The sequence below is a fragment of the Zingiber officinale genome, chromosome 6A, assembly GCF_018446385.1.
Source record: "Zingiber officinale cultivar Zhangliang chromosome 6A, Zo_v1.1, whole genome shotgun sequence".
Lineage (NCBI taxonomy): Eukaryota > Viridiplantae > Streptophyta > Magnoliopsida > Zingiberales > Zingiberaceae > Zingiber > Zingiber officinale.
In genome coordinates this window covers 104,972,717-105,044,805 of record NC_055997.1, presented here as the reverse complement: position 1 = coordinate 105,044,805, position 72,089 = coordinate 104,972,717, and the positions used below count along the sequence as shown (strand labels likewise).

Sequence of the window (72,089 nt, the reverse complement as noted above, 5' to 3'; positions counted from 1 at the left end):
CCCTAGATTCCTTCACACAGTAACCATAGTGCTCTGCTCACTTTGGTGCCCTAATTGTGATCTGGAAGGTAAGGTTTGGTTTCAGAAATTAGGTTGTTTAAATTCGGAATGCTTGGTTTTGTGATCTTCTCATCTTGGTCTGATCCAGGAAGGGAGGTTTTGGGATTGTGAAGATGCTCTTTGGTTCCAGTAGTGCAGATTCTTGATTGTGGATCGAAGGATAAGGACTGTGAGGTGAAATTTAGTGCTGTAGATCAACAAGTGCGGTTGTGAGATTCTGTTCTGTTCTCTTCTGTGGTGTTCTTGATTTCAGCTCACTTTGTTCAAGCAACACTCCTTTCCGCCAGTTCCTCTTTGGCTGCTGATTAAGAACAGAAATCTGTGATTTGAGGTAAAGTGTATAATTTGTTCCGATCTTATGAGCCTACTTAGGAGAAATCAAGTTTATTTAGGTTTAGACCTAAAGCAAGTTGATTATGTGATGTTGATTAGGGTTTTGTCCTAATTTAGGGTTAGATATTTCATTTAGCTATTTATGGGAAATTGTAGCTAAATAAAATATATTTACATTGGTACCACAGGTCTTTGACGCGAGACGGGTATCTCGATTATTGGATTGGAAAGCTATTTTGGAGGCGGATACTTTTGACTTATTGTCTTTGATATGCTTAGTAATTAAATTAACAAGATGCATTAATTGTGTTTCATACTTGTTCCGGTTAATCACTGCCCAATACATGCTATCTGTTGATTGATTGTTTGTTTACATCTTGTATGGATATGTACCTGATTCCACATGCTCATGGGTAGTGATATAACCATATTTTACCATGTCAGGACCTAGGTTTGATACCTTATATGATCAGATACCTTGATATGATTCATTCGCTTTGGTGCACATTATGATATGTCCAGAGATTGGTTTAGTATATTACCATGTTTAGTGACATGCACCATTCGCATGATTGCATGCTGAGTGATTGATTGCTCCTTTATTGTCGAGCACTTTGCCAGTTTCATCAATGTTCGGTGCTCCGTTGTGACGCTCATGGGTAGCGGTACACAGCGTGGTAGCACGTCAGTTTGGCTCTTCCGGTGCTCCGTTGGTCCGCTCATGGGTAGTGTGACGCAGCGTGTAGCACGTTAGAGATCCCTCCCGTACCGGGAGTTGAGAGCATTGCGCTCCCCCATTTATGATTTGGGGTAGGAGTACGTATGTACTCCGACAGCATCCCGTCCACTCGATCACTCATCAGGAGTAGTGTTACTGAGTGCACGGTTGTCACAGCCCTACCCACTCGGTCCCACTGTTGTTGTGAGTCGACTGACTGGCGTCAGGGGTGACCATGACATTGGCATTATATGCATGATGCATTTATTGTTTGTGTTTGTGTTTGTTGCACTTATATGCTGCACATTGCTTGGATACCTTGATTGACATGCATACAGGTCTTCTATACCTTTCGGACTGTTTGTCCTTTTACCGGGTCCTGGTTAGTACAGATTCTCTCCTGTCTTCTTTGGTTTGTAGTTACCTTTATCTTTATCAGGAGACTGTACGCATGATTAGTGCTAGGTGTTATTTCTTTACTTTGCATATCAACTGTACCTGCTGAGTGTTGGACTCACCCCGCCTCCATTGTTGTTATTTTCAGGTTGATGCTGTCAGGAGGGAGTTCCAGTCGCTAGTCCCCACTGCACGTAGTGCTAGATCCCTGCAGATCTCCAGCTATTTGCTATCGTTTGTATTGTTTTGATTCTCACTTGACTATATTTGGATTTGGATGTTGAATACTTAGATATTATATAATTTGTCTCGTTGATGGATTTGTTTTTGATTTTATATTACTACATGTCTGCCTGGACGGCAGAAGAGGTAAGAAAATCGGTTTTGAGCTTTACGAGTGTAGTGGAGTAGGGTAGATTTCGAGTCAGAGTTTTATTGTTTTGTTTACTATTTTATTAACTGCGTGGTTGTGGCAGCCAGAGGCTGAATACTTATATAAACTGCGTGGTGATTGGTTTTATTTACTGTTATTATTCCAGCCGCCTGTGGCTGAGGTATTTATGTATGTAGAAAGTTTCAGATTGTCCGTCGTACAGGGGAGATGCTGCCGAAATTTCTTCGGACAGGGACTCCTCTGGGGCGTGACATGTGCTATACTCGGTGAAATTCCGGGCAGCTCATGCGTCGACCAGACGAAGACATCACAGTTTCTCTGGAGGCATTTGACCACCTCATCTTTCTGGCTTGCCTCCAGATTGGCCGCAATGAATGTGGTGGCCTCCGATCGGGTCGGATGGATCTGTACTTTCTCTTTTTCTTCATACACCAAAGAGGGAGGTTTTTCAGTTATGGCGTTTACCTCAATCCGGGGCGCCTTCCGAGCAGAATTGGCTTCTGCTCGTACCATCTCGACGTAGCATCGCCGAGCTGCCAGTTGATCTCCTCGTACTTCTCCCACTTTGTCCTCGACCGGGAACTTGATCTTCTGGTGGAAAGTTGAGACGGCCGCTCAGAATTCACTGAGAGCCGGTCGTCCCAATATTACGTTGTATGCCGACGGAGAGTCCACCACGACGAGGTTTGTAGTCCGCGTCCTTCTGAACGGCTCGTCTCCCAGCGAAATGGCCAGCCGGATCTATCCGACCGGCAGAACTTCGTTGCCCGTAAACCCATAGAGGGGGGTTGTCATGGGCAGCAGCTCAGCTCGATCAATTTACAATTGGTCGAAGGCCTTTTTGAATATAATATTGACCGAGCTTCCTGTGTCAATGAAAATGTGGTGAATAGTGTAGTTGGCTATTACCGCTTTGATGAGGAGAGCGTCGTCATGTGGCACTTCGACTCCCTCCAAGTCCTTGGGCCCGAAACTGATTTCGGGTCCGCTCGCCCTTTCTTGGCTGCAGCCGACCGCATGGATCTGGAGCTGCCTGACGCTAGCCTTCCTTGCTCGGTTAGAGTCTCCTCCGGTCGGCCCACCAGCTATAATGTTGATTTCGCCTCGGGAAGTGTTGTTTCTATTTTCTTCTTCCCGAGCGGACGGTCTAGGCCGCTCCCTAGACATCCGGGGATTGTCTTCACGCCTCGGAGTATGATGCCGCTCGGGAGTCTGTCTTTGCCGCTTGTCGGGTATCGTCCGATCGGCTTCACGAGGTCTATGTCGCCTGTTGGATGATGGCGATCGACGGCCGCCACTCCGGGGAACGGGGTGGGTGATTAGAGGAAGACTCCGGCAATCTCTGGTGTTATGCGTGTCCGTCCGGTGGAATGAGCAGAACATTGGGGTCCATTTCTTCTTTGGCTTGGGCCGCTCGGCAGCTACCTCTTGCACATGTAACCTCGGATGGGGGGAGCGGATTACTTCGGCCCTCGGTCCTCTGGGCGGGTGATGAGCAGTGTGAGGCTTCCGCTCGGCAGGGGGAGCCCGCTCGGTTGGAATTTCCTTTCTTCGGGTCGCTTGGGCTTCCTCCACATTGACGTATTCATTGGCCCGGTGTAGCATATGATCGTAGTCTCGGAGCGGCTTCCGAACGAGCAAGCGGAAGAAGTCCCCGTCCACGAGGCCTTGCGTAAATGCGTTCATCATTGTCTCGGAGGTGGCTGTTGGAATGTCCATGGCCACCCGGTTGAATCGCTGGATATAAGCTCTGAGCGGCTCTCTGGGCTCTTGCTTGATAGCAAATAAGCTCACGCTAGTCTTCTGGTAGCACCGACTGCTTGTAAAATGGTGGAGGAAGGTCGTGCGAAAGTCTTTGAAACTTGAGATAGATCTGTCCGGCAGTCTCCGAAACCACCGTTGAGCCGATCCCGAGAGGGTGGTTAGAAAAACCCGACACTTCACCCCATCTGTGTATTGATGAAGGGTAGCTGTGTTGTCGAACTTACCCAAATGATCGTCCGGGTCGGTGGTTCCATTGTATTCACCGATCATCGGGGACACATAGTGCTTGGGGAGAGGGTCCCGCAGGATGACCTCTGAGAATTGATGGTTGACCCGTTCGGGAGAGGCGTCCGCTCGGGGGGCCTTGCCCTTTCTGTTGTCCCGTATTGGTATTTCATCTGACGAAGATCTTCGATCACGATTCACTACTGCGGCTTCAGGAGGCGTGCGGAATAAGGCCCGATGAAATAGAACCGTGGCATGAGGTGCTTCCGCTTGACCCCCTGATGCTGATGTTGCTTGCTGTTCAACCCGCTCGGCTTGCGACTTTTGTCTCTGTTCCACAAGCTTAGCGGCTCTTGTCTCGATCAAAGCGTCGAGCTCCTTTGTGGAGAGCATCACCGAGTGCGGTCGTCCAGCCTTGTCCATTGCTTCCGATCGGATGCAGAAGCGTTCCCACAGACGACGCCAAATTGATCCTGTCCGAATGCTGAATCGATGGACGTTGGGTACATGGCGCTCTCCCAACCGATGACGTGGCTATCTGACTGACCGTATGGAGCTCCGGTGAACCTGCAAAGAAGTCGAGCCGGGAAAGGGTTCCCGGCGACGACCCTCCGACGCTCAAGTTAGGTAAGGGAAAAACAAGAAAGTGGCTCCAAGGATTGAAGATTTCATACCTCCGGTGAAGTCTAAGGGCTCTTATATAGAGCTATGGGAGCTTGGTGCACACAAACCGAGGTGTACACGTGTCCTATACTATACCGCAGCATGGGCTTGTCAGAAGAGCATGTCTGACGCCATACTGCTACAGTCTGAGCGTCTCCTTGATGGGACAGCAGAACCCTTTGTCGTACGATACTGAGTATGGCCTGGTCCTCGAACATGCCTGTTGTCAGCAACAGGGGTTACTAAGATGGCGTCCCCACTGTCCCACACATTTTGACTTCCTCTTCTCGGATCAACCATCAAGCCGCTCAGCCAGAACATTCGCCTTTGATCTGGCGTAGGTGGTCGTCCGTCCGGGAAGGTTAAGGGTCGTCGCATGCTTGGCTCTCGTAGCCTGACACCGTGGCCGAGCGGGCAGACTGCTCGGCCTTTACTCTTGCCTTGCACCGCGGCCGAGCGGACTATCCGCTCGGCCATATGATCTTCTTCATTGGAAATCTGGACTCACGGCCAGATGGTTGTTTTCCCGGATGAAGGTCATTGCCTAGTGATCAGCATGTCCCGCCCGCTCGTCGAGCCCATGGGGTTGACCCCCCTTTGACTGTTGACCTCCACGTGTCGTTGACCTTTCCCTCATGAGGGCCCCCCGGCCTTACCACCGGATCAACTAGAATAATCCTTTCATGATTTATATTATTACGAGACTGATGATACTAAGCCGTTTGAGATGTTTGAGATGAGTAAGCGGTTTGAGATGAGTAATGCCATCTTTTGTTCTAATAACTCTTTATTGGATGAACTTGCCTTTAGTAGATGATGAAGTTAAAAAAGAACATTTTATTTTGTTCATAACTAACTTCTTCATTGGACATTAAAGGCCTTATAGATTAGCCCAGTTGATACTTACATGAATATTTATTTTAATAAAGTTTGGGTCAATTTTTAGTGGGTGTAAAATACCTTATTGAGTGTTTGATCTTTTTCATATAAAGGACTAATGTATTAAGGCAAAATGCCCCTTGAGTTATATTGATGATACTAAACTATCTAAGATGAGTAATATCACATTTTGCTTCAATAACTTTTTATCGAATGAACTTATCTTTAGTTGATGATGAAATAAAAAGAAAAACTTTTCATCTCGTCCATGACTAGCTTCTTCATTGGATATTAAAGGCCCCACAAATTAGCACAGTTAGTACTTATATGAGTATTTATTTTTATAAAATTTGAGATCAATTTTAAGTGGGTATAAAATATCTTATTAGGTGTATGATCTTTCTTATACAAATGACCCGCTAGAATAAAATATCCTCTTATAATTTGTCTGTCTATATTTTACCGTAAAACCAATGATACTTAGCTATTTGGGATTATCAATATCACATTTTTCTCTAATAAATTCATATCGAATGGCCTTGTCTTTAGTCAATGATGATGAAGTATAAAAAGAACTTTTCATCTCGCTCACAATGGGACATTAAAGTAACAAGTGGTTACCTTGATAGATTAGTAACTCAATTTACTTTTTTAGAGAAGAAGAATTATAAAATTACACTGAAAATTTCATAATTCATTTTTTTTAATATAGGTATCTGACTAATCTTGAAGGCGATCAATTTTATCCCATCAAAATTTTTAACTGGCCACCAGAGATCAATCGGAGAAGTGCTCATGTTGTAGGATACCAATAGCTAACCTCACAAATCACTCCTTTGATGAAAGCCATGCTCCACCCAAATACTCAATCATGATTCGTAACACAACCGCTCCACTAGTGGGCACACACCGATGCATGCATAATAATAATTCACGTTGCATTCACAATACAGTCGTACCCAGGCCTATGGGTACATTAGTGTACCTAGGCCCATGGGTAATGTGCTACGTTCCATTATTTTCCCATAAAATATAGCATAAGTACGCTCCGATCGACAATTGAATCTATCGAATGTTTGTACCATTACTCGGGGCAAAAAATGGCTTTTTACCAAACCATGTAGGTAAGTTTTAGAAATTACCAAATCACGTAAGATAATTTCAAAATTACCAAATCACGTACTCATTTCCTGTTTTACCCTGTAGGATCAAAAGCACCACAGGGGGGTGAATATCGCTCGTGACTTTTTCACTTTTCGAAAAACACAATCGAGTAAATATAGCGAAATTAAGAATAAGTAAAGAAAATAATGACATAAGTTAGTTTTACTTGATTCGGAGTATGTGACAACTTCTACTCCAAGGTTCGCACTCATTAAGTACTTTCGATGGACAATTCACTAGTAATTCAAAAAAGGGTTACAAGAATTGAGTATAAGAACCACAATGATTTTAAAACAGTAAACAAAATTATACCAAGAACTTTTAAAGATATGAAGTTGCGAGCTTACGGTCGTCGGAGCAATGTTTGGGCACCGTAGAAGCGTTTTCTGAATAGCACATAAGAGAGAAACTTCTTTAAATTGATGTCTCTGAAATGCTGGTCGAAACTTCCTTTTATAACTCCATCTAGGTGCCTAGATCCCGTCTCGAGGGCTTGGATTGTACTGAAGTAGTGAGTTCTCGTCGAAATTTCATCCTGAAAGTTTATCCATGTTCGGGAGCCCAGACCCCCTCTGGGCGTCTGGACTGCCGACGTGGGTCGGCTAGTCATCGCGCTCTAACTTAACGTGATGATGAGTTTTCTCCTGTCTAGGTGCCTAGAACAACTCCGAGAGCTCAGACTGCCTGGGTGCCTGGCCAGACCCCTGCCTAAGGCGCTCCTTCATTGAAGCTTGCCCGGGCGCCTAGAGCAACTCCGAGCGCCCGAAGTCCAGGCTCTCGGAGCCTTCTCAGGCGCCTGGACCACCTCTTTCTAGCTTTATCTTTCCTGCAAAAGGGAGTTAGTTTAGGCAACAATATATATAAAGAATAAGTTTTGACAGCCTCCGAACTGTCTGGTCCTGACTTTGAACTTCACTAAAACTCTAGGTCAGATCGACGCTTACTCCTCTCTTCGGGAACGTGTCTTCACCTACTCCTCTCAAATGAATTTACCTTTTGTCAATCCGATCCTCCAGACTATTTGAACTTTTACTCATGTTTGAGACATCAGGACTTCCGCTGGACGCCCGATCCCCTACCCGTCCAGTCTTCCGCCTAGTGTCCGCGACCCCCGGGACTTTCACCAAGCATCTTCGACCCTAGGATTTCACCCAATGTCGTCGACCCGTCAAGACTTTGCTCAGTCCTCTAGATCAGGACTTTGTTGCTTAATCATAGCTAGAACTTTCCACCTTTTGCCTAGCCTCAACTAGGACTTTAACTTTACCTAAGATCACATAGGACTTTCCTGTATACTTAGTTCAACTTGTTAGAACAATAACACAACTTAACTTTAAGCCTTTGCCAATATCAAAATACAAGTTTGATTAGCTGGTACTTCTAGCACCGATAATTTCCCCCTTTTTAATTTATGACAATATAGTTCAAGATTAAGTAAAAATATTTAAGATAGTAAGGTATGTAGAACAAATAAATAGTAAATTTTCAAGGAAAAAAAATAAAATGTTACTCACACCCCCCTCCTTAAATGTTACTCTTTCTCAAAATAAAGTTTTTTTTACTTTACTTTTAACATCTTTCTCTTCCTTTGACATATATTAAAAAACTACTAAGTAGATAAAAAAGTTGTTAACTTGTAAAAAAAATAGTACTTAAATTTGAAAAAGCTAACTTTTATTATTATTTTTCCTTTAAGCTCTTCTGAAAGTACCACTTAACTTTCTTTTCGAAAAAAATAATTTTAGAAAGAGTTTCTTTGATAAATACTTAGCTAACTACTTAGCTTTGAAAAAAATTTCTTACTTAGCTTTAAAAAAAAATTCCTTATAAAAATACTTAGCTAAATACATAGTTTTAAAAATAATTTTCTTAAAAAAAATACCTAGCTAAATACTTAATTTTGAAAAAAAAATCTTTAAAATTTTGAAGAAGCAATTAATTTTAAAAGAGCTTAACTTATAAACCTTCTTTTAAAATTTAACCCCTTTTTTTTAAAAAAAAATACTTAACTTTTGAAAATCCTTAATTTTTAGAATATTTAATTTTTAACCACCTATTTCTCTCCCACTTAATTTTTTTAAAAGTAATTTATTTATGTTCTAGGGGACCGTAAGCTTAAGTAATTTAATTAATGATTTAATTAATACTTTGATTAATGACTATGACCCTAGAGTCCAAATATGGAAAAATAAGTTTAATGATATATCATCTACTTTCATAATTTTTTATCTCACAATTCTATGTTATCGAACATATTAAACTTATGAGTTTGTATGAGATGAAGTTAAATTAATCTTAACTTTTAAGTTAATCTTAACTTAATAAAAGAATTAGGTTGAGAAATTAATTAAAAAATTTAATTAAGTTTTTAAAAATAATTAGATTTAAAATTTGAAAAGAATAATTGAATGAGAAATATTTAAATTTCAATGATTAAATTTAAATTTTAAAAAAATATTTAAGTTTAAATAGTTAAATTTGAATTTTGAAAAATTTAATTGAGCTTTGAAAATTAAGATTTTAAAATTAATTAAGATTTTGAGAATTAGTTAAAATTTAAAAATTAATTAAGATTTGAAAATTAATTAGGATTTTGAAATTAATTATGATATTATAATTTTAATTAAGATTTTAAAATTAATTAAGTTTAATTTGATTAGGTTTAATTATGTTTAGTTTGATTATGTTTAATTAAGTTTAGTTTGATTTAGGTTAATTTTTATTATTAACCTAAATCATTTAATCCTTTTATAGATTTTTAATCAAGAAATCTTATGGGTTTTGTGAGATGGTTTATCTTTAATTTAGAGTGAAATCTAAGGATTGATTTACATTTAAGTTAGACTTAGATTTAACAGTTAGTTGATTAAATATCTATTTCAATAATCGGCTTCGAGGCTGCGGCAAGGTACGATGCCTTCATGGGTATTGGAGCAACGACCACTTATAGACCTTTCTTTTAAGGAAATTAAATATTTAATTTTCTTTCTAAAAATCTCAAGTTTAACTAGTCAAGTGTCGATCAAGCCTAAGTCCTTATCTACCCTAATCTAAGCTTAAATACAGAAAGCGGTAAATCAAACATCACGTAATTCTATTTAATAACAAAAATAATCTTTTTATTAGCTACCCTTAGATCATAGTCTCGATAAGGTCTATCAAGCTAGTGGATTTGATCCTTGGGAATCCAATATTAATTAGTTCAACTTGATTAATCAAGTTAGACTTAGGGATCCATGCTTGGACTAGATTTTGTTAGTTCAATTAACCAAAGATAGATAAGATTTAAATCATTGTTTCGTCTTATATCTGAGTCTGGATCGATTATATACGACTCTTTATTTTTCAAGAATTAGATCAAGGTTTTTGGAACCCAAAGTAAACCATTCCAATGTGTCCTTGAGTTTCTTGACTTGACTTTTCAAGGTGAAATTCTCTTCCTCAAGTTATTAGACTTGAGTCGAGGTTCTATCTTGAACTTGTTCAGCTAAAGAACTCAGGTTAATCTCCTCCTTAGGGGATGTTATCTCCTTTTGGAGTGACTTGACCCGGATATTTGACTCAGTTAATTTACACATCAAATAATTAATTAAATTATATAATCATTCTTTTGTAGGAGAACTATCGTGTTGTTTGGCCCTTCAAAAATGGATACGGATTTGTGGCTTCATGGACTTGGCTTCTGATTCAACTCCAGTTCTGGACTCGGACTCAGACTCGATTTTGGCGACTTGAACTTGTACTAGTAAAGCAAGGAAGCTTGCTTGTTCATGTTCTTCATTGGAGTCTTCCGAGGATTTGGACCATATTGCTTTCAAAGCCTTCCTGCTTCTTTGATTTTGGTTTGGACATTCTGGTTTGTAGTGCCCCTTTTAGTTACACCCATAGCAGGTTACTTCTGATTTGGGCTTCGTTGTTTGATTCGGAGTCGGTTGCTTGCACTTGGATTGGATCATCTTTTTCTTCTTAAGTATTCTCTAAACTAGGTTGACTAGTTCAACGATGATCTCGTTTTCATCTTCATCTTCAGAATCCAATTCATCTTCGGATTTGAGTATCAGTTGGTACTTGGGCTTCACCTTCTTAGTCTTGAATTTTCCTGTAAGTAACGCGATATCTTTCTCAGTCGGAGTAGCATTAGATTGTTCATGTAACTCGAATTTTGAGAATAATTCATCTAGCCTAATTAATGAAAAATCCTTAGAAACTTTGTAAGCATCTACCATGGATGCCCACAAAGTGTTACTTGGGAAAGTGTTTAATGTGTACCTTATAACGTCACGATTCTTCACCTTTTGTCCGATCGCGTGGAGTCCGTTGAGTGGATCTTGGATCCGAGGCTGTAATTGGTTCGCTGATTCACCATCCTGTATTTTAATATTATATAACTTATTTAAAATAAGATCACGTTTACTTACTTTTGCATCGGAGGTGTCCTCGTGCAGTTTGATCAATTTCTCCCATTGATCCTTTGCACTTGAGAATGAACCGACTTGATTCAGCTCTTCTTTAGTTAGGCCGCGTTGGAGAGTTTGCGTGGCCTTTGTATCTACCTTGATCTTCCTCTTTGTTGGTGCATCCCACTTCTCGCAGGGGATGAGTACTCCATCTTTGATGGGAAATGTGAATCCGATTTGGATTATGATCCACATTTTCACTTGCATCTTCAAGTGGTACTCCATCTGTCCTTTCCAGTATCTGAAGTCTTCGCTGGAGAAAAGGGGTGGGCGTGCGGTATTGTAATTTTCTTGATGGGCCATTTAGTGAAGATCTTTCAAAGACAAAAAATAATAAAACTTGTTACAAGACTTAGTCTTGGATTAGTAGTGCGGTAGGAAAATAAGGTAAAAAATCAGCTCGAGTGGTGTTGCACCTATTTTGAGAAAAAATTTAAAGAAACAACAAATTTGTCAGGAGAGGTTATTTGATGAATTCTGACTTATGACAAAAATTTGAAAATGAAAAAAAGCGTAAGAATTTATTTTTACCAAAAAAAAAGACAAAAAAAGCAACGAAAAAAAATGCTCGAACGATAGTTGTACCGATTTAGAGCGACCCTGCTTTGATAGCCATTGTATGATCTAAAGCACTAAAGTAGAGGGGAGGGGGTGAATAGCGCTGATAGCTTTTTCACTTTTTGGAAAACACAATCGAGTAAACATAGTTGAATTAAGAATAAGTAAATAAAACAATGACACAAGTTGGTTTTATTTAGTTCGGAGCCTGTGATGACTCCTAATCCAAGGTCTGCACTCGTTGAGTGCTTTCAATGAGCAATCGCTAGTAGTTCGAAAAAGGTTACAAGAATTGAGTATAAGAACCATAATGATTTAAAAATAGTAAACAAAATTATACCGACAACTTTTAAAGATCTGAAGTTGCAAGCCTACGATCATTAGAGCAGTGTTTGAGTGTCGTATAAGCATTTTCTGAATAGAAGGTTGGAGAGAAACTTTTTTGAATTGATGTCTCTAAGCTGCTAGTCGAAGCCTCCTTTTATAGCCCTATCTGGGCACCTGGATCCCCTCCCAGGCGCCTGGACTATGTTGACGTGGTGAACTCTCGTCAAAACTTTATTCTGGAAGTTTATCCATGTTCGGGTGCCTGGACCCCCTCTAGGCGCTTGGACCACTAACGTGGGTCAGCTAATCGTCACGCTTCAACTCAAGGTGATGATGACTTTTCTCCTATTTGGGCGCTTAGAGCAACTCTGGGCGCTTAGAGCAACTCTGGGCGCCTGGACTGCCCGGGTCCTTAGCCAAGCACCCGCCTAGGGTGCTCTCTCATCGAAGCTTGCTTGGGAGCTTGGAGCAACTCTAGGCGCCTCTAGGCGCCCGGAGCCCTCCTAGGTGCCTGGACCGCCTCTTTCCAGCTTTATATTTCCTGCAAAAAGGAGTTAGTCCAGACAACAATATATATAAAGAATAAGTTTTGTCAACCTCCAAACTATCCGATCCTGACTTTGAGTTTTGCCGGAACTCTTGGTTGGACCGAAACTTACTGTTCCCTCTTCGGGGAACATGTCTTTACCTATTCCTCTCAAGAGAATTTACCTTTTACCAACCAATTTTCTAGATCATTTAGACTTTTGCTCAGTGTTTGAGATATAAGGACTTTCCACTGGATGTCTGATCCTTGACCTGTCTAGTCTTCCGCCTTGTGTTCGTGACCCCAGGACTTTCACCTAGCATCCTCGGCCCTAGGATTTCACCCAACATCCTCGACCCACCAAGACTTTACCTAGTTTCCCGGATCAGAACTTCGTTGCCTAAACGCAGCTTGGACTTTCCACCTTTTGCGTAGCCTCAACTAGGACTTTCATTTTACCTATTGTTGGTTGCTACTCGGAAAGCCTATAGGTTCCACTGTACAAAAATTTTGTACAAATGTCTGAACCTTTTCCTAGCTACCATGTGTTCTTTTTAAATTAAAATTTGGATCTCCTGCGGAACTTAACACGTTTGATCCAAAACTTAATCTATTTGTTCTTTTAGGTTTTGACTTGGATCTCCTGCGGAACTTAACACGTTCGACCCAAGTCTCCTTAAGTTATTAATTCCATTAAATATTAATTTCCATAAAAGGTTCCCAGTACTGACGTGGCGAGGCACATGGCCTTCTTGGATATGGGAGCAACCACCACCGACTAGACAAAACCTTTAATAGAAAGCTAATATTTAATTTCCTAAAATAACTTTAGGTTAACCAAAGAGAACAATCAAATCACAAGGAAAAGAAAGAAACAAAAGAACACAACTTCGAAAAAACATATTCGAAATACTAGAACGTAAGCCTCTTGTATTTGGTATTATTTCCATAAATAACTAGCATGATGCGGAAATAGAAATTACTAGTTATACCTTGTAGAAAAACCTCTTGATCTTCTACCGTATTCCTCTTCTAACCTCGGACGTTGTGTGGGCAACGATCTTCCAAGATGAGAAACCACCAACCACCTTCTTCTCCTCCAAGCAAGGTTCGACCACAAAGGAAAAGCTTCACCAAGGAGAAAACCAAAATACTAACCAAGCTCCAAGAGATGCTAGCTTTCTCTCCTTCTTCTTCTTCTTCTCCGAGTAGTATCCGCCACCACAAGAGCTCCAATAGAAGGGTAGGGTTCGGCCACCACAAGAGGAAGAGAGGGAGAGGTTGGCCGGCCACACCAAGGAACAAAAGAGGGAGAGGAATAATAGATGTTGTGTCTTGTGAAGGCACCCTCACCCTTCTTTTATATTCCTTGGCCTAGGTAAATTAGGAAATTTAATTACAATAAATTTTCCTTAATTTCCTTGACATGATTTAATTGAGAGAAATAAAATAAAATTTCCCAATTAATTTGAGTGGCCACATTATTGGAATACAAAGAGGACAAGTTTTAATCAACAATTAAAACTTCCTAATTTGTTTCCGGAAATTTTAAAAATAAAATTTCTCTTTAAAATCTCTTCATGGTTAATAAAAGGAAATATCTATAATTTTAATTTTATTAACATGTGAATAATTTTAAATGAAAATAAAACATCTCTTCCAATCTATAAATAAGGAAAGAGATCTAATCTCTTTCTTTAATCTTTGTAGATCTTTTACAAGAGAGATATTTTAATTTTAATTCTCTTTAAAATATATCTTCCACATAATAATAAAAATTAAAATTAAATTTCTTTTTAATTTTATTTGCCCCTACTAGCTTGGGTTCAAGCTAGGGCCGGCCACCCCAATTTATACCTAGGCCGGCCCTAGCTTGATTCCCAAGCTAGCTTGGCCGGCCCCCTATTAGTGGGTATAGAAGGTGGGTATAGGTGGGTATAGTACTCTATAAATAAGAGGCTACGATAGGGACCGAGAGGAGGAATTGGTTTTGGTCTCCCGACAAAATTAAGCATCCCGTGTTCGCCCTGAACACACAACTTAATTTTATCAACGATAATTCATTCCACTAGAGAACTATCATTGAACTACCGCACCAATCCCAAATTACATTTTTGGGCTCCTTCTTATTATGAGTGTGTTAGTCTCCCTGTGTTTAAGATATCGAATGTCCACTAATTAAGTGAGTTACTGACAACTCATTTAATTAATATCTTAGTCCAAGAGTAGTACCACTCAACTTTATCGTCATGTCGGACTAAGTCCACCTGCAGGGTTTAACATGACAATCCTTATGAGCTCCTCTTGGGGACATTATCAACCTAGTATCTCTAGGACACAGTTTCCTTCTATAATCAACAACACACACTATAAGTGATAGCATTTCCCAACTTATCGGGTTTATTGATTCATCGAACTAAATCTCACCCATTGATAAATTAAAGAAATAAATATCAAATATATGTGCTTGTTATTATATTAGGATTAAGAGCACACACTTCCATAATAACTGAGGTCTTTGTTCCTTTATAAAGTCAGTATAAAAAGAACGACCTCAAATGGTCCTACTCAATACACTCCGAGTGTACTAGTGTAATTATATAGTCAAGATAAACTAATACCTAATTACACTACGACCTTCTAATGGTTTGTTCCTTTCCATTCTGGTCGTGAGCTACTGTTTATAATTTATAAGGTACTGATAACATCATCTTCTGTATGTGACACCACATACTATGTTATCTACAATATAAATTAAATGAACAACTACAAACAAATGTAAACCATTTGACCAAATGTGATTCTTTATTCATAATGAATGTTTACAAAGCTTAGGCTTTCAGTATACACTCCAACAATCTCCCACTTATACTAATGACTAAGCTGTCATATCTTCTACCATACATCTGATTCCCATTCCCTCCACATGCCGATCGAAAGCTTTCGCCGGAAGGGCCTTAGTGAAAGGATCCGCCAGGTTATCCGCTGATGCAATCTTGGCGATGACAACTTCTCCTCGCTTCACAATATCTCGTATCAGGTGGTACTTGCGCTCTATATGTTTACTCGCCTTATGAGCTCGTGGTTCCTTCGAGTTTGCAACTGCACCGCTATTATCACAATAAATTGTGATGATCTTGGGCAAACCAGGAATCACATCTAAGTCCATTAGAAAGTTCCTGAGCCATACTGCTTCTGCCTCAGAGGCTGCTACATACTCAGCTTCCATGGTTGAGTCTGATACGCATTTCTGCTTAACACTCCTCCATGAAATGGCTCCACCTCCTAAAGTAAACACATAGCCTGATGTAGACTTACTGTTATCCCTATCTGATTGGAAATCTGAATCCGTGTAACCCACAGGGAGCAAATCATCTGCTTGGTATACTAGCATATAATCCCTAGTCCTTCTCAGGTACTTTAATATATGCTTTACCGCAGTCCAATGTCCTTGTCCAGGGTTACTCTGATATCTGCTGACCATGCCTACGGCAAAACAAATATCGGGTCTCATAGCACACATTAGGCTTCCTACAGCCGAAGCATAAGGAACTGCTTTCATGTCCTCTATCTCTTTTGATGTCTTTGGAGACATCTCTTTAGATAAAGCTACTCCATGTCTAAAAGGTAAGAAACCTTTCTTGGAATCCTGCATGCTAAAACGAGCAAGGATTGTATCTATATATGAAGCTTGGGATAGACACAACATTCTTTTCTTACGATCCCTTATAACTTTGATCCCAAGAATGTGTGCACATTCTCCTAAGTCCTTCATATCAAATTGTTTGGACAACCATACCCTTACGTCGATAATACTTTGACATTGTTGCCAATTAACAAAATATCATCTACGATAGTACAAGAAATACCACCACGTTTCCGTTACACTTTTATATACACAAGACTCATCCGGACTTTGAATAAATCCATATTGGATTACTTCATTAAACCGGATGTTCCAAGACTGAAGCTTGCTTCATCCATAAATGGACCGATTGAGCTTGCACACTAGATGCTTTTGCCTTTTTCAATGAACCCTTCCGGTTGCTTCATATGGATGTTCTCTTCAAGACTTCCATTAAGGAAACATCTTGACATCCATTTGCCAAATCTCATAATCCATATGAGCGAATAGATAAGAGTATCCGGATAGACTTAAGCATGGCTACCGTGAAAAGGTCTCCTCATAATCGATTCCCTCTTTCGAGTGTACCCTTTCGCAACAAGCCTAGCTTTGAAGGTTTCTACCTTCCCGCATCCCTCTTTTCCTTTGTAGATCCACTTGCATCCAACGGCTTTTACACCATCGTGTGGTTCTACAAGCTCCTGACTTTATTAGAGTACATAGACTCTATTTCGAATTCATTGCCTTTTGCTAAGATGCATCTATATCTTGGAGTGCTTCGTCGTATGTTCATGGATCAGTCATGTTTACCGGGACCAAGTCGAAGACTCTCCCAAAAACATGAATCTTCAGTGCCTTACAACCCTCCCACTACGACGAGGCAGTCCGTGGTTGTGTATCATGTGTACACGTGTTGCGTCTCTTGTGGTACTTCATCTTGTCTTGTTACTGAAGTAGACATGTCCTCTCTAAGTTCTTCTAAAACAACTTTACTCTGGGCTTGTGATCCATTATATAGTCTTCTTCTAAAAAGCGGGCATTGGTGCTAACAATGACCTTCCGGTCTTAGGACTATAAAATAAACCACCTTTCGTTCCTTTGGGATATCCTACAAACACGCGAACTTCAGTACGAGATTCTAACTTATCAGCATCTGGTTTCAGCATATGTGCTGGACTACCCCATATCCGAATATGTCTTAGACCGGGTTTCGCCCATTCCACAATTCTATGGGAGTAGAAGAAACTGATTTAGAAGGTACTAAGTTCGAACGTATACTGCTGTTTCAGAGCATATCCCAAAACGAATTTGGTAATTCTGAATACCTCATCATTGATCTAACCATCTCCATAAGAGTCATATTCCTTCGCTCGCCACACCATTCTGGGGTGTTCCAGGTGCGACAATTGGGATTGAATCCCGACCCGATAAGTAATTCCTAAACTCTCCTAAGAGGTATTCGCCACCACGATCGATCGTAGTGTCTTGATACTTTTACCTAATCGTTTCTCCACATCGCCTTGTATTCTTTGAACTTATCAAAGCACTCGGACTTGCATTAGGTAAATATATCCGTATCTTGAATAATCGTCCATGAAAGAGACAAAATATTCAAAACCTCCTCTTGCACGGACGGACATAGGACCACACAAATCGAGTGAACCAACTCTAACACTTCTTTGGCTCTATACCCCTTGGCCTTGAACGACCTCTTGGTCATTTTACCTTCTAAGCAAGATTCACAAGTTGGAAAATTTTCCAACTCTAATGAATTCAAAAGTTCATCGCTATAAGCCTCCGAATCCTACTTAAATTAATATGACCAAGTCTTAGATGCCAAAGATATGCTTGGTTCATTTCAAGGTTCTTTTCTCTTATTAGAATTAGAAGATGAGTTATAAATTTCCATGTTTTGCTTTGTGGAAGAAATTGATTTAAAGTATACAAATTGCCAACTAATGCACGAGCAGATAATCACTTTATTTCTTTTAATAACTACATCGTTACTGAAAGAAACCGAATATCCATCTAAAAACAGTTTAGAAACTGAAATTAAATTCTTTCTAAAACTGGGTACATAAAGACAATTTCTTAAAACCAAATTTCTATTTCTACTAAAAGACAAGTAGACGTCTCCCACTGCAACAGCTGCCACCTTAGTAGCATTGCCCATGTAGATGATAATCTCCCTTCAGATAGTCGTCGGTTTCTGGAACCCTGCAAGGAATTGCAGACATGATCAGTGGCTCCCGTATCTACACACCAGGTCCGGTAGATAACACCGCTAAACATGTTTCAACAACTAGAGCATGAGATATACCTTTGTTTTGGTTCCTACGAGGACAGTCCGTCTTCCAATGTCCCGCCTGCTTGCAGATGAAGCATTTGCCCTTGGCTTCTTCACTCCAGATTTAAATCCGTACTCTGAGATTTATTCACTTTCTTTCTTGAACCAACTTGTTTCTTCTTCTTCTTTCCTTTCGGTTTAGAAGTAGAACCATTTTCAGCATAGTGAATCTGAGCATTGTGACGAAATAATCCTTCTGCCGTTTGAAGTTCTGTCAGTAGTTCCCCTAATGAATAAACCCTCTTATTCATATTATAGTTCAGGCGGAACTGCTCAAAACTTCTAGGTAGCGTTTGGAGGATCATATCGATCTGGGTTTTCCCATCAATTTCTCCTCCAAGGATCTGTATCTCGTTCAGATAAGCCATCATCTTTAGGATATGATCCCTTACAGGAGTACCCTCTTGCATGGTGACTGTCATTATCTTTCTCATGGCTTCTTGCCTAGAAGCCCTATCCTGATGACCAAAGAGTTCCTTGAGATTGTTCATAATATCATAGGCTGTTGGTAAATCTTGATGCTGATGTTGCAATACATTTGACATTGAAGCCAAAATGTAACACCGCGCCATCTCATCTGCTTTTACCCATTTCCTATGATATTCAATCTCCTCTTGGGTAGATTCACCAGTAGGTGCATCAGGGCACTGCTCAGTCAGTACATATTTATAGCTTTCAGCAGTAAGAACAATGTCCAGGTTTCTTTTCCAATCTATGTAGTTTGGTCCAGTAAGTCTATTCTGTTGAAGTATGATGGACAGTGGGTTGAAAGACATCCTAAGAATCACAAATAACTTTTGGTCAGAACTCTAAATTTAGAATAATATTGATTCCTCAAACAATACTATTTTAAATTAACCAACACCTCATAACACCGTGAATTTTGTATGCCACGTTAGTGTGGACGTATACAAATTCAACATTTGTAAAAGGAGGGTTTTAACCCATTAATTTTATTATCTTGTCAACCTAACTTTTTGACAAATAAAAATAATAGTTGGTATCATTTGGTCACACATATAATAGCAGTGACTCCGTTGGGGAGGATACTATTAGATGTGTCTAAGTGTATACCATTACTTGACACTAAGTCCATTAATAAGATTATGCCCCTTCCGTTGGGGAAGATCACACGCTCTTAATTAATTTCCTATAGTCATCCAAAAATGGAAGTTTGTTCTAGTGATCCACAAACAAGCTCATCCGTTATGGAGGAAGGCACTCAGAGCCAACGCGCAAGCTTGTTTGCATCACTTACAAACCAGTAATGGAGACCATGGGATTTATTTAAAAATCCCTCTCCCACTTAGTTATTTATAAATGAGGAATTTTAACTATGCTAGCCTACTAAACTTGTAAACTAACATGCACACACAGCACAATATAAAAGCAATAAATAGAAAATTTAATTTTCAACTATTATGGCTTTTATCTCTAATTGTCCTCCGTGTGTTGTCATCCCAAGCTGCTGCCATATTTGGCCACCGCCACCGGGTCTAGCTGTCGCATCTTGCTCCTAGTTCCGCTGCGCCTCTGGTCCTTAGAAGGTTCCACGCTTTGCAAGATTCGATCCGCGACATTAATAGAATTTTACATTTTTGATCCTATATTCCATAAAAGGAATGTACATGTATCTAGATCAAAAAATAAAATCCTAATAAAAACTAAATACAGCTCCTGCTGTATTTTAATACAATCATGCACACACATTAAATGCCCTTGACATGTCCAAGGGTCCAATCACACACATAATAACTAAAAGCCATAATAGTTGGATCCTGCATCCACAAAGTTAGCACATCCTACTATTATCCTGCCTAAATTATATATGACATGTGCATAATTAAACTAAATACCAAATACACAGAGGCAAAACCCTAGCTCTGATACCAATTGTTGGTTGCTACTCGGAAAGCCTATAGGTTCCACTGTACAAAATTTTGTACAAAGGTCTGAACCTTTTCCTAGCTACCATGTGTTCTTTTAAATTAAATTTTGGATCTCCTGCGGAACTTAACACGTTTGATCCAAAACTTAATCTATTTGTTCTTTTAGGTTTTGACTTGGATCTCCTGCGGAACTTAACACGTTCGACCCAAGTCTCCTTAAGTTATTAATTCCATTAAATATTAATTTCCATAAAAGGTTCCCAGTACTGACGTGGCGAGGCACATGGCCTTCTTGGATATGGGAGCAACCACCACCGACTAGACAAAACCTTTAATAGAAAGCTAATATTTAATTTCCTAAAATAACTTTAGGTTAACCAAAGAGAACAATCAAATCACAAGGAAAAGAAAGAAACAAAAGAACACAACTTCGAAAAAACATATTCGAAATACTAGAACGTAAGCCTCTTGTATTTGGTATTATTTCCATAAATAACTAGCATGATGCGGAAATAGAAATTACTAGTTATACCTTGTAGAAAAACCTCTTGATCTTCTACCGTATTCCTCTTCTAACCTCGGACGTTGTGTGGGCAACGATCTTCCAAGATGAGAAACCACCAACCACCTTCTTCTCCTCCAAGCAAGGTTCGGCCACAAAGGAAAAACTTCACCAAGGAGAAAAACCAAAATACTAACCAAGCTCCAAGAGATGCTAGCTTTCTCTCCTTCTTCTTCTTCTTCTCCGAGTAGTATCCGGCCACCACAAGAGCTCCAATAGAAGGGTAGGGTTCGGCCACCACAAGAGGAAGAGATGGAGAGGTTGGCCGGCCACACCAAGGAACAAAAGAGGGAGAGGAATAATAGATGTTGTGTCTTGTGAAGGCACCCTCACCCCTTCTTTTATATTCCTTGGCCTAGGTAAATTAGGAAATTTAATTACAATAAATTTTCCTTAATTTCCTTGACATGATTTAATTGAGAGAAATAAAATAAAATTTCCCCAATTAATTTCAAGTGGCCGGCCACATCATTGGAAAACAAAAGAGGACAAGTTTTAATCAACAATTAAAACTTCCTAATTTGTTTCCGGAAATTTTAAAAAATAAAATTTCTCTTTAAAATCTCTTCATGGTTAATAAAAGGAAATATCTATAATTTTAATTTTATTAACATGTGAATAATTTTAAAGAGAAAATAAAACATCTCTTCCAATCTACAAATAAGGAAAGAGATCTAATCTCTTTCTTTAATCTTTTGTAGATCTTTTACAAGAGAGATATTTTAATTTTAATTCTCTTTAAAATATATCTTCCACATAATAATAAAAATTAAAATTAAATTTCTTTTTTAATTTTATTTGGCCGGCCCTACTAGCTTGGGTTCAAGCTAGGGCCGGCCGCCCAATATACCTAGGCCGGCTTGATTCCCAAGCTAGCTTGGCCGGCCCCCTTTGGGTGGGTATAGAAGGTGGGTATAGGTGGGTATAGTACTCTATAAATAAGAGGCTACGATAGGGACCGAGAGGAGGAATTGGTTTTGATCTCCCGACAAAATTAAGCATCCCGTGTTCGCCCTGAACACACAACTTAATTTTATCAACGATAATTCATTCCACTAGAGAACTATCATTGAACTACCGCACCAATCCCAAATTACATTTTGGGCTCCTTCTTATTATGAGTGTGTTAGTCTCCTGTGTTTAAGATATCGAATGTCCACTAATTAAGTGAGTTACTGACAACTCATTTAATTAATGTCTAAGTCCAAGAGTAGTACCACTCAACTTTATCGTCATGTCGGACTAAGTCCACCTGCAGGGTTTAACATGACAATCCTTATGAGCTCCTCTTGGGGACATTATCAACCTAGTATCTCTAGGACACAGTTTCTTTCTATAATCAACAACACACACTATAAGTGATAGCATTTCCCAACTTATCGGGTTTATTGATTCATCGAACTAAATCTCACCCATTGATAAATTAAAGAAATAAATATCAAATATATGTGCTTGTTATTATATTAGGATTAAGAGCACACACTTCCATAATAACTGAGGTCTTTGTTCCTTTATAAAGTCAGTATAAAAAGAACGACCTCGAATGGTCCTACTCAATACACTCTGAGTGTACTAGTGTAATTATATAGTCAAGATAAACTAATACCTAATTACACTACGACCTTCTAATGGTTTGTTCCTTTCCATTCTGGTCGTGAGCTACTGTTTATAATTTATAAGGTACTGATAACATCATCTTCTGTATGTGACACCACATACTATGTTATCTACAATATAAATTAAATGAACAACTACAAACAAATGTAGATAATTAGACCAAATGTGATTCTTTATTCATAATGAATGTTTACAAAGCTTAGGCTTTCAGTATACACTCCAACAATTTTCCTGCATACTAGTTCAACTTGTTAGAACAACAACACAACTTAACTTTGAACCTTTACCAATATGAAAACACAAATTTGATTAGTTGGTACTTCTAACACTAACATACCCTCATCAGTTGACTGATTTTTTAGATCAGTTGAATCGATTTTGCAGTATACCGAAATGTCAAAATTCTAAGCAAATCATTCGATTGATTTGCTTTTGTTTTTTTAAATCAAAGTCGATTTTAGATAAAATTGGTTGATGAACCAAACGATTTTAGATTGACATGAAACTAGTTCCTATGTATTTGACTATCTCTCCTAATTATATCCATGCTCTTAAACGTCAATTTGAAGTTTGGTACATTAACTGATTATGCTCAAAATCGACTGATGGACCAAATGACCTCCGATTGACATGAAACTAGTCCCTATGTGTTTGTCTATCTCTCCTGATTATATTTATGCTATAAAATATCAATTTGACTCAACATATTGAGAGTAATAATTTTTTTAATATGAATATATTTAAAATTATTAATTCATATTAAAAAAAATCTGGCTAATAGACCAAATGATCTCAAATCGATATGAAACTAAATCGTATATATTCGGCTAGTTCTCCTAATTATATTCATGTCCTTAAATATTAATTTGACCAAATATATTAAGATCAATGAGTTTTTTAATATGAATTAAAAATTTTAAGCATTTTTGTGTTAAAAAAATCATTGTTCTCAATATATTGGGTAACCAAATGACCTTAGATTGACATGAAACTAGTTCTTATGTGTTCGTTTACCTCTTCTAATTATATCCATGCCCTCAAACATCAATTTGATCTAATATATTGAGAGCAATGATTTTTTGAACATGAATTAAAATTTTCAAATATTTTCATATTAAAAAAATTGTTGCTTTCAATATATTGAGTTAAATTGACGTTTGAGGACATGGATATAATCATTAGCAGTAGAAGAACATACAGAAACTAGTTTCATGTCAGTTTGAGATCATTTGGTCCATTAGTGGATTTTATACAAAATCCGTTGATGGACCAAATGATCTCGGATTAACATGAAACTAATTCCTATGTGTTCGTCTACCTCTCATGATGATATTCATGCCCTTAAATATTAATTTAACTCAATATATTGAGAGCAATAATTTTTTGAATATGAAAAAGTTTGAAAATTTTAATTCGTGTTCAAAAAATCTGGCTGATGAACCAAACAACCTCGGATTAACATGAAACTAGTTCCTATGTGTTTGTCTACCGCTCATAATTATATCCATGCTCTAAAACGTCAATTCAACTCAATATATTGGGAGTAATGATTTTTTGAATATGAATATATTTGAAAAAGTTAATTCATGTTCAAAAAATTATTGCTCTCAATATATTGGGTTAAATTGATGTCTAAGGGAATGGATAGAATTAGGAGAAGTAGATGAACACATAAAATTTAGTTTCATCAATCCAAGGTTGTTTGGTCCATCATCTAGATTTTTTGAATATGAATTAAATTTTTTAAAAAATTTTATATTAAAAAAATCGTTGCTCTTAATATATTAAGTCAATTTACGTTTGGGGTCATCACTATAATTAGGAGAGGTAGATGAATACATAGGAATTAATTTCATGTCAATCTGAGGTCATTTGGTCCATCAGTCGATTTTGGACAAAATCGGCTAATGAACCAAATGGCTTCGGATTGACATGAAACTAGTTCATATATGTTTATCTACCTCTCTTGATTATATCCATACTCTAAAATGTCAATTTGACTCAATATATTGAGAGCAATAATTTTTTGAATATGAATATATTTAAAAAAAATTAATTCATGTTTAAAAAATTATTGATCTCAATATATTTGATCAAATTGATGTTTAAGGCCATACATATAATCAAGAGAACTAAAACACATATGATCTAGTTTCATGTCAATCCGAGGTCATTTAGTCCATTAGCAAGATTTTTTTAACATGAATTAAAATTTTTAAACATTTTTGTATTAAAAAAAATCATTGCTCTCAATATATTAAGTCGAAATGACATTTTAAGGTATGGATATAATCAAGAGAGATAGACGAACACATAAGAAGTAGTTTCATGTCAATCCGAGATTGTTTGATCCATCAATCAGTTTTGGGTAAAATCGACTGATAGATCAAACGACCTCATATTGATATGAAACTAGTTCCTATATGTTCGTCTACCTCTCCTGATTATATCCATGCTCTCAAACGTCAATTCTACTCAATACATTGAGAGCAACGATTTTTTGAATACAAATATATTTGAAAAAGTGAATTCGTGTTGAAAAAAATCATTGCTATCAATATATTAGGTGAAATTGACGTTTGAGGGTATGAATATAATTAGGATTGGTAGAAAAATATATAAGAACTAGTTTCATATCAATTTAAGGTTATTTAGTTTATTAGCCAATTTTGGATAAAATCAACTGATTTATCATATGTCAAATTTACTTTTGAGGGCATGTATATAATCATGAGAGATAGTCGAATACATATAAACTAGTTTCATGTCAATCTGAGGTCGTTTGGTCCATCAACCAATTTTACATAAAATCAACTTTGATTAAAAAAAAAAAAAAAAAGTAAGTCGTTCGATTGATTTGTTCCGAATTTTGATGTTTTGACATAGAGCGAAATTGATTCGATTGATTAAAAAAAATCAATGGACTAATAAGGATAAAGTAGAACATGAATACATGATTTAGTAATTTTAAAATTACCCTACGTTTATTTTGTATTTTCTTTTCGTTAGTTGTCACATTCCATAGGCTTTTTTACCTTCTAAGAGATGACACTCAGATTATATTAGAAACTTTTTAATTCATTTAGATTTGTGTCAATAAAAAATGATGTTTATGTAAAGTTATGCCAAAATGAAAAGAAATGTTTGTATGGATTTTTTTTAAGTTTAAAATGGTTAGTAAGATATGCATGTAAAATTTTATGAATTTTTGAGTTTTATAGATTTAGTTATTGATCCGGATATAGTTGAGTGGCAGAGAGGAAATTAGGAGGAAAAGACAGGGGCACTTAGGTCTTTTTACATGTTAGGGCTTTAAAGGAAGAGGAGGGGCTCGCGTTTGTGGAGGGGGGGGGGGGGGGGGGCCGCCAGAGAGAAAGGAGGGGGGGGGGGTTCGTGATTTTTGCCGCCGCCAGCCATCAAGGAGACTCTCTCTCCTTCTCCAGCTCTCCGCCGGCGCCGACGAAGCCGCCGGCGCTCCCTTCTTCTCCTCCCTCGCCGGCAGCCTCCGCGCACACAGCGCCTCCCTCGCCGGCAGCCTCCGCACGCACAGCGCCACCCTCGCCGGCAGCCTCTACACGCAGAGCAGCCCTCCTCCGGCACTTACCGGCAGTCCTGGTGCCGACTTTGCCTAGTGTTCCGGCCTACGCGCCGTTGTCACATTCCGGCCTGCGAGCCGATGTCGTACGCCGGTCGTGTCGCCGTTGTATTCCGATTGTGTGTCACCTTTCAGATTCATGCCACATTCGGCTCCGCGTTGTCACCTCCGGACCCAGCTCCTCTTCGGTCGGTTCAGAGGCATCCACCCTTCCGGGTCACGACGACTCGGTCAGTTTCACGACCAGCTCACTCATCCATCCGAGGGCGCCCCCCTGGGCCAGGGTACGTTCTCGTACCTTCTTTGCATTTATTTCAATATTCTATTATTATCCGGATATTTATGCATCTGTGGGATTCGCCTCGAGCACCGAGGTACCGAGGCCGGGGAACCCCGTTGGATACAGGCATGATTGACCGGAGGACTTACGGTCAGCGGACAGCTCATCGACCGGGTCAAGAGGATGCGGTCAACCTTCCAGACACGTCACACTGGCAGGTTCGTCTCCTCAGCTTCCAGACAGGAACAAATTGGCGCCGTCTGTGGGAACGCGCCTGATCTGGAACGTGAAGATGGACAACGCCGGAGAGTTCTGCTATCCTCATAACCTAGGTCAGTCTTTCCGTTATCTGTTCTCGGTTAGTTATGTGATTTGTAGTAGTTCTTCGAGCCGAAGGCCCCCGAGCCGTTCGGCCGGGAGGTTTATATCCGAGCCATGGGCTCGAAGACGAAGGCCCCCGAGCCGTTCGGCCGGGAGGTTTATATCCGAGCCACGGGCTCGAAGCCGAAGGCCCCCGAGCCGATCGGCCGGGAGGTTTATATCCGAGCCACAGGCTCGAAGATGAAGGCCCCCGAGCCGATCGGCCGGGAGGTTTATATCCGAGCCAGGGGCTCGAAGCCGAAGGCCCCCGAGCCGATCGGCCGGGAGGTTTATATCCGAGCCAGGGGCTCGAACCCGAAGGCCTGAGCCGCTCGGCCAGGTACATTATAGCTGAGTACTACCTCAGGGAGCGAAGGCCTGAGCCGCTCGGCCAGGTACATTATAGCTGAGTACTCTACCTCAGGGAGCGAAGGCCTGAGCCGCTCGGCTAGGTACATTTTAGCCAAGACTACCTCGGGGAGGATTATATACGAGCCAAGCGCTCGATGTGAAGGCCCGAGCCGGTCGGCCGGGTATATGGTTTTCCGAGCCAAGCGCTCGACGACGAAGGCCCGAGCCGTTCGGCCGGGTGTGTAGTCTCACTAGGAGACCGACGAGCACCGTCGTTAAAAATCGAGAGTAGGGTCGGCGACTATAAACCTCCCGGGCGACCGACCAAGAGTCGGGACGCAGTCGGGCCGGCGACTATAAACCTCCCGGGCGACCGACCAAGAGTCGGGACGCAGTCGGGCCGGCGACTATAAACCTCCCGGGCTGAAGACCTCTGCACGGACCAGCATATCATATATTCTCTCCCCTGTTCGGGGTCGAGTTATCACCGAAGGCCCCCGAGCCGTTCGGCCGGGAGGTTTATATCCGAGCCACAGGCTCGAAGACGAAGGCCCCCGAGCCGTTCGGCCGGGAGGTTTATATCCGAGCCACGTTCGGCCGGGAGATTTATATCCGAGCCACAGGCTCGAGGCCCCCGAGCCGTTTGGGGGAGGTTTATATCAGCCACGTGCTCGAAGGCGCCCCGAGCCGTTGGTAGGAGGTTTATATCCGAGCCACGGGCTCAAGGCGAAGGCCCCAGTCGCTCGGTAGGAGGTTTATATCCGAGCCACAGGCTCGCCGGCGAAGGATCGGCTAGGAGGTTTATATCCGAGCCATGGGCTCGAAGGCCCTCGAGCCGTTCGGCCGGAAGGTTTATCTCCGAGCCACGTTCGGCCGGGAGATTTATATCCGAGCCACAGGCTCGAAGACGAAGGCCCCCGAGCCGTTCGGGAGGTTTATATCAAGCCGGGCTCGAAGGCCCCCGAGCCGTTCGGGAGGTTTATATCCGAGCCACAGGCTCAAGACGCCCCCGAGCCGTTCGGCCGGAGATTTATATCGAGCCACGGCTCAAGAGGCCCCGAGCCGTTCGGTAGGAGATTTATATCGAGCCACGGCTCGAGGCGCCCCGAGCCGCTCGGTAGGAGGTTTATATCCGAGCCACGGGCTCAAAGCCCCGAGCCGCTCGGCTAGGAGGTTTATATCCGAGCCACGAGCTCGAAGCCGAAGGCCCGTTCGGCCGAGAGGTTTATATCCGAGCCAGGGGCTCGATGGCGAAGACCCCCGAGCCGATCGGCCGGGAGGATTATATTCAAGCGATCATCACCGGTTTCGGACCAGTTCAGCGGACCAGCACATCATATGTCTATATCCCCCGTTCGGGGTTGAGCGGCCTTCACTGGTCACGGACCAGATTCATGATCATCTATCTCCCCCGTTCGGGGTCGAGCAGTCGTCCGCCTGGCATCTGACTGATCGACGTCACCACGGTCGCACGCGCGGCATCGTCCGCCCGGCATCTATTTGACTGATCGACGTCACCACGGTTGCACGCGCAGCATCGTCCGCCCGGCATCTATTTGACCGATCGACGTCACCACGGTCGCACGCGCGGCATCGTCCGCCCGGCATCTATCTGATCGATCCGGCATCTATCCGACCGATCGACATCATTCCGGTCGCACGCGCGGCATAGTCCGTCCGACATCTATCCATCCGATCGGCATCAGTCCGATCGCTCGTTCAGCATTGCCCACTCATCGATACTCGATTGCCAGAACAGCATTTTATGTTCGCTCGCTGACCATTCTCGTTGCGGCTCATTCAGTGCGTCGGGCCAGCATTTCATGATCGACTGATCATCATTTTCTCTGTCGCCCGTTCGGTATTGTCCGCTCGTCATCTACTCACTCGATCGATATCTTTTCGATCATCCGTTCGGCCACACGCTTGATCGTCTATCCACCCGATCGTCATCTCTTCGATCGTCCGGTCAGTATCTTCGCGGCTGCGCACTCAACATCAGTGCGATTACAGACTTGGTCCGCTCTGTATCGTTACCATCTCCTACGACACCACCATTACAGCGACCGCTCGAGCGACATTATATTATTGGTTCAGTGATTTGGCTTTGACATCGAGAGCGGTTCAATTCTTTGCAATAGACTGTCTAGTCAGTCGGACTCACGCCTCCTTCAACTAGACTTGAAGGGGAGGCTTGTGATCCGGATATAGTTGAGTGACAGAGAGGAAATTAGGAGGAAAAGACAGGGGCACTTAGGTCTTTTTACATGCTAGGGCTTTAAAGGAAGAGGAGGGGCTCGCGTTTGTGGAGGGGGGGAGGGGAAAGGAGAGGGGAGGGGTTCGTGATTTTTGCCGCCGCCAGCCATCAAGGAGACTCTCTCTCCTTCTCCAGCTCTCCGCCGGCGCCGACGAAGCCGCCGGCGCTCCCTTCTTCTCCTCCTCTCCCTCGCCGGCAGCCTCCGCACGCACAGCGCCTCCCTCGCCGGCAGCCTCTACACGTAGAGCAGCCCTCCACCGGCAGTCCTGGTGCCGACTTTGCCTAGTGTTCCGGCCTACGCGCCGTTGTCACATTCCGGCCTTCGAGCCGATGTCGTACGCCGGTCGTGTCGCCGTTGTATTCCGATTGTGTGTCACCTTTCAGATTCATGCCACATTCGGCTCTGCGTTGTCACCTCCGGACCCAGCTCCTCTTCGGTCGGTTCAGAGGCATCCACCCTTCCGGGTCACGACGACTCGGTCAGTTTCCGAGGGCGCCCCCTGGGCCAGGGTACGTTCTCGTACCTTCTTTGCATTTATTTCAATATTCTATTATTATCCGGATATTTATGCATCTGTGGGATTCGCCTCGAGCACCGAGGTACCAGAGACCGGGGGAACCCGGTCGCTGGATACAGGTACAGTTGACCGGAGGAGGACTTCTGACGATCTGGTCAACGTAGAGGACAGCTCATCGACCGGGTCAAGAGGATGCGGTCAACCTTCCAGACACGTCACACCGGCAGGTTCGTCTCCTCAGCTTCCAGACAGGAACAGTTATAAAATTTCCAAATTAGACTGTTGAATAGGATTCAATAGTTTAGTTGCCTGGAATGGTTAATTTAGTCTCTATATTCTTATTTAGATGGTATTGTTAAAGTGCTTGATCACTGGATGATCTTATATGTCAATTAGTATTAATATTGTATGAAATCATTCTCACCATTTATAACATGTTAATTTTGAATTTTGACACAATAGGACTTAGGATTAAATTTATAAAACCTACATTTGTCATAGATACAACTAGTTGTTTGAAAACATTTAGAGATGTCTTATAATTTTAGAATGTTTATTATGCATATTTATACGTATTCCCATATTTTGATTGTATATTCACATGATTTTCTTATTTATTTTTGAAATGGAATTTATGTATCAGTGCCTGAAGTGTATAATTATAGCCCTTAGGGCAATGACTCAGTTTGCTAATATGTGATAATATTGCTGTAATGGGTATGAGTTGAACCTCAATAAAAAATTATGTATAAACGGCATTCACATACTGATTAATTATAATTTCCTGATTCATCTCTCTAAATATGATCTTTTGCTACAATTAAAGTGTATAATTATATGCTTATTTAATATATGTTTGATCATTATACTTTTTTTTTTTATTTTTTATGATCGATTACATTTTTAATACCATTTGGTAGATTATCTCAATGGTAGTTCACTCGGGAATGGAATCTCAAATCAGAGGGCAAACTTAGGGTGAGGGAAAACTTAATTTATTTATTTATTCAGTTGCATATAAACTTTTTCATTTAATTTATGTACTAATAAAAAATAGTCTTTTGTTAGTAGCCCTTCGATCTTCTAGGGCATCCCACCAAAAATCACTTCTCATTGTTTAAATGCTTGGCATATGCATCACAAGCCTTACCCTTTTTATCTCATATAAGGTATGTTTCATAGACTTTGAAGGCACTTATTAATGTATGTGTTACAATCTTAAATGTAAATTCTTATGTATTGAGGGGCAGAATACTACAATGTTCAATTAAGTTGGATTATGTCTTGTTTGATTTTTGATTCTTGTGTTTAAGCATGTAGAAGTTTAGGAGCATAGAAACTCGAGCGGAAGACACAATTAGCGAGAAGGATGACACGGGAAGGGAGTCGACGGGCTCGGTGCATCCGAGGGACGAAAGGGCTGCGGAAGAGTACACCGGTGAACGAGAAAAATATACGTGACGTTCGAGTAGAATACCGGAAATTGGGTTCGGGTGAACCCTATTTTGATTGGCTACAGTCACCCAAGCGAACGGAGCAGCGGAAGATCCAAAGGAAAGTTGGAGCTATTTATACGCTGCAGGTAGAGGGCGCTCTCCATGAAGTATAGAGGGCACCCTCCATGATGTATTGAGGGTGCCTTCTATGCTTATTGAGGGCACCCTCGACCCAATCTATGTAGCTGTTTGGCAGTGGATAAAACTTTATCCATTGTCTCGCTGGAGGCGCCCTCAAGCAGTAAATAAGATTTCCCAGGGGCTATAAAATGACCCATGGATTTAGGAAAGATACAACAACTGAGAACAACTACTGTAATCATTTTCTAGAGATTTTCTGAGCTTTTCAAAGAGTGTAAGAGGCTTCTCCGCCTACAGAGAAAGATATATTTCTAGTAGAGATTTGCAACCACCTTGGATTAACAACCACCTAGGTTGTAACTAAGTCAAATATGTTTGCCTCTTTTCTTTTTAATTAGTTGTTCATTTTAGTTTATTTTAATTGTGATATTGCTACTAATCTTGGTTGGAAAGAAGGGAAAGTTTTTTTTTAGACGCTGCGCCCTCTCACCGGCCCTGCCGCTGCACCAACAAGTGGTATCAGAACTCAACTATCTCAGAAGGACTAACCGTCGACTGAAGCATCAAGATCAAGACGATGACCTGTACAAGCATTCATCCACCGAAGTTCAAGGGAGACTTTGCACAATGGAAACGCCGAATGGAGGTATTCTTCAAAACAGATTTCGAAATTCTTTTAACAATAAAATATGATTTTACAGTTCCAAAAGACAAAGAAGAATATCAGTGGGCGAAGAAGGAGCAAGCCGACTTCATGGTGAATAGTAAAGAAAAATTCCATCTGCTCAACGTTCTTCCGTCCCAGGAGGTCAATCGAATCGGCTTACGACTCAGCAAAGGAATTTTGGGAGAAGTTCCTGGAACTGCACAAAGGAACTTCCGAAACGAAGGTTGCGAGATGGGACGTGCTTCAGAATCAACCGACGAACCTCCGGATGGAAGAAGGAGAGTCAATAGTACAACTACACGGAAGAATCAAGGAGCTGATCACCGGACTAACAAACCTCGGAGAAACGATAACAAATCAGGACGCACAAAAGTATGCGCTAAATGCGTTCCCAAGAATACTCGAATGGACAACTATAGTAGACTCCTACTATATATCAAGGATCTCGAGGTAAGTACTTTAGAAAGTTTTTTCTCTACTTTCAAATTACTTGAGTCTCGGTGCGTAGGACAAAGAAAAGGACCGAGTCAGAACATTGCCCTGAAGGCAAGAACCAATGATTCAGACTCCGAAGAATCAATTGATAAAAGCGAAGAAGCACTAATGGTAAGGAAATTCAATAAATTTATTAAGTTTAACAAATTTAAATCGCAGACAAAGAGGAATTATCGAAACAAAAGAAAGGTTCGATGTTACAACTGTAACAAAGAAGGACACATCAAGTATGACTGCCCAAAATTAAATAAAAGGGACAAGGAAAAAGAAAAGTACAAAAGACCAACATCCTCCAAACACAAGACCCTGAAGACAACATGAGACAATTCATCATCCTCTGAGTTCGAAGTTGAAGTCTTCTCGGGACTAGCCCTAATGGCCAACCATCAAGTGGAAAATGAAACTAGCTCAGAGATTAGCATTGATGAAGGGAGAGGATCATCGAAAGAAAGCAGCGATGAAGAGGGAGTATCAGAAATTGAGGTAAGTGAGATACGTACTCTCTCTTCCAAGCAGTTCTTTAAATTTATTAAAAGGCTTACTAAAGATCTAGTTAAACTAGAAAAAGAAAATGCTGAATTGAAATTGAATTTAGCAAAAGCATGTCCTCTGTAATTGTATGATAATCTAAAATTAGAAAATAAAAAATTGAAAATAGAAATCGAAAAATTGAAAAATGATCATGCATGCCCGAATAACTTTCAAAAATCAAAACTTAGAATTTATGATAAATTAAATTGGTATATTAGACATCACCAAGATCAATTGAGAAAAATTCTCAAAGAATATGTACCTCCCAAATTCTTAGTTAACCCAATAGGAAGGAACCTATATTGAGTTCCAAAGTCTTACTTAGATTAAACAATTTTCTACGACTTTCAGAAAAAATTAAATGTTTAAATTCTTTAAAAGGCTTTGTCTAGAAGTGGTTGATGATCCAATAACCAAGAAGACCTAATGTCTCGCCACAGCCTGGAAATTGATTATTGAATTAGATATTTAATTGACAAACTGATAAGCTTATGAAATTAATTAAGACAATTACTTTTAATTTTTGTCAATTTTTGGAAAACTCCAGAAATTAGAAATTATTTTAAATTTCTTTTACTTGTTTTTATAAGTTTTTTCTTTTCCCTAAAACTTAAAATTACATATTGTTTATTTTGATATGATCAAAGGGGGAGAAATATGTACAAGTTTAGGGGGAGTAGGGAGAGTTAGAATTTTTATCAAAATTCTGAATTTTGACAAATTTTTTCTAACTCTATCTTATAGGTCTGAACTTTGATAAATCATAATTAGTGTTGCAATTTCTTTTATTGCAAACTTTATACTTAAAATGTTTTACTTACAATTACTATTTGTCTGTTATTACCCTAACTTGAACTTGGGTTGATGCACATCAAAAAAGGAAAGATTGTTGGGCTCCGTGGTTATTTTGATGTGATTAACCAAGTTGAGTTAGGTCCTATTTGGTTTTTGATCCCTGTGTCTAAGTGTGCAGGAGCTTAGGAGCACATGAAGTCGAGCGAAAGACACGATTAGCAAGAAGGATGACATAGGAAGGGGGCCGACGGGCTCGGTGCATCCAAGGGACGAAAGAGTTGCGGAAGAGTGCACCGGTGGATGAGAAGAACATACGCGACGTTAGAGGGACGAGAAGCCGGAGTGGAACCTGTTCAAGGAGAAGGTTAGAAATTAGGTTCGGGTGAACCCTATTTCGGTTGGCCGCAATCACCCAAGCGAACGAAGCAGTGGAAGATCCAAAGGAAAGTTGGAGCTATTTATATGTTGCAGGTAGAGGACGCTCTCCATGATGTATAGAGGGCGCCCTCCATGATATAAAGGGTGTCATCCATGATGTATAGAGGGTGCCCTCCATGATATAGAGGGCGCCCTCCATAATGTATAGAGGGCACCCTCCATGATGTATAGAAGGCACCCTCCATGCTTATTGAGGGCATCCTTGACCCAGTTTATGTAGTCGTTTGGCAGCAGATAAAGCTTTATCCGTTGCCTTGCTGGAAGCATCCTCCAAGCCCCCTTGGAGGCGCCCTCAAGTAGTAGATAAGATTTTCCAGGGCTATAAAAGGATCCCTGGACCTAGGAAAGATACAACAACTGAAAACAACTACTGTAATCATTTCCTAGAAATTTTCTAAGCTTTTTAATGAGTGTAAGAGGCTTCTCCGCCTACAGAGAAGGAGATATTTCTAGTAGAGCTTTGCAACCGCCTTGGATTAATAACCACCTAGGTTGTAACCAAGTCAAATCTGTTTGCCTCTTTTTTTTAATTAGTTGTTCATTTTAGTTTATTTTAATTATGATATTACTACTAATCTTGGTTGAAAAGAAGGGAAAGGTTTTTTTTAGACATTGCGCCCTCTCACCCGCCCCACCGCTGCGCCAACATATGACTCATCATGAAATGAAACATACCTAATAAGGTTTGCTTACTCCTTTTAAACACACTATTATGATGTGTTGTTCTTTGAGTTCACTCGAGAGAATCTCATTCTCTTTTAAGTGAGCCAAAAACTTAATGAAAAAGTATTCATCACTTCAATTTGATTAAAAGGTGTTTTAATACTTCTATATTTTTTCTCTACTTTAAGTCACAGTTAATGACTTATTTTGGCTACCTAAAATGTACTTTAGAGCTAAGTATAGATAGAATAACTTCTCATGACTCAGGACTATTCTCAAGTTGATCTTCTAATCAAAGAAGTTTGTAACATTAAACATATTTTTTTTACTGAGGAGAGATCCTCTGGACCACTTATCCTGATCTGCTCCTGGACCAGGACAAACGGATAGATGGGATTTAATTGCCCCCACCTATTTATATAAGGAACTATAGCGCTAAACACGCAGAAAGCGTAGCAGAAAAATAAGTTCATTTCCAGAAGATCTAGGCGAAGGAAAGTCATATACTAAGTATTTGTTAAAGGGAGTTATACCTTTGGTGGTGAACACGAACTCCCGACAGTTAGGATCTCAGCACAATCAAACGTTTGCTCCTCTTTCGGTATCCACATGAACAAGCTTCTGTCCATCTCACGAACTCAAGAAGTGGAGAAGAAAAAACCATCTAAAGTTGTGCTAGCAACCACACTAGGAGGTTTTGGCCAAGAGAGGGAAGAGAGGAAGAAGAATAGCAAGAATAAAATTTGCATCATGAAAATGAATTAAAAAACCCCTTTTGTACTCATTCATGAAGTTACCTTAATGTGATCAATTGCCTTAATTGACATTAATATTTGTTTTCATCTAATGCATCCAATATTTGAGCAATTCAAAATTGACTACTCTTCATCTAATGCTTGATCAATTCTAAATTGAACACTCCTCTTCCTTCATGAATTCAAATTCATCAAATCAATCAATGAGTCTAACTTATTAATCATCAATCCAAATATACTCAATGAGTCTAATTTGAATTAGACTCAATCCAATAGTTAAATCCAATCGAGTCTAACTTAATGAGTCCAATTTGAATTAGACTTAATCCAATGATCCATCATATGAACATATCTCCAAATCAATTTGTTCTTTGTGTGTGATCCAATAGGTTCTCGTAATGTTGGTAATGTCTCTAAAACTATTTTAGATACATAAACAATGAGTGACATCTAGCAAGGCATCATTGCTACCCAAGTGACGAGAATGTCGAGATCCAATCTAACCTTTTCGTGTCTATCATCTTGTATGACTCAATTCTTATATTCTTGATATTTAGATTAATCAATGAGGTATAGACTGTATTATCCTCTTATCAATCTTTGTATTTCTTGATTTCTAAGCAGACACACTCAATCAAATAAGCTCAATATCGCATATTGACTCATTTAAGCATGACCAAACATTCTTGTGTCCTACTAATCAAGGGGTCCACAGATATCACTTCCATCATATAAAAGAGATATATCTTATTTACATCACTCACATCTCTCTGCATAACTTATTGCATATCCAGTGATCGACTTTATGGTCCACCCTATTAAAGGTGACATTTGTTGATACCAAAATATAAACTCCTTATGTAGGGAACTGTAATGACTTCAGGTCTAAGGACTATTCATACTAATAGTCATATGAGAATGTTTATAACACTCATATAATGATCTATGAAACATTCTCATGACGGGTCATTCGATACATATTCTCTAATATATACTCATGTATCAACCTGATATCTCATATCCATGACTTATGAGATTAAGTCATCCGTTTACCTACATGCTAGTTTCAACGCATTAATATTATCCTTGTATATTAATACTTGACTAGGAATAATTATGAGCAATATTCTATATATTCACAACATCCCACTATTAATTTAACCAATTGATATGTTGTAAACTAGAATTTATTATCCTAGGACATTATTATACTTATTTATTCAATACTGAACTAAAGTAAATATAATAACACACATTATCTTTTATTAATAAGTGAAATATGATATAAAAGTACCTTTGTCAATCATCTCATAATTAGTACTAGGGCTAGTACTAACAGTTTAAATAGTAGGGAATCATCAAATTCTATCAATAGAATTGGTCTAGTATTTACTGACTAGAGGATCCTTACTATTTTTTACCCTCAATGATAGATTGTAGTGATATGTTTCTAGTCAAACAATTATTCATCACATATCATAAGAAAAATAATTATTTAGTAATTACATTTAAAGGTGTTTTTTTATACAAAATTAGAGAGGAAATGGAAACGAATTGATAAATTGGTAAGATTATAAAATAATGAAGGCAAAAGAGGAATTCCAAAGTCGAAAGGAGAAGGGGAAGCGAGTAATCACAATGCAACTCCTCAAAAATTAATTGAATTATTAAATAATCATGCATACAATTATTTTTGATAATATATAATATTTAAAATATATAATTATTAATTAATTATATGATATATGGTTTGGTTAATATATATATCATATATAGTCTAGCAATTAGATTTGGATTTTGAATCTCACGTGAAAACTAAAAACACTCAAAGTCTCAAACCCAAAATACAAATATATAATACTCTAAATATGACACTAAACATAAAATGCCTAGTTTTTAGCTTTCCTTAAAGATTCTTTCAATTTGATTTTTAATTTGGTTAAAATACATTGATTTTTTATAAAAATCAAAAGGGCTCCCCACATTTAAACAATCATCTATTTTATAAAAATCATCAAATGGGCACTCTATTATATTTTTTTATGGAGAACATCTTTACTTTCAATGTTATTATAACATTCAATGTTATTATAGTAGTTACGAAGTAATTGTTATAATGTATAACAAACAACTATAAGTTATGTACTACAATATAAAAAAATTTGACTATTTTACTCTAAACAAAATTTAACAATACTATTATATTAAAATACTCTGATTAACTTACATAAAATTACTTAAACTCTATCAAAAATTATTTTAACTTGGTCAAAATTAATTTTTTATAGCAACTATTTAATAGTTTCTATAATGCTCTATTAGCTACCTAATAGCTAAATAGCCACTACAATACTTACAACATTGCAGTAAGTAATAAGTAGCTACTATAAAATTTTAAAAATAATTTTAACCCAGTTAAAATAAATTTAAATAATTTTAATTAAATTGATAAATACTATTTTGATTTAAAAAAAATTTATATATAATAATTTTGATTAAAATAAAATATTATATTTTATCACATTATAAGTTAGTTGTAGTTGTTACACTGATATGAAAGTATGATATTCTCGGGATAAAAAAAGATAAAATATTTATTTAATGATTTTTAAAAATGAAATATCAATTTTATAATTCTTTAAATGTTGTAGATAAAGGATAGATTGAGGTACTTTTATAATTTAATTTTATTTAGAAAAAAGAAATATGCATTCTTTCATAGTTTTCTGTTACTTTAAAGAATTTATCACATAAATTCGGTTAGCATTTCTGAGGGGAGAGGACCCTTTTGGTCCATTTTTATGAATTAAGGGATGATGTATCCATTTTTTATAAATTAAGGGATGATCTATAATTTAATTATGATCAGATTGTGATCGTAATTCGATTCGATCACAATTAAGTATGATTTTTTTGATTCATCTTTTCACTCAGGTTGTAATTTAGGTTGACAAGTGTTATGATTGTGAAGGCCGTTCGGAGGATACCGCGGTGGATGAATGTTATGACTATAGGGCACCGAGCAAGGGACGGTCTTCGATAGCCTATTTCAATTCAAATTATAACTTAAATGAAAAAGTAAATCTAAAAAAATTATAATCTAATTGTGATGGGCTTATGATTATGATGATTCAATCAGAATTGAATTGTGACCATCCACTGATTTAAAAAAAAAACATGACCAGAGAATCTGGTCTGATTTACGAGGGCTGGCTTATAATTTTGAGCCGGTTTAAGCCGAGCCGATTTAAGAAGCAGCGCGGAGGACCAGAGACTGAGGAAGCAGCGGGAGAGGAAGAGAGAGACCGAGCGTAGAGTTGAAGATAGCAGCAGTTTGATGGCGGACGCTTTCTGCCCGGACTGCAAGCGGAGCACGGAGGTGGTGTTTGACCACTCGGCTGGGGACACGGTGTGCTCTGAGTGCGGGTTGGTTCTCGAGGCGCACGCCATTGACGAGACCTCAGAGTGGAGGACCTTCGCCAACGAGTCCGCCGACAATGACCCCGTCCGTGTCGGCGGCCCCTCCAATCCTCTGCTCACCGACGGCGGCCTCTCCACCGTAATATCCAAGCCCAACGGCACCCAGGCCGAGTTCCTCTCTTCCTCCCTAGGCAGGTGGCAGAGCCGCGGCGCCAACCCCGACCGCAACCTCATCCTTGCTTTCAAGACCATCGCGACCATGGCCGATAGGTACCTTTCACCTGTCTTCATTTTCCCTTCCATTTCGTTACTCAGAGCGGCGGAGAGGGCAGAAAACTTGTGTTTTTTTTTTTTTTTGGCAAAATAAAAAAACTGCAACGACAATTTTGGTGGTGAGCTGAAGTCCAACACTAGGGTTTAGATAATCCGCTAGAGAAATGAGGTAGGGTTTCAAAGGCGAGTTAAAGGGAACAATCATGAAAATTTGGAGCTTTACCATAGAGAATTTAATGGGAAAATCTGTAACTGCAAGACTTGTAATCAGAATTTCTCAGTTGATTTCATAGTGCTACAATTTTCTGGTTTGGCTTGCATTTTCCTCTTAATAGAATGAGTAGGGATTCCCCCTCCCGTTTCTTTCCTGTACTATTATCTCTGATTGCAACCTCAGTGAAGGGAATTATGACTTTAGGGTTCTATCTGATGGATCATACCATACACTTTGATTGTTGAATTCAGGTTGATTATACCCATCTTGGCATGACCCGAAGAGCATCATCTTTATATGAGGGATAGCCTCTTTGCTCATGACAATATCTACCACGGTATCATGATTCATAACCACAGAATAATACCACAAAAGGATGCCAGAGGTTATAATAATAATAAATGTTGCAACTTTTATTAAATATGTTAAACACGTGCTGAAACAATGTGGCATAACTAGATTTGTATTGGCCAATATAACTGGACTCATACTGACAAATAAGAAAAACATATAAAAGTAAAATGCATAAAAGAAATAATCTGTGGCATATGAAAATGACTATCCAAACCTCGAAGATCATCTTATGTTTGTGGACCTGAAGGATAAAAGGAAAAGTGGAGAGTGAGCACACAAGTGTAAAGTAGGGTATGAAAGGATATGCATGATATGATATCATAAAAGACAACAACAAATCTCTACGAATGTTTTCATGTTCTTTTAGCATCATGGCATCATCAATCGTGTCCTTTTGAAATAGTTTCATAATTTTCTCAACATTTCCATTTTTACAATATTACACATTTCCTCTCCGTCTTATTTTACACAATAATGAACATATTTTATAAAGAGGTGAACAACCCATAATCCACCTATATCAAAGATAACTATCAAAGGCAAGAGTGTGGAGTATTTTTCAAAAATTAAGTCCTCCCATGTGTATTACCCAGGTGTATATGTATCTATCCAAATGCATAGCAGGAAACAAATAGTTAACTATATATAGGAACCTACATACACAATGACATTGACACATTCAAAGGCTTCTCCTAAGATGCGCGAGGCTTCCGTGATGTGGTGTATGGTTAGTTGCTTCCATGCAAGAACTAGGGAGATTTTATGAGGGGATGATGGCTTCTGCATGAGATCTAGAGATTGCGATGAACAACTTCACACGGTTTCTCTCGACATCAATTGTGTTTCTATGAGCCTTTTGTGACATCCTGAAATGGTCAATGATGAAGATTTGATAAGACAACAATGGCTTATGCACTAGCTTTAGTGATGGCAATGGCTCCATGCAGCTTCACTCAACATCGGTCGTGGTCCATCAACCTTCTCTGGCATCTCAAAACTATCAATGATAATTCATTGTTAGAGCAACTTCTCTCGACATCGATTATGGTCTTTGAGCCTTTTGTGACATCACAAAATGGTGAAATGGTCAAAGACGCTATCTTATCAGGCCCCCCCCCCCCCAATTCTACCATTTCACACACCCACTTGCACTGACATCCAATGTCTAGTACCTCCCATTCTGGCTAGGGATAGAAACCACGACCTGGGATGAGATCAAAATCCTTGTATTGGACTGAAGTTTATGAGTATTGCAAAGAAGCAAGCTTAAGCATTGGACAAATTTGCTTTGCTTAGATCATCTCTTGCCAGGCCTATTTTTCATTGATAGTTCTCAACTTTAATTTATATTGCCATATAAACTCGGAGAAGAATATTTTTAAACTTCTGCTATTTCTGATGCCATCGAGATCCATCAGTAGGTTCTTTAAGGAAGTGAAATCTCTCTATCACAAGTGTTGACAGAGAGTTATAGAATGTTTTTGGAGGGCTGATGAAAGTTGGCAAACCCTTGGTGGAAGAGAGAGGTTGGGTCTTGCTGCTGTGGGAGAAGTTGGATAAAGAAATACCTAGCAACAGAGAGATAGAAGGTTTTCTCTAGCATAGGGGCCGTGTGTTTAGGGAGAAGGGGTGGTATGTGTTGGTGCATCTAAGTATGTGTATAAGGAAGACTAAGGTTGAATTAGAGGCTGCTCCCTGAATTGTGACATCTCGAGCAAGGAAATTTCTTTTAGGCGGCTGTTGATCAAAGAATGTTTCCCTTCCCACTTGTGGGTGGGAGAAGCAAAGAGTGAATTGCTGATTAGTGATAGATTTTTGGATTAAACATGCAATTATGACTAATAAATCTTACTACCTAATAACTCTTAAAAACTTGCATGTGCATGTAACAGAAATGTGACGGACATGTATCTCCAAGTCCTAACAATGCATATTGGAGAAATTGACTCTATTGGTCCCTTTTCATTATTGTCTACTATTCTCTGAGATAAACAGAATTGATAATTTTTATTGAAGAGCGAGGCATATTTACATACAAATTAGGAATCTATCTTAAGAAACTATAATTAGGCTAATTGACAATTAGTTAATTGACAGATATATCAACTAATATATATAGATAATATGGTAACTAATATATATAGATAATACTCCTCTCGAGTTGGAGCATAGATATTAATCATATCCAACTTGTTACAAAGATAATCAACCCGAACCCCATTTAAAATTTTTGTGAAGATGTTCCCTAGTTGTTCCCCGGTCTTCACATATCTGGTAGAAATCAAGCTGTGCTGAATTTTCTCATGAACAAAATGACAATCAATTTCAATGAGCTTAGTTCGCTTATGAACACAGGATTTGATGCAATACGAAGAGCAGCTTGGTTATCACATCACAATTTTGTTGGTACTAAAATTTTAAGTTCTACTTCAGTCAAGAGTTGATATATCTAAATTATCTCATGCCATAGGCCCAAGGTTTAAAATCTTGACCCGTGTCGAGATTTTAGTCTCAGATCGGAAAGATACTGGTTCGATATCGTATCGTGGTGTGTTGATACAATTTCAGTATTTTTATTTATATATAGTAATTATTAGATAAATATGTTAATTGTGTATAATTTAAAAATAAGTTGTATATTGATTTTATATAAGTTCTCAATTATCGAATAATTTAATATTGTTAGAAGAACAATTAAATATAGTTTCTTTAAAGAAAATTGATCTATCAATAACTCGAATTGAAATTAATACATCATAATATATTACCTTACTAATACCAAAAGGAGTGACTGAATCAGATGGAAGCATTGGTTCTTGCAACATTCTATTTAGATTAACTCCATAGTTCTCCAACACCCAGATTAAATATTCATCCCATGATATGCAATATTATGTTAGATTTGAACTGACACCACTGAAATCGGAACGGGTACAAACACATGATAAGGATAAACATGAAAGCTGAGTGTATGATGAAGTTCAATTAGAATCAATCTCAGCTAAAATCTCTCGCATATCTTGATAATTATGAGCTTCCTTTAACTCCATAGTTCTCCAACACCCAGATTAAATATTCATCCCATGATATGCAATATTATGTTAGATTTGAACTGACACCACTGAAATCGGAACGGGTACAAACACATGATAAGGATAAACACGAAAGTTGAGTATATGATGAAGTTCAATTAGAATCAATCTCAGCTAAACTCTCTCACATATCTTGATAATTATGAGCTTCCTTTTGTTTGTCACCCTTATATTGACGTTGATATCGACTAGTTTTAGCTCCATGATCATAGTCTTGAGTTGCATATGTGTAATTTTTCTCACATGTCCATGACTCTGATGTCGGAGTAGGGGGAACATAGTTTTTACGACCATCAGATGCATCACCTCTGTCATCACTTTCATGAGTACTTGCACTGCTACCAACATCACTATCCTTATTTCGAACTTATCGTCAGACAACTGTGTCAGAAAGTGATGATGTTTCATCATTGTCATCATGTTCTTGCTCATCAATTGTATCGAGTGGATTTTCACTAATTCTCAATTGACCCCTTCCTATAAAAGTAGGAGGTTTGTCTTTTTCTTTATTTTTAGCAAAAATTGTAGGAGTTTTACCTTTGCCTTTTCCTTTATCTATAGACTTTGGTTGGGTTTGGGGGTTGGGATTAGGGGTGCAAACGAATCAAATCGAGCTGAATAATTTGAAAATATTGATATTTGTGTTTGAGTTCGAAAAATATATATGATATGTAAAGCTCGAAAACAAGTAATTTTGGCTCGAGCTTGATTCGAAATAAAATTTGAGCTCAAGTTCGATTCAAAATAAAATTCGAGCTCGAGTTCAATTTGAATTGTTAGAATCTTGATTCGAGCATATTCGAACTATAATTCGAAATGACTTAAATTCGAATTCGATTCGAATTATTCAAACCTGAATTTGAATATATTTAAGTTAAAATTGTGTAAAAATAATTAGAATTCAATTCGAGTTCGACTCGCGAGCGACTCGTGAACAATCGAATAAATATGATGTGTTCAAATTCTGTCGAAAAATTTATCAAACATGTTCGGGTTCGGCTCAAATTCGATAATTTCGAATACAAAGCAGATATTTTTCGAGCGGACTCAAAAAGCTCGCGAACCAACTTGATTCATTTGCACCCCTAGTTAGGATGTTTGAGAACATCCAGAAAATTGAAATTCTTATCAAAACCTTCATCATCATCTTCTTCCTCACCGATATCTTCTCTAGTTTGTATTTTTTCAATATGTTGAGTAAGAAATTAAGATGGTCATTGTGGGTCTCCTACTTCATCAAGTAATGGATTCTCAGCCTCAACAGTGCTCTACCAATCTATCATTGGATCATTCTCAGTTTGGATAAATCCAATATCAAATGGGTCTATATCACCATATTCTTGTTCTTCCTTCGCTTCTGTTATTACACTTAGTTAAAGATGCATATTATAATGAACGTAGACTATCTTCTCTAAGCAACGATAAGAAAGACGATTTCATACTTTTGTATGAATGAGGGAGAAAGTTGACCAATTTCTTTCACAATCACTTGAAGACGTTGTCTGTGAGAGAATTCGTACCGGAATCTTTTTCAAATTTAGAGCTGATCCTCCATATTATAACCACCACTCAGCTATAAGATAAATAAGAACAAAATTAAAAGAGTATTTATATTTGTTAACAATATTAGTAATAATTTTTACTATATTTACCTCTATTTTATATTTGCACGACACTGCAATAGGATCGCTAAAAGAATCATACGCCTCTCAAAATAATCAACTTTTATTAATAGTCTTAGCAATTGATTATCTATTTATTTGTAGTCTTGATATTACATTTCTAAGGGTCACTAATAAATCATCATTTGTGTCAAGATTATAATGGTATTGATATGTTGTATCGAGATAATAACCTAAAAAGAAAAAAAGGCAGCCCGGTGCACGAAACTCTCGCTATACGGGGTCCGGGGAAGGATCCATTGTATGTAGTCTTACCTGGTTTTTTGCAAGAGGTTTTCAAGAATCAAACCCGTGACCTTTTGGTCACAAAGCAACAACTTTACCGTTGCGCCAGACTCTCCTTTTGATAATAATCTAAAATAATTAAAAATTAAATATATATAATTATTAATAACAATATTAAAAATTCTTTATCATTAAAAAATGCGTACCTACCAAATGAATATATTTTTCCATTTGGTGGGCCAATCTTGCAATGATTATATTAATGTAATGTTCATACTTGGTTGATGATTGTAGATGTCTCTTAATTTTCTCTTTTTCTTCATGAATTAGGCGGTAGACGTTGCTCATTTGTTGCTTCTTGTCCATATCGACTTTACATAGAATAACGTACAAGGGTTCTATTGCTATAAGAATATTTGCGATATAGTCCCAAAATTTAACAAATATAATAATTTTTTGCACCTCATTACCTTCGATCGTATTAGAATATCGAGAGGCTTTCCAATTCTCAGAAGAGAACATGACCTTCAATCCTCCTTTTTCTGATTTAACGATTTTAACAAGAGAAAGTGAGTAGCAAACTTAGATGCTCCGGGTCGCAATATCTCCCCATTAATACATTTCTTCATTAATCCATGAACCCAATGATGATTATAGAGGAATTTTGTTAAAGATTGATCTTTTTTCACTACCTTCTTCATTATATCAAGTTTATCGATATCTAACATCATCAAATTGATACAGTGTGTTGCGCATGATGTCCAAAATAATGTTGGATACTTTTGTTTCAATAACTCTCCAGTTCTCTTAAAGTTGACACCATTATTTGCAATCTCCTACACTATATATGCTGCACCTATCTCTTGAACTACATTATCCATCAAACCATATATGTAGGGTGCATCATGATAGTCTGTAGTTGCATCAATAGATTTATGAAATATCACCTTTCTATTATAACATAGTAGAAAATTGATAATGTTTATCCGTATAGGTCGTGTCTAGTCATCATACATCAGCGTAATCCAATATAAGCTCTATTGCTTCTTGCATGATAGAATCCAAGTTGATCTTCTCCACTTATTCATCTAAAAATATGGGCCGTCAATTTTATATGCAGTCAAACGTTGAATACCAGGATCAGATTTTTGGATGTTGGACACCATGCTACGATATTGTGTTGTTTGCTGCATTTGGGGAAGTATGATTAAAATGAAAAATTTAATAATACTTTGACTGATTGACTTCTTCTCTTTTGTATATGCATCATCAATACTAGTCTATTTGCTCAATATCAACAATATCAACTGTACGTTTTCGTCCCATAGAAGGAAAAAACGAGCAATACCACATTGTGTTGAAGTAATATGAACACTTGTACTCCTTTCCAATGTTCTTGTAGCTGAGCCACTTCTATGTCACATATTTTGCTCATATTCATATTGAGTTCGAGAGGTACTAAGAGCTGCTAAAAAATCTTCGTCATTTAGAACTTTATCACGTCCTTCAAATTCATTACAGATTGGTTCTTTAGAGTTTCGGCTATGAACAAGTTCACGTTGTTGTTATTGTGTATACTTTAATGTTTTTTTGCCATCAAGTTCCTCTTTCATTGCACGAAGAACTTCTTGAGAAACTTTTGGACAATTTGAAAATTCAGATATCCACTAACAAGATGTTTTAGACGTGTGACCCACTGTCGCGCCCAATCAGATCGCAATGCATACATTGCCAATGGATTCAATTCTCTAATCGATGTGCATGTCTCCAAATTGGATTATAAGATTGTTGGTGTCATTACCTATGCATTATAAAAAATTAAGAATAATACACATTTCTATGTCATTTTATATTGTCAAGAATGTCTTTATTATTGTAAACTTGCAAATTAAGTATATAAAGAACAACTTTCTAAAAGCAATCTTCTCTAATCCATTTTTATAAAGTAAATTTGAATCAATCTCCTAAGAATATAATTTCAACCTTCACAATTTAGAATGATCAGAAGTGCATAAAATTATAAATGTTTTATTAAGAATCATAAACTTGACAATATATCTTTATCAAAACTTCTGAAATAAAGGACACGTAGTATTTCATAGGCAGATCATATAGAGATATTTAAGACAAAAATATATATTTCATATACTTAGGAAGCAATAATACTAAAAGTAAAAAATTTAATATGTTAATATTCATGGATCTAAATCTCAAATTAATTAAATTATTTATAATCAACATATAAATTAACACAAAATGCTACTTTATATATAATAATTATATAAATTAACTATTTATTTAATTAATATATTTAAAATAGTAAAAAATATCAGAATATCAATTAAACCATCAAAGTAAAAAAAAAATATATAAAATAATAATAATAAATTGCCATAATATAAATCTAATTTATTTGCTTTTTTTAGAATTTTTAAATAATATTTAAAATATTGAAAAAAGAAATTTCATAATATCAATTAAGAAAATTTATTAATTTTTAAATTTCAAATATATTTTTTTAATATATTTTATTGAAATAATTTAATTAGGATTTATAAAAATCTATTTGAAATACTCTATTTAAGTTGGGAATTGATTGAATTAATTAAATCAGCCGTCCCAATTTTCAATCGTGAATCGTGGGCATCACAGAGTCTCGTGATGCTTTCGACGAGCGTCCGGCATTGCTTTTGTCGGTGCCAGAGGTGTCTCGCGATGCCTTTAGGTCACTGTGCTTTTGCGAAGAGGGGTTGGAGGCATCCGGGACGCCTCTAGTACAACTTAGGCTTTTGTGAAGAGTGATCGAATTCGGAGGTGCCTCCGGGACACCTTGGTCCTGCGATGCTTCCGACGGTGCCGAGGCGTCCAGTGATGCCTTCAGTATGCCTCCGCTCGCTTTTAATGCTAAAATTGAAATCATACCTGCCCGGATAGTGGTCGCCGCCCTTGATGTTGCCTCGCCACTCTCTCTCGCTACTGATCTCTCGTTGGTTGCCTTCGCCGCTACCTTCCTTGCTTTATATAATGTTTTTTTATTAATCAATCGACAGAAGGAATTGATTTGATTCCTTCTGTTGCGCATCGTGATTCCTTCTGTCACATGTGACGCACACGATGACGCACACGACATTGTCGTGTTTGCTGTGTTGGTGCTACTCCTGTGATGAAACCGTAAAAATTATCTGTTTCGGGCAACACAGAATGATATTTCAATCGCTGTATAGCCCTATTGCTGACTGTGCACTAGATTTGACACAACATTTTGCTTATTACTCAGACTAAATTTCCTCTAATAAAAATATAATAACCTGAAATAGATCTTCTATCCATTTTTAAACCTACCTAATCTGCATCTGTACAATATTTAATATGAGTGTGCTCATGATTTGTCTATACAATATCCCATCTCGGTGCTCCCTTCAAGTAATACAAAATTTACCTTAACCCTATCCAATGATGAACAGTTGGAGATGACATAAACTGACTGATAACACTAACCGAATATGCAATATTTGGACGAGTCACGGTAAGGTAAATCAACTTCACAATCAACCTTAGATATCTCTCAGGATGTTCAAATAACTCCCCATCTCCTGTGAGGTGCATTTTCTGAGTCATTCGAGCACTACAAGGCTTTGCCCCCAATTTTCTTGTCTCAGTTAATAGGTTGAGGACATATTTTCTTTGAGATGAAAATATATCTTTTTTACTCGTAACTGCAACACCCAAGAAATACTTTAGCAATCCCAAGTCTTTCATGTGAAACTGAGTATGAATAAAATATTTAAGAGATGAAATTCTCTTAGTATCACTTCTTGTGATAACAATATCATCCACATATACAATTAACAAAATGATACCAACTCTTGACTGTTTGTAGAACAACAGAATGGTCAAACTTTTCATCATATATTAAAATTTTCAACTTGACTAAATTTTCCAATCCAAGCACGAAGACTTTATTTCAAACCATACATAGATTTTCGAAGATGACAAACTTGCCTTGACTTCCCCTAGCAACAAAACTGGGAGGTTGTTCCATATACACCTCCTCCTAAGATTACTACGAAGAAGAGCATTCTTGATATCAAGTTGATGTAAAGACCAATGATGAGTAGCAACTATTGAAATAAACAATTGAACATATGTTAACTTAGCAATAGGGAAAAAAATATCAGAATAATCCACACCATAGGTCTGAGCATTGCTTTTAGCGACAAGACAGACTTTTAATCTGGCAACTGACCCATCTAAATTGACTTTAACTTTGAATATCCATTTGCATCCAATAGCCCATTTCCTTGAAGGTAGATCAATCAAGTCCTAAGCAAGGATTACGGTGCCGTTTTGTGCCGGGCGGCACGGACGATTTTTACCGTTCCGTTGCCCGGCTGAAACCGGCACATGACACGCAGCAATTTCGGCGCGTGTATCGCGCGGGCGTGGGCTGTGCTTTCGGTGCGTGATACGCGTGTTGATGCGCGCCAGCACAAGCGACACTCGCGACAGAAGGAATCGATTCGATTCCTTCTGTCGCATGAAAAAATCCTATAAAACGTACCGATTAGCAGCGGCAGCGGCGAGGCGAGCACCAGGAAGGCGAGCAGCGGTAGAGGTACGATTCCCTATTCCCTATTTGTCCCGTCTCGTATGCATCGCTGGCGGCGCCGAAGGCGTTGCCGGACACCTCCGGCGCCACCGGAGGGGTCCGGCGACGCCTTCGGCGCCGCTAGACCCTGCGATCCGCCGCTGCCGAGCGGTGTGATCGCTCCCAGCGACGAGATCGGGTGCGCCCGTGCGTGCTCGTGTGTCGTGTGCGTGAGTTTTGGAAAATAAATTGTAATTTAGATTTATAACAATTCCTAAGGTAGGCGTGATATTCCAAACAAGCTTTTATAAATTCTAATTAAATTTTCTCAATAAAAATTAAAATATATTTAAAAATCAAAATTTAATTAATATTCTGAAAAATTAATTTTTAATGTTTTAAATTGTATTTAAAAATTAAAAAAATTATAAGAAATCTGTTTAAAATTTTAAAAAAATTAAAAAAAATCAGATATATATTATAATATTTTTTAATTAAAATTTAATTTATTTTTTTTTAAATAATAAAAATTCAGATTTATATTCTAATATTCTAAAAAAATAAAAATTCTAAAAAAAACTGATAAATTAAATTTATATTTTGATATTTTTATTATTTTATATTTTTAAAATAATAATTAATTAATTAATTTGTATAATTATTATATATAAAATAACATCTTTATGTTAATTTATATATTTATTATAGATAATATTTTTTATTTTAGAATTAATTTAAAATTTGGATCCATGAATATTAACTTTTGTACTTTTGTAATATGTTTAAAAATACTACAAGTCTTTTATTTTAAAAATTTTGATAAAGGTACGTTGTCATGTTTATGATTCCTAATAAAACACTATTAATCTTGTGCAGTTTTGATCAATCTACATTGAGAAAGATGAATTAATATTTTTAGGAGATTGTTTTAAATTTCAGAAGTTGATGTTTATAGTTTATATACTTAATTTATAAATTTACAATGATAAATACATTTTTGACATTATAAAATGATGATCATTACCTAGAAATGTATATTATCCTTACTTTTTGTATAATGCATAGGTAATGACACCTAAACAACAATCTCATGATCCAGCTTGGAGACACGCACGTCGATTAGAAAATCGATTCCATTGGCAATGTTTACATTGCGATATGATTGGACGCGGCGGCGGGGTCACACGCCTAAAATGACATCTTGCTGGTGGATATCCAGATGTTTCTAATTGTCCAAAAGTTTCTCGAGAAGTTCGTCGTGCAATGAAAGAGGAACTTGATGGCAAAAAAGCATTAAAGTATAAACAACAACGAGAACGTGAACTTGTTGATAGTCGAAACTCTAAAGAACCAATCTATGATGAAATGGAAGGTCGTGGTGAAGTTCTAAATGACGAAGACTTTTTAGCAGCTCTCAGTGCCTCTCGAACTCAATATGACTATGAGCAAAATATGCAACATAGAAGTGGCTCTGGTTCTTGTGGAAGTGGCTCAACTACTGCATCAACATTAGGAAGGAGCGCAAGTGTTCGTATTACTTCAACACAAGGTGGTATTGGTCGTTTTTTTTCTTCTATGGGACGAAGACATGCAGTTGATATTGCTGATATTGATCCACTAGCATTTCCAGACCAAGCTAGCAAACAAACTAGGATTGATGATGCATATTCAAAAGAGAAGAAATCAATCGGTAAAAATATTGCTAAATTTTTCCATTTTAATCATATTCCCCCTAATGCAGCAAATAACACATACTACCGTAGCATGGTGTCCAACATCCAAAAATCTGGTCCTAGTATTCAACCTCCGACTGCATATGAAATTGCCGGTCCATATTTAGATGAACAAGTGGAGGAGATCAAGACTTGGATCCTATCATGCAAGAAACAATGGAGCTTATATGGGGTTACGTTGATGTGTGATGGCTGGACAGGACCTACACGGATGAGCATCATCAACTTTCTACTATACTGCAATAGAAAGGTGATATTTCATAAATCTATTGATGCAACTATAGACTATCATGATGCACCCTACATATTTCGTTTGATGGATAGTGTAGTTCACGAGATAGGTGCAGAACATATAGTACAGGTGATTACAGATAATGGTGCCAACTTTAAAAGGGCTGGAGAGATATTGGAGCAAAGGTATCAAACACTAGTTTGGACACCATGCGCAGCACACTGTATCGATTTGATGATGGCAGGTATCGGTAAGCTCGATATAGTGAAGAAGGTAGTGAAAAAAGGTCAATCTTTAACACAATTTATCTATAATCATCATTGGGTTCATGGATTAATGAGGAAATTTATTGATGGGGAGATTCTGCGACCAGGAGCGACTAGATTTGCCACTCACTTTCTACTATTAAAATCGTTGAATCAGAAAAAAGTCGGATTAAAGGCCATGTTCTCTTCTGAAGATTGGGAAGCCTATCGATATTCTAACACGACTGAAGGTAAGGAGGTGCAAAAAATTATTATGTCTGTCAGATTTTGGGATTATATCGCAGATATTCTTATAACAGTAGAACCATTGTACGTTGTTCTACGTAAAGTTGATATGGACAAGAAGCCACAAATGGACAACGTTTACCGCCTAATTCATGAAGCAAGAGAGGAAATTAAGAGGCGTCTACAATTACCGACCAAGTATCAACATTACATTGATATAATCACTACAAGATGGGATGATCAAATGAGAAAACCTATTCATTTGGCCGGTACGTATTTTTTAATGATAACGAATTTTTAATATTGTTATTAATAATTATATATGTTTAATTATTATATGCTATTATCTCAATCCGGCATATCAATATCGTTATAATCTTGGCACAAATGATGATTTATTAGTGGCCCTTAGACATGTAATATCAAGACTGCATACAAACACAGAATCAATTGCTGAGACTATTAATGAAAGTCGATTATTTCGAGAGGCATATGGTTCTTTTAGCGATCCTATTGCAGTTTCATGCAGATATAAAATGGATGCAGGTAAATATAGTAAAAATTATTACTAATTATTGTCAACAAATATAAATAATTATTTTAATTTTGTTCTTATTTATCTTACAGCTGAGTGGTGGTTACAATATGGAGGATCAACTCCAAATTTGAAAAAGATTGTAGTACGAATTCTCTAATAGACAACGTCTTCAAGCGGTTGTGAAAGAAATTGGTCAACTTTCTCCCTCATTCATACAAAAGTACGGAATCGTCTTTCTTATCGTCGCTTGGAGAAGATGGTCTACGTTCATTATAATATGCATCTTCAACTAAGAGCAATAACAAAAGAGAATGAAGAATAGGAGTCTGGTGATGTAGACCCATTTGATATTGGATTTGTCCAAACTGAGAATGATCCAATGATGGATTGGTGGAGCGCTGTTGAGGCTGAGAATCCATTACTTGATGAAGCAGGAGACCCACCACGACCATCTCAATTTCTTACTCAACAGATTGAAAAAATACAAGCTAGAGGAGATATCTGCGAGGAAGAAGATGATGAAGCTTTTGATCAAGAATTTCGATTTTCTGGATCTCGGTCTAAGCGTTCTCAAACATCACAAACCCAACCAAAGTCCATAGAAAAGGCAAAGGCAAAGCTCCTGCAATTTTTACTAAAAAGAAAGAAAAAGGCAAACCTCCTACTTTTATGGGAAGTGGTCAATTTAGAATTAAAGAAAATCCACTCGATGCAATTGATGAGCAAGAACATGATGACAGTGATGAAACATCATCACCTTCTGACATTGTAGTCCAACGAGAAGTTCGAAATGAAGATAGTGATGTTGATAGCAGTGCAAGTACTCATGGAAGTGATGACAGTGGTGATGCATCTAGTGGTAAAAATTATGTCCCCCCTACTCTAGCACCAGAGCCATGGACATGTGAGATAGATTACACACATGTAACTCAAGATGATCATGGAGCTAGAGGTAGTACTATTCAATATCAACGTCGATATAAGGGTAACAAACAAAAGAAAGCTCATAATTATCAAGATATGCGGGATAGTTTAGCTGAGATTGATTCTAGTCGAAGTTCATCATACTCGTAACCTTCTTATTATAACTCTGATGCATCATATGGTGATCCGTCATACCAGAGCTCGGGGACGTATGCTTATCTTTATCCTTATCCTGTGCCTGTACCTGTACCCGTTCCGATTTCAGTGGTGCCAGTTCAAATCCAACATCCAGTGATGAATCAAGACACGCTGATGAACATGTGGAGAAATCAATATCAATATTGCATGTCATGAGATGCTTATTTAATCTGGTCATTGGAGAACTATGGAGTTGACCTAAGCAGAATGTCGTAAGAACCAATGCTTCCATCTGATTCATGCCACTCCTTTTGGTATTAATAAGGTAACATATTATGATGTATCAATTTTAATTCAAGTTATTCCTAGATCAACTTTTTTTAAAGAAAATTATATTTAATTATTTTTTCTAACCATATTAAGTTGTTCAATAATTAAGAATTTATATAAAATTAATATACAACTTATTTTTAAATTATACACAATAAACATATTTATCTAATAATTACTATATATAAATAAAAAATACCGAAACAGTATCGGCACGACACGATAAGATACCGAAACTGTATCGTTCCGGTCCAGGATCGAAACCTTGGCACGGGTCGAGATTTTAAACCTTGGTCCTAAGTGTCATTGTCATTTAAAGCATTCATCTCCTCTATTATTGTATCTTTCCAACTAGGCTGAGATATGATCTCACGGACAGTTTTAGGAATAGAGATAGAGTTAAGTGAAGTAATAAAAGAACAAGAGGAAGACGATAAGCCGTTATAAGAAACAAAAGTAGGATAAGTACACAGCGTTTACCTTGTGTAACGCAATAGGAAGATCATCGCTCGAGATTGGATCTGATGACGAAGTAGTAGGTGCAGGACATGAATCAAGAGGTTGGTGCCTGGAGTAGACTTGAATAATAGGAGGCTTGACAAAAGCTAGTTTAGTGACGGGTGCAGAGAATGTGATATAATATACCAACAAATCATTATCCTCCCTTTGACAAGTCGGAATAGGTGAGGATGAGAAATAAGGTGTGTCTTCCATGAAGGTAACATCAATTGAGACAAGATATTTGTTAATACTGGGACAATAACACCTATAACCTTTTTGAAGACGAGAATAACCAATGAAGATATACTTCAAAAACTTGATATCTAATTTAGCGACATACACATGAACATCCTAAACAAAACAAGTGCTATCAAATATCCTAGGGTTAACAAGAAACAATTTATTGGGAAAAATTATTTTATAAGGGATCTCACCATGAAGAATAGAGGATGGCATGCAGTTAATGAGAAAATATATTGTAGAAATTGTATCATCCCAAAAAGGTTTGGGAACATTCATTTGAAATAAAAGGGTTCGTACAATTTCAATATGTCTATTTTTACATTCAGCCCTACCATTTTGGGATGGAGTATTAACACAAGAGGTTTTGAAGTATTTCGTTCTGATCCATATAAGATTGGAATAAACTGGACGTTCCTTGGCATTATCACTTCACAAAGTAGACGCATTGAACTGAGTTTTAATTTTAGCCCAAAAGGCTTAAAACAGATAAAATAACTTAAAACAATTTTTTCATTAAATATAATCAAGTTCCACGAGAATAATTATCCACAAAAGTAATAAAATACCTAACATCAGGTTTAGACAAAATAGGACAAGGACCCTAAATATCATAATAAACTAATTCAAAAGGAATAGTAGCATGTTTATTTACTCTAGGATTCAAACTAAGACGATGATGCTTACAAATTGACATGACTCACAATCTAATGAAGACAACTTACCATATTGTGAACAAAGCTTTTTGAGCAAAGGGAGAGATGAATAATGAGCCTCGAAAGGAGAAGTTCGAGCAAGCAAAAGAATTTGAGAGCGTTGTGTCAAGCATGTAGAGGCCTCCAAACTCACGTTCTTTACCAATATTCTTCTTCGTCAAAAGATCTTGAAATAAGCAATAATCATGAAAAAATGAGATACAACAATTAAGATTACGAGTTAGTTGACTGGCGGAGAGAAAATTAAAGAATAGATTATGTAAATGTAAAACAAAGGACAGAGGAAGAAAAGGGGTAGGATTGATTGTGCTAGACCCACGAACGCAAGATGGAGACCCATCAGTTAAAGTAGCAGTAGGAGTGTTATCTTTGGACTGACAACTAGAAAAGAGACTAGAATTATTTGTTATATGATCCATGTCACCAAATCCATTTGGAGGATGAGGAAAGAAGACTTGTGTTTTGTTTACTTGAATCAACAATAATAGTGACAGAGGGAGATGAAAACTTGAGTGATTTTTGATAGTTTGAAAACTTGGCAAATTCATCTGTAGAGATAAAGACCAATTTATCAGAGACATCATTAGTGGATGCAATATGAGCCCAGTGTTTTGCTGATTTTTATACTGAAGCTTTCTACACTCAAACTTCATATGACCCGACTTACAACTGTAGTTGCACATAATACCACCTAAACTCGACATTCAAGTTTCAAAGTCCTGCGAGCCACCTCCTTTGTTTCCACCATAACTAGTTGATCTTCCAAGCACATAATTAGTATTGTGACTCACCAAAGCACCACTAAGAGGAATGAGTGCAGTACATTCTGTTTGGAGAACACGACTAAATACATCTTGTAAAGAGGAGACCTCAGAACCAGAGAGAACTTGTGACTTAGCAGACTCAGGAGGTAGGCCGGCGAGGAAGCGCAGATAGCCATCTGCTCTCGTTGGCGTTGTTGAACATTCACATCAGTAGCATATTAAGCTCCTCATATGTCTTCTTGAAAATAATTGATCAGAGGTTGTTCATACTTTTCCATACGGTAAAATACTTTGCAAACCTTATATATATGCCTGGGAGATTTCCTTTTCTACAAAAATTTCAAATAATCTATTAGTTCTTTAACAAATTTATAGTGATTAATCAAACCAATTACCTCACTATCAATACAATTCTGAATATGAAAGAACAAGCGAGCATCCTCTCTAAGTCATGTTTGATTCAAATCATTTTGAGGAGGGTCATTAGTTAAATGACCATTATTGTCAATATTTCATAGATAAAGACGAACCATTTAGCTTATAGTCGCAGGCATTACATCCGTAAGAATAAAAGGCTTATTTTCAGTCATAAGACTATCCCAAAGGAAGTCAAATAAGAGAAGAATTCGAAGAAAGATCCAAACCAACAAACGCATGCGTGCTTAGGTGCTGCTTGTGTTGAGGAAAGCAGGGCAACATGTTTAGGCTGGCGGCAAAGATCACTAGCGGCCGAGATTGGGTGATGCCTGTGATGCTTTTGATAATGTGTATCGGGAGAGCGACGGCGGCGATCTCCAGGGATAGGGCTGACCTGGTGGTTTCTCATCGGTCGAAATTTGAGATGACGATGACATGGAAGGAGAGCCGATGCGACAGTGGGTCAGCACAGGAACATCCATGTGCATTGTGCGCCAAGGAACAGGAGGCGCAATAGCAATCTGTGCGGCGACGAGCAATAGCCGACTTCGAGTGCGAACAAAGGAGGGAAGGAAATAGTACTAGTGAGGAGGTCATGGTTGGTCGGTGGAGGCGCGTGCACACGGGCAATGGTAAGGTGGTGATGTATAATGGAGATGAAAATACGTGAGAGGTAAAAGAGGCGGAGATGGAATCCTAATTTTGAATCCCTAATTTCGAAATGGCTCTAATATCATGTTCTTTGAGATAAAAAGAATTGATAATATTTATTGAAGAGGGAGACATATATATATATATATATATATATATATATATACAAACTAGGAATCTATTTTAGGAAATTATAATTAGGTTAATTGACAATTAACTAATTGACAGATATATGATAATATATACGGATAATATGATAACTAAAATATACATATAATATGATAACTAATATATACAGATAATATCTCCCATAACATAACATAAGCATACATCAGTTTAATTGGTTCATTATCTACCAGCATTGTGATGTTAGATTGCTTAAATGGTACAGACTTAATTAATATCTTCCTTCCTATTGTTTGTAGTTAGTCCCTAGAAAAAATTATACATGCAAAAAGGACAAAATAATTATACATGCATATTGTTCATATGGTTGTTATTATTGTGGTTGTTTTAGTATAATGATTACTAAAGCATGTCCTGACCTATTTAGTTAATTTTTTCCAGGTTGGGACTTGTTGCCACCATCAAGGTACATAATTTACCTGGAACTAGTTATTACATTTGCTTACTTTTATTACTCTCCAAGGATTAAAAAATTGCAGCTTTCCTAGCATCTAATTGACTAGGGAAGCTTTCAAAAAGCAAATTGAATAAAATCAATGTGATCGAATCTTTCTCAAGCAATGGTCTTGAGCCTAACAAGTTTTAGAAAGGTTTATCTATGTGGAAGTGGTTGACCTACTGTATTGCACATATACAATATGAGGGAGCATATGTTCTTGATTTAAAACATTTATATTGATAAAAGTTACTAACATTTATCCAACAAAATATATACATGAACAATTATATGTTGATCAAATATAAAACAAATAATATAACAATGTAGAATAGTTCATATTTATTAGTAACATGCATATATATTTAATATCTAAACTGGTTATCATTTGCAAAATAAATGTTTTGCACTTACAAGTTGCTTCCATATCAAAAACTTTGATTGGTGTTTCATAATCAGAAGATTTGATCTTATTTAGGGCAGTCCGGTGCATGAAGCTCCCGTCATGTGGGTGTCGGGAAGGATCCATTGTATGCAGCCTTATCCTGCATTTTGCAAGAGGCTGTTTCCCGGATTCGAACCCGTGACCTTTTGGTCATATAACAACTTTACTATTGCGCCAAGGCTTCCCTTCTAAGATTTGATCTTATTTATTGGAGAAAAATCGTCATAAAAGTCCTCAAGTCCTCAAAATGAACTGAATCAATTTTTTTTTCCTTTTCATGTGATAAGATAATCATCTGGCCCACCTTGATGCGTGAACTCCCTTAAGGGGTTGCTTATTGTGTGTATGATGCACTACCTCATCAAACATGCTTATCTGGCTACCTTTTAGAACATTGGTGTCTAATTCTTCCTCCAATGGTAGCCTTAAAGAGTGTTGATAAGCATAATGTTTTAGTAATGCAAACCCTGTCAATGGTCAACTCAGTTGAGTTTTTTTAAATCTTTTTTTTATTAAAAATAATCTTTAGATTTTCAAAAACGGACTTTGATCAAATATAGTCAGCCCCACCTAGTGGGATAAAGTTTGGTTATTGTTGTTTGATCAAATAAAATGTTGGGCGCTGATGTCATTGGAACATTCAAAACGTTGGATTGGTTCTGTGGCTTGGAAATTTTTGACAAAGTAACATTTTAAGTTATTCATCCTTAGTCATCATGGAAATAACATTACAAAGTTCCAATGCTTCTGACTTCATTGTTTCTTATTCCTACAGTTAGGTTAACATTAGTGTTTGTTTATCTTAATGTTTCTAGCTTATGATGCAGGATTTGCTTTTGGTAGATGGACCAACATAAGTCTTTTTTTCTCTGACTTGGATTCGTTTAAGATGTCATAGCATGATTTTTTCCCCAGTAATTATCTGTGTTGCACAATTTGGCACTTTCAAATTGCTTCACCAATCAAGATTTCCCTAACTTTTCTACTTATCCTGCTGAAATTATATTTGCCAAATACGTAAAATATGTAATAACGTATGAAATGCAATATTCAATATTCTTCTGTAAAATAATATAAGTAGGATGTATATAATCAATATGTAAAGTGCTTTTGAATAACTTAAAGTTTCAACTTACAAGTCAATTTAATTTTGTCTAAACTGGTTTTAAATGGACCAAATAGGTTTTTTTTTTTTTTAAATGCAGATGCAAACCACATTTGCCATATGCGTTTATACGCCCACTTTGTGGGTTCATTCAAAATCTACTTTGCAGCCAAATGTGCAGCCCAACTGTTTTTTACAACCATGATATGAAACTGTGCTTGTATAAGGATAAGCAATGATTTTCTTAGATTGGAATTTGCATGATGGACTTTTCACTTGTTTCTTTTTGTAAAATGTAATTAGGCAACCTATATACATGATGACATTTTGCAGGCTTCTCAAAAGACATACATCATTTGCTGAACTTGGAAGTATTAGATCAGGTGCATATTCAAATATGCACTAGCTTAATATTTTGTTCAACATTTCTGTATTTTACTTGTATAAGCTGTCCACTTTTGGTGATTATTCACCTTTGCAACAAAAGTGCATTTCGATGGAAAAAATACCCCATAATTTTACTATGCTGATCTGGTAATCTCCTAAGAACAGTTTGTATGGCAATCATCATTGGTGTGTAAGTAATGATTTGTTTGGCAAGGGTGCTGTGCATTGTTTTTTTCTTTTTGGATCCTTTACTCCAGTTAATCTTATGTCTTATTCAAGGATCGGGCTAACGAGATATACAAGAAAATTGAAGATCTTAAGTCTATTAGAGGGAGAAACCAAGATGCAATTTTAGCTGCTTGCTTATATATTGCATGCCGACAAGAGGACAGGCCTAGGACTGTAAAGGGTATGTAGTACTTTTTGTTTATCTGTCTGTACATATGCTTGCAAATGTAACTGATATATTTATTCAAATTAGAAATTTGTTCTGTTGCCAATGGAGCTACGAAAAAAGAAATTGGTCGGGCTAAAGAGTTCATTGTAAAGCAACTTGAAGTTGAGATGGGACAGTCAATGGAGATGGGAACAATTCATGCAGGAGATTTTCTAGTTAGTTAAATAAACCACTAGTTCTATTATTTAATTATTTGATGAAATTTGACCGGTGTTTCTCTGACTTTCAGTTTTTGGGGGCTACTATTGTAGAATTTCTCATTTAGAACATTTTTTTTATTTGCTGTTTAACGTGCCTCGTCCTTGAATTTATAGAGACGATTTTGTTCACATCTTGGCATGACAAACCAAGCAGTGAAAGCCGCTCAAGAAGCAGTGCAGAAGTCAGAAGAGCTTGACATAAGGTATTGTTACAAAAGTGTTTTGGTATTGGTGGCATGTTTTTGCATGATCTTTCCTTTGATCTTTCTTTCTTTCTTTTATTGGAATTTTATAATTATAAAGTAATGGTTTCCTCTAAGTGTTTGGTTCTCTCCTAAGAATCGGAATGGAAATGAGTATCATAGTATTATGGAATGAGAATGGGTATGAGCTTGGGTATCATTCTTAAAAATGATGTTTGGTTAGTTAAATATTTTCAATCGGAATGAATCTAAATTTCCTTTTTTACCCTTACAAGAAAATAAGAGAAAAAATTAGATGGGAGAGAAAGTTGAATGTGAGAGAAAATGATGAGAAAGAAAGTGTGATGAGAGAGAAAGTGTGTTGGAAAAAAATGAAGAGAGAGAAAGTATGATGAGAGAAAATGAGGAGAGAGTGCATGATAGGAGAGATTGAGAAAAGAAAAGGTATGATGAGAGAGAAAGTGTGCTGAGAGAGAAAGAGTGATGGGAAAATATGAAGAGAAAAAAAATATTATGAGAGAAAATGAAAGAGTGAGGAGAGAGAAAGTACGATGAGAGAGAAAAAGTGATGGGGAAAAATGAAGAGAGAAAAAAGTATGATGAGAGACTGAGGAGAGAGAAAGTATGCTGAGAGAGAAAGAGTGATGGAAAAAATGAAGAGAGAGAAAGTATTATGAGAGAAAAATGAAAAAGTGAGGAGAGAGAAAGTATGATGAGAGAAAAGTGGGTTGAGAGAGAAAGAGTGATGGGAAAAAATGAAGAGAGAGAAAGTGTCAAGAGAGAGAAAGTGTGATGAGAGAAAAAGTGTGATTAGAGAAAATAAAAAGAGAGTGTGATGAGAGAAAATGAAGAGAGAGAAAGTATGATGAGAGAAAATGAGGAGAGAGAGTATACTAAGAGAGATTGAGGCGAGAGAAAGTACGATGAGAGAGAAAGTATGATGAAAAATAAGGAGAAAGTATGATGGAAGAGAATGAAGAGAGAGAAAATGAGGAGAGAGAATGTATGATGGAAGAGAATATAGAGAGAAAATGGTAGAGAATGTGTGATGAGAGAGAATGAGGAGAGAGAAAGTATGTTGAGAGAGAAAGTGTGATGATAAAATAAGGAGAGAGAAAATATGATGAGAGAGAACAAGGAGAGAGTTAGAGAGTGTGTGAAATTAAAAAAAAAATTGAACAAATATACTAAGGGTATTTTTGTCTAAAACTTAATTCACATTCCTATTCCATCAAAACCCAAGGGAGGGGGTGAGTTTTATCCATACCCAAATTTTTGGGTTTCATTCCAAAATATTGATTCCATTTCCATCAACCAAACACAAGATTTGGGAATGAATCCATTCCTCCATTCCCAAACCCATAAACCAAACGCCACCTAAAAGTTTCAGTTGCTATTGAGGCATTTTTCATTTAGAAGCTATATATAACAACCTATTCCATTGGAAGAACAAATAAGTTAGAGGTTGAATGAGCATGGATGGATAGATGAGATGATGGGGGCTTTGAGGCACGAGGAGAGGTCGATGGCGGGGGTTTTGTGACACGATAATGACGACGGTGGCAGATGTAGCAAATATTATACAAAATATAGTAGTGGCTAGGAAAGGTAATAACAAAATTACTAACATCCGTCCCTCGCTTTGCCTGATTTGAGTGGACCAAAAAGAAAAGATATGCCAATTTCTACAGTTTGACCTATCCTTTTCTGATCCATCCTCTGGATCTAGTAGGCTAATGTAAACATATGCACATCTACAAGTGAATTTTATGCCTACCCGAGGAACTGACTGATATGATACATAAAAGTCAGCTTGCATAGCAAACCACCCATGATCATGGTATGTTATGATGGGACCGGGGGGGCACTATATAGATTATAGCATATTCATTACCCAATTCACTCTTTAATTTGAGAAAAGTAAAATCATATTTTACTTGGAGTTGTAGATTAAAATGAAGAAAATTCCTGACAAATAACAGATTCTCTTATTGATCCTATTGCTTGAAATTCTGTCCTCTTGCAAAAGTATATCAAGTCGGCGGTTCTGACTGCAGAAATTTTACGCAGGAGAAGTCCCATTTCAATTGCAGCAGCTATTATATACATGATAACACAGTTATCAGATGACAAGAAGCCCCTCAAAGGTTCTTCAGTCTTCTTTACTCTTAGCCATATGCTCTGTCCTTATATATCTTCATTCTCAGATATTTCTCTGGCAACTGGAGTAGCAGAAGGCACCATAAGAAATTCCTACAAAGATCTCTATCCGTACGCTTCAAGAATTATTCCAACATCCTATGCAAAAGAGGAGGATTTGAAAAGCTTATGCACCCCATAGCTTGGGTGGAGTTATCTACTACCTTAGAAGTGTGTCAGGTACCCTTCTCATTCAACACTCGAGCCATTTACTGTATCTACTATGTATATATTTCTTCTGAGATCGAATACTCTTGTCCTGTAGTATCTGATTTCCAGTTAATCTAGTTTAATTAAATGTGCTAACCTAGGATGAGAATGCTATCACTGTAGAGGTAGATGAATTTGCAAATTGTTGTTGATGCTGATGCTGATGCTGTTGTATAAAAACAATGTATTGTATTAGTTCAAAACAGATTCTAGTATCTTGATAATTTCAACAAATTTAATTCTCTGGTCAGGTAATTATGTTTACACCCTTTCCCCATGTTTAACTGCATTGCCTATGCGACTTTCATCATGTATTTATGCCTGTGATGCGCTAGCAGTTTGTAGTTTCTCTTGATGTGGAAGTTCAACAAGAAGTCATCTTGTAGATTTGAAGATGCCACTAGAGAAATGTTATAATAGGAAAATCCACTAGAACATGTGAGTTCATCCTCAACTTTAGTGTCCTTGAAATTGTGCTTCTTTTGATAAAGTGAGGAAAATTTTCAATTCGAGTTTGGTATGAATTGTTCTTCTTGGATTTTTATAAAAAAAAAATCATCAATATTCATATCATTATTTGGCTTCTCCAAAATGTTGTTGGAAGGATAGGATCTACTAGAACTCGATCACAAGAGGTCCAATTTTGGATTTTTTGAAAACTAGTCATGATTTATTTATCCCAGCTTTTTTATAATTATAAGTTATGCAGAGCAATAGGAATTTAATTAATGCATATTTACGAACATATTTTTCTTATGTTTCATAAAATTGGTTAGAGGAAGATAGCTTTGCTATAATGAGGTAGGTCAATTTCTAGCGGATGTATGCTCTTAGAAAAAAAAAATCTCTCCTTTCGTCTAACCATTTGAAGTTGATTTTATAATTTACTTTCTTTCACATAGCCGGGGATGAACTATGAGAGGCATGTGAGATAAACATAATCATCTTTTATTATAATTATATTTCATAAAGTTATGTATTCCTTAAAATATAATTATACTTATTGTGTTATACATGTATCCTGGTCTGAGGTCGCTTGTGGTCACCTTGCGACTGTGAACGACTTCACAAAGGCCACTTGCAGCCCCACTCGTGTGCTTGAGGTTGCTCGTGCACCCAAGGTCGCTCATAGCCGTGCTTACACGGTCGTGGTGGGTTGCAGATATGAATGACCTCACAAAGGCCACTTGCAGCTGTGCTCATGCGCCCAAGATCACTTGCGATCACAAGCTAATGCGGCCACGAATAACCTCTCAGAGGCTACTCGTCGTCGTGTTTGCGACCGTGAAAGACATCATAGGGGCCACTTAACCTTGCTCGTGATCATGTTCATGACTGAGATGTTCCGCAAGGCTCAACTTGTGGTGGCAAGGTTAGCCCTAGCAGTCGGCTGCAATCGAGTCTTCTTTCTTCTTCATTTCTTTCCTTCAGCTTTTCGACTCCACCGTGGATCATTTCCCACTCCTTCCTTATTCTTCTTCATTCATCCGTCAGGGTGAACAAATCATTAGTGTTATACCATCTTAATACAAAAGTTTGCCAAACCCTGTGAGAATGAAAACCAATGATTCTTCTGTTGCTAGAAATGGTTCGAGTCCAACTATTTTCCGATGGCCTGATCTGACGGGATCATCATCATCCATATGAAAGGATTTTTGGTATGAGACTGCCAATAATCTTTTCAAAGATTATAAAATCTAACACCGTCCAGCCCTTTCGATAAAAAAAACAAAAGTGATTGCACGACTGACCTATGAACTAGATCGAGTCTTATATAACACGAACCAAATTTTAAGATGCTGGCTGTGTCGACTACTACCCGACTTAGACTAAATCGGGTCGGATTGCACGAAGACTGAGATAAGAGCCGGGCACGAATATTCATGTGACATGCATGGACATGACCTCGTTCCATGCATTGTTGTACTTTGTCACATCAACTGACAAATGTGATTTCAATGAGCTCCCAATTAATTAATTAATTTAATTGAGATAATTTCTCTATCAAATTCTAACTATCAATAGGTTTTCTCAAACAGTTGCAAACCACTTATTAGTTCTATGAGAATTATCATTTATATGTTTGAATTAGCATTCGACTATTCATGTTTATACACTTAAAACATTGCTCGTGCTCAAACTTTTATGCCTTCGTCGAATCAAAATGGACCACTTTATCACTTAAATATTTTTTTATATTTATTTTTTATTCGTTTGAGAAATTAGTTTACAATGGTGAAATAGTCTATCCATGTACGTATTTAATTGATTTCTATAACATTGCACAATGAAAATTATAGAGAAGTATAAAAGGCTTAATTAAGAGTTGCATAGGGAAACCATTTCATGTGGAGAGATAATTTGCCACTTTAAACCTTCTTTAATGGAAAATTATCAGAGTTACATAGCTACTTAGTGAATAATATCTTGAAACATTTAGTCGTCATACTCACACAATACCCTTTGGATAATATTTGGAAATTTATAAATGCTTTCAATTTGAATAGTCCTCAATTCAACTTATATAGGTAATCTTTTGTAAAGAATGTTCTATGATATTTTATCATACCCTTAGTGATATGTTTAACGGAATGGTTGAGAGGATGGTTTAAAGTAATATTTTATCATACACTAGAAATGATCAATTGTTTAATGGTATTATATCATGTTCATATTTGTTTAATGGTCGTCTATGATGGTGTATTATATTTGTCTAATTTGGAATGTCCTTTAAGAAGTTATAGAGCCCTTCTACTTCTTCTCCAACTCATCATATGTTTGAGATACCTCAACACACTCTTTAGTGTTTTCCGATGATTGATACCCGCATTGCTCATTTATCTAAACTTATTAACTTGTATACTATATCAGGGTGAGTACATGATATACATGACATGAATATTATATTGTGGCAAGAGTTCATGATTATTTTCCATGAACGTAGACTCTGCTCTATTAGAGTTTTTAGTCTAGACTATCACAGCATTATACTTCCTTAGAATAGTCCTAATGAGATTGCATAATACTAATCTTTCGAATATCTTAGAGATGCACATAGGCATACTAGAATATTGTGAACACAGCCATACTATTTTGTATATGCCTCAAGTTTGTTCTTTATATAAACACACTTGTCATCATTATTTTGAAATCCATTCCAAAATATCTTAAAGACATTGAACCCTTTGGATGGGTTCTATATAGATCTCTTCTTTGAGTTTTCACATCCATTTGATGAATTTTGAGGTTGTGATTGTTGCAATGGCAATTAGTATTCAAATTGAAGTGGTCCTGGTCATAGGCAAGTAGGCCTTCCTTTTGTTTATCACACTTAGCTATAAGCCACGCCTTGTGTTCATATCATCCACCCTTCCTGCTAAAACTAAGAAAACTATTTCAAACAAGGCTTTACTGCATCTCTAGAAGATACAACAGCACCAAGTCATCATCCTCTCCTACATTTATTTCCAGTCTTGTGTCATCTTGTTCAGTTACAATAACTACCAGATACAAATTGTCAGGAAGGCCAACTGTGGAGAACAGGCAAAAGTAGCTAATAGTTTGTGAACAACAAATTCTCAATCACTAATAGTTATCACCCCCATCATTTAACTAAGATCATTCATTACAAGTAAACAAACAATCACTTCCATAACTGTAAGAAACTACTATGTCATGACTAGGAAAAACCAGAGCTTGTAAATTAACTACTTGTTAAGTAGGAAGCTTAAAGTTACAAGCACAGAGATATGTAGATTGGGTCTACTACAACCATGCGTCTGCAATATATAATGAGGGAATTGATAATCTATCGAACAGGGATATTCTACATGTAGTGATATTTACACTAGCAACTGGCAAGTAGTCCTCAATCTAAAGGTGTCAGCTTTATAGATTGAATGCGAGGAATCGAGCGACTTTATTATTAATACTTGCAGCACAAAATCTTTACCGCTGGCTTGATCGCCGTGGAGAAGCTGTGATCCGGCGGGTTTACGAACTTACAATTAGGGCAGGACAAGGCCGGCTTGCTCATCATCACCAGCATGTGGCAGCGGGCGCAGACCGCCGCGACCATCTCGCCGGCGCCGGCGTCAGCATCAGGCGAGGTCCACGACAAGGAGGGGCCTTTGGAGACGTCGCGCTGCGATTTTGGGCGGGGCGCCGAGTCGCGGCTGGCGAGGTTGAGCTCGAGGTCGAGGCTCAACGTGGATGCCGCCGCCGCCTCCGCCGGCGTCGGCGTCGGCGGGTCCAAGATCAGCCGGGGGTCCGTCGACGTCCGCCGCTGCGTCCTCGTGTTGTAGAAGTGGATTTGGCCGGACTGCGAAGCAACGAGCTCCGTAAGGCATATTATCAGAAAGGTACACTAATTTTTCCTAATTGCACCGGCCGTTTTTTGAAAATTGATCGAGCTATTGCAGTACTAACTCTATATATAGTTCCACAAAACAACAATCCTCATAACCTTGTTAAGAAAAAATGAAAAATCTCTGTTTATCGAATCAACTACTTTTCACATGCAATTTCATCGATCGACAAACATGATACATGCATGGTTAGTTACCTTGATATCGAGGCATCGTTGCCAATCCAAAGGCAAGGGAACATTGAGGCTAAGCTCAATCTCCTCTTCTTTCTCCACCTTCATCTTCTTAGGAAACGAACCTTCGCTCTCTTCTTCATCTCCCTTCTTCCTCTTCTTAGAGAAAAAATTCTCTACTTTATGGCACCTCTTCTTCTCCAAGGGAATGGCTTCTCGAAAGGACACCATGAGGAACTCTCCCCTTCTATTCTATGGCTGTTTGGGGACTTGAGCTTAGCTTATATATATATATATATATATATAGCATGAGTCATTGAATTTGAGGGCACAAAAATACAATCCTTATCCTCATAATCTTCTTTCATTGCTCATCATATTGCTAATCACCCAATTTAAAGTCAATTCATGCTTATCATTGAGGATTAGTTTGGAGGAAGGCATGCCTGTTGGATATTGTCAAACTCAACCATAAATTCAATAGAAATAAATAGATATTAACAATGGAATCTGAATAGTAATGGCATGACATGGTTGGTGTGCATTTAGAGGCTATAAATGAGTGGTGGCAATGCTTAAGAAGAAGATGAAGGCATGCAGTTGAAGTAGTAAATGCAGTCCTCTTTAGCTCCTCTCATTAACTCCAACTTCCTCATCTGCTTCACCAAAATTTAAAGCAACCCAACACCCATTTTTAAGTCCTAATTTAAAACAATCACATCCCGTGAATTAAATGGCCCTTCCTCCCCTTCTTAATGCCTATTCAATTCCTCTGCCTAAATTTCCAAGTAATTTATGCTTCTTTCACAGAAAAATCAGTGACACATCAAATAAATTCCATACCTCCTCTGTTTCTTTTGCTTCCATTCATTAACGAAGGTGGAAATGAAGGTGTTCTGAGTTACTTTCTAAATAAGATCTGGTTCAGAACCATGTCAGAAGGATTTAGATTTCTGCAGAGGGTTTAACTGAAAAGAAGAAGAAGAAGAAACAAAGTATAAATTATGGATCAGGATTCATGGATAAATTGGATAATGTTGGAGATTTTGAATCATGGGATACTGATGAAGCTGAGATTGAGGACTACTTGATCAAATGTAATTAGAGATCATAAAAGGTATCAGTTCTGAAACAGTTTGATAACTAAACCCAGAAGTAGCTCTATATCTGTAGAGAGGTTGTTCGTATGATTCAATCTAGTTTCCATAAATACAAGCTCCACTACACAAATATAATTAGATTTATCATTCAGATCTTTCTCTCATAAATATTAAGTCAGTAATATAGTAAATTAAGTACACTGAAGTGTTTTTATATAATAAGTTCATTCTGAAAGCTAAAATTTAATGAATGATAACTATTTAAGAAACAGCTATTTATGTGATGATATTTATGATTTAGAAAGAATAGTGATATGGTGAATAAGGCGGGGTCTTCAAAGTCAGGGATAGAGTCAAGAGAGTTGGCTAATGTGGCGGTCAAAGTCAAGGAGCGGTCAACACTCGGGGCTAGCACAGTCACATGTTTCAATCGAGGGTCTAGCTGATTGGACCTCCGGTCCGATCGGATCCTGTGTCCCTCAGGGTCGATGAAACCTCGAGTTGTTTCAGTGTCATTTAGAGCCTAGTATGTTGGGTCACGCTGGGCTAACACGGACATGTGTCTCGACCGAGTGATCTAGCTGATCGGACCTACTGTTCGATCAGGCATGCTAAGCATAGGCCCAATCGGGCTCTTTGGCTTAGCAGAGAGGCCGAGCAAAGGCCTAGTCCTTGAGAGGGTCACCATTCTTTAGCTGACTCGACCCTGCACACAACGGGGTCCGATCGAGTGATAGAGGCGACTTGATTGGCTTACCATTAGAGCATATCAAGGGTCCACCAATCCAATGGCCTAATATTCCTTTTTGACCTTTTATATAACGGTTGTCAGAGAATCATGGGAATATTCCCTATGCAGTCTTTATGATGGAAGTTTCCATCCTGTAAAGTGCAAAGGTAGTGGGTCTATTTTTGGAAAGATATCAGAGCGTTAAAATGGTCAATCCTTTTTTTGAAATGCATCGATATTCGAGCACAAAGAAAAATTAACACTATATAAAGGGTCTCCTCCTAAAGGTGCAGGTACGCTATGCCATGCGACATTACGCACTCAGAGCTTCCTGTTCCTTTCTATTGTTCACTACATTCTTTTTCCTCTCAATCACTTAACTGACTTGAGCGTCGGAATGTCTGTGACATTTTTTTCCCTCCACATTCTTTTTTGACACGCAGGATCATTTGACGCCCTCTGCTTCCGGTACAAAAGTCTTCTTACAATTAATAACGAAGACACCTATCCAGCGTACCATCTTCCCCGATTTTAGACAGGATCAAATAACATATGATGTATCTAGAAATTTGTCAGGACAATAAATGTTTTAAATTAACCAGCTAATAAATTAAAGTAATTTTCAAAAAAGAAAGAGATGTAATGACGTGACACTAATTTACTACTTAAAACAATTTGCTTTGTACTAGTTCAATCCAGACATTAGAAAAACCTAAGCTTGCAAAAAGACTTGAACCTGTAATATGGAAGCCAAATAAAACTCACAGATAATTGTTAGAGAATTTATACCTCTTTATATGGCAAAAGAGATCAATAATGTCATATAGAAAGAATTGATCTCACACAAAAGATTGATTACCTAAGGGAATTGAGCTCCTTTTGAAGGACCAACCCAAATAAAATTAGAAAAAACACTGACGCAAGCAAAGAAACAGCTCAATATCTAAAATGGCTCAATCAAACTACCAACTTGTAAACCGCTTCTAATGGATTGTAGTCTTAAACCTTAAAAAATCGTTTTATGTAGTTAACCAAATTCAAATGATGATTTTCTAAGAACAAAAGAGCAACTACCGTACTTCATGAGGGGCTATGTTATCTAAAAGGTTGAAATTCATGTAAGTTTTGATCCTGTAGCACACTTTAGCATTGTAAAGGCCATCACTAACTGAATACTAGATGATGACACAACACTCCGGCAAGCATCGGTAAACAGATTTTATTTTCAAGTAAGCTTAATTTTGGATTGAACAGAATAGCAGTCATGTAAGAAGCTTGCTGGAGGAGCTTGACATTAAAAGCAGGAAGAAGGTCATAGTTCATAAGTTTGAGCTCCACCTGCCACAACTAACTCCATCTTCTTCAATTGCCTTCAATTCAATGCTGGTTCCTTGCTCGCACAGCTACAGAGCCATCAATCTTCCACCAGTTCCCGTTAAATGCATCTCCTACTTCTTGTGCTCTTTAGGCATGCCATTAAAAGATTTAGCCATCACACAACAATAAGATATCAGAGAAGTAATGTAGCATATAAATGCTGGAATAGACTAGAGCTTCATGAAGAGACTAACTAGCAAGCAAAGGATTTGCAGAGTTTATCACCTGTTGATCACCATGAGCTGGTGATTATGACATGCCCAGAATACTTTTTAGCGCAAAATCTGGCAAGTCAGTATCAATGTATTGGTGAACAGTTTTAAGTCGCTTGTGCATTTAAAAAGATAGTTATTGTTGTCAACTAATCTGGTGGGAATTAAAACTTGAACTAGTTGGCAGTAACAGGAGTTGAAGCTTCTAGTAAATAACCATGTGTACTCCTAAAATTAAATTAAGTTCCATGAATCATGAAATATACAATCAAAGGATTTGATTCCATGAATCATGAGATATATAGCATAGCTAGTTTCCTTTTGTATTGTTAGGATGGTTATATGATCTTCCTTAAAATTCCATCGCACATTTGGCTTGGTTTTCAGTTTTCTTCTTCCAGCCTTCATCAGTGTTTATTTTTTCAGCTTTTTTTGAACCACGTAGGTAAGTTTTTGAAATTACTAAATCGCGTAGGTTAGTTTTAAAATTACGAAATCATGTACGCACTTTCCATTTTACCCCTAATCAATCGATTGATAAATCAGTCGAATCGATTTCTGTTTGAAAATTAGTAGATTGATTTTTAACACCAATCGAATCGATTTCTCTCTGTACCGAACTTTCGAGCAAATCAATTGACTGATAATGAAAACCAGTCGAATCAATTTGCTTTTGTATCAAAGTTGGTTTGCCCAAAATCAGATGATAGACCAAACGACATCGGATTGACATAAAACTAGTTCCTATGCGTTCGGCTAGTTCTCCTAATTATATCAAATTTCTTAATTATATCCATGCCCTCAAATGTCAATTTGGTTCAATATATTGAGAGCAATGATTTTTTGAACATGAATTGAATTTCTCGAACATATTCGTGTTCAAAAAATATTACTCTTAATATATTCGGTCAAATTGATATTTGAAGGAATAAATATAATCAGAAAAACTAGACTAACACGTAGAAAATAGTTTCATATCAATCCGAGAATATT

General features: G+C 37.7%; 2 protein-coding genes across 3 annotated transcripts; one reads left to right on the top strand and one right to left on the bottom strand.

Moving 5' to 3' along the window:
* The first annotated feature begins 39,050 nt into the window (after positions 1-39,050).
* LOC121997241 (transcription initiation factor IIB) lies at positions 39,051-63,395 on the top strand. Of its 2 annotated transcripts, XM_042551558.1 has the most exons (7): positions 39,051-39,476; positions 57,877-57,901; positions 60,148-60,277; positions 60,350-60,480; positions 60,640-60,728; positions 62,799-62,875; positions 62,936-63,395. In XM_042551558.1, exons 1-7 carry the CDS (start codon positions 39,124-39,126, stop codon positions 63,067-63,069), a joined length of 939 nt encoding a protein of 312 aa, XP_042407492.1. In that variant the 5' UTR covers positions 39,051-39,123; the 3' UTR covers positions 63,070-63,395. The 2 variants fall into 2 exon arrangements, with proteins under 2 accessions (XP_042407492.1, XP_042407491.1); XM_042551557.1 differs by having other exon boundaries at positions 62,799-63,395.
* Positions 63,396-66,793: 3,398 nt separating this feature from the next.
* On the bottom strand, positions 66,794-67,959 carry LOC121994274. The gene is made up of 2 exons (XM_042548367.1): positions 67,702-67,959; positions 66,794-67,458 (listed from the first exon to the last, which is right to left on the bottom strand). Exons 1-2 carry the CDS (start codon positions 67,906-67,908, stop codon positions 67,063-67,065), a joined length of 603 nt encoding a protein of 200 aa, XP_042404301.1. The 5' UTR covers positions 67,909-67,959; the 3' UTR covers positions 66,794-67,062.
* Positions 67,960-72,089: the final 4,130 nt, after the last annotated feature.

Bases quoted from the DNA above. Each gene is read 5' to 3' on its own strand.
- LOC121994274 (XM_042548367.1), bottom strand. From the start codon at position 67,908: ATGGTGTCCTTTCGAGAAGCCATTCCCTTGGAGAAGAAGAGGTGCCAT. The intron at 67,459-67,701 runs GTAACTAACCAT...GTTGCTTCGCAG, and splicing joins AACGATGCCTCGATATCAAG to TCCGGCCAAATCCACTTCTA.
- LOC121997241 (XM_042551557.1), top strand. From the start codon at position 39,124: ATGGCGGACGCTTTCTGCCCGGACTGCAAGCGGAGCACGGAGGTGGTG. The intron at 39,477-57,876 runs GTACCTTTCACC...AATTTTTTCCAG, and splicing joins ATCGCGACCATGGCCGATAG to GTTGGGACTTGTTGCCACCA. The intron at 57,902-60,147 runs GTACATAATTTA...GTCTTATTCAAG, and splicing joins GACTTGTTGCCACCATCAAG to GATCGGGCTAACGAGATATA.